Source organism: Pinus tabuliformis, chromosome 2_1, assembly GCF_031772625.1.
Source record: "Pinus tabuliformis cultivar Carrire ecotype Pingquan chromosome 2_1, CPIR1, whole genome shotgun sequence".
NCBI classification, from domain to species: Eukaryota; Viridiplantae; Streptophyta; class Pinopsida; order Pinales; family Pinaceae; genus Pinus; species Pinus tabuliformis.
Genome location: NC_142299.1, coordinates 831430161 through 831502249, shown reverse-complemented (window position 1 = coordinate 831502249; position 72089 = coordinate 831430161). Strand labels below are relative to the sequence as shown.

The 72089-nt window shown below is 40.3% G+C and overlaps 1 pseudogene; it reads left to right on the top strand.

The window, feature by feature from the left end:
• The first annotated feature begins 32717 nt into the window (after positions 1-32717).
• LOC149203225 (cell division cycle protein 48 homolog) lies at positions 32718-64672 on the top strand (annotated as a pseudogene).
• Positions 64673-72089: the final 7417 nt, after the last annotated feature.

The following is a 72089-nucleotide window of genomic DNA, read 5'->3' as shown; positions in this document are numbered from 1 at the left end:
ATTTTCATATTGAGACAATCTTTGTCACAATGTGACATTAGACCACAATTGTGCACAATTGACCATGAATATAAACCCAAGAGATTTATATTAAACCTTAGGATTAATATTATAAATCTTATGAATAATATTATACCCTAGGAATATGAACCCTTAGATTGATAAACCGAAGGGATTGATATTATAAACCCAAGGGATTAATTCTAAAACACGAAGGTATTGTAAAGCCAAGGGAATAATATTAAACCCAAGGGATAATATTATAAGTCCAAGGTATATAAATCCTAAGATAAATATTATAGACCCAAGTGAATAATAAACCCAAGGAATTAGAAATAAAAACCGAAGGGATTGTAAGCCCATGGGATGAAAATCAACCATGGTCTACCATAGTCAACAATGATCAATCATGGTCAACCATGGTCACATTGTGATAAAGATTGTCTCTTGGTCCAACGTCACATTGTGAAAACCATGGTCATCCATAGTCAAACATATTTCAACGGCGCATTGTGACAAAGATTGTCTCAATATGAAAATCAAACATAGCCAACCATGGCCAACCATGGTCAATCATGTTCAACCATGTTCACATTGTGACAAAGGTTGTATCTTGGTCCAACATCACATTGTGACATGATGGTCATCCATGGTCAACCATGGACCAACATCGCATTATGACCAAAATTATCTCAATAGGAAAATCAACCATAGTCAACCATGGTCAACCATTTTCCAACGCTGCATTGTGATAAAGGTTGTCTCAATATGAAAATCAATCATGGTCAACCATAGTCCAATGTTGCATTGTGACAAAGATTTTTTCAATATGAAAATCAACCATGGTAAACCATGTTTATTTTAGTGTTTATAATATTTATCTTAAGGTTTATATCCCTTGGGTTTGGAATCCCTTTGGGTTTTGTTGAAAATAGCAACAAGAAATGATAAAAATAGAATCCAGAATATTCCAATTTTAATTTGTCCTTGAATTCTAAATTGTGAATTAAAATTCGAATTTAGTCTCACTAGCTGCTTGAAAAATAATTAATTAATTCATTATGGATTAATTAGTTAGAGAAATTCAAGTTATAAGTCTTTCTAAAGTCATGCAACAGTTATCTCTTAAATTAAGGAGATTATCCCTTAATTAAGGAGATAAGGATGAGTTATAATTGAGTTGTAATTAGTTAGCTCAGTTAACTGGGTTATGTCCAGTTAAATTAGTTCCAAACAGTTTGAGAAACTAATTGTGAGTTCAGTCAGTTAATGCATGCATGCATCCAACTAGTGTACTCCAGATAACTGAAGATTCTCTCATCAGAAACTCATGCATGTCTATTCAGAGAAAGACCCAATTGAGCTAAATGTCAAGGACAGGTTACTATCAGTTGCATGAGTTTTCCTATAAAGGAAACTCATCCATGCAGAAGGAATAAGGTTCCTTGAGGATTGCACAATTTTACAGGGTGTGAGATCAGTGTTACACTTGGTAACAGTAGGATCACCCAGGAGAAACAGTGCAAGGAAATAGGAGGCTTGGAGGGCAGAGGAGAAGGTTTGTGAGAAGCCTTGTTTGCCTGTGAGCATCCAGGAGGATTGTACTGAGAGCTGGCTAGCTGTGAGAGCTAAGGCTTTGTATTATTCTGATATATTTCCACCTTGTATGATAATACAGATAGTGGGGTTTTTAGCTGAGGCTTTCCCCTGAGTATTCTTCTATGTTTCATGTGCATTGATTCTTCTTCTGGTTATATGTGTTCAGCTTGATCTTGCTCAAATCTATTAAGCTTCCGCAAGTTTGATTGTAGAAGTAGATTAAAGTATTTTGCTTTAGTTATATTGCATTATCAGGTTAATCTACAGTCATAATTTCTACAATTTTTAGTATTAATCCTTTAGTTTTATTATTCCCTTTGGTTTATAATATTTATCTTAGGGTTTATATACCTTGGGTTTATGATATTAATCCCTTGGGTTTATATACCTTGGTGATTTAGAATTAATCCCTTGGGTTTATAATATCAATCCCTTGGGTTTATCAATCTAAGGGTTCATATTCCTAGGGTATACTATTATTAATAAGGTTTATAATATTAATCCCAGGGTTTAATATAAATCCCTTGGGTTTATAATCATCAACCATGCACAACTATAGTGTTCTTTTAATAAATCTTAATTGACTAAGACTGCAACATTAATTGTCAACCCAGGTTAGGTCTTGTTGTTTCAATGGAGTTCACACTGTCTGTACCGATACACTCCAACCAAGTATAAGAAAATGCAGAAAACTGTAAAAGATGTCGTTGATCTAAATTGCTTAATCAAACCATACGTGTAAACATAAAATCACTCTACATAATTAATCACAACTCGCAACTATCAAAGTAAAGGCACACCACACAAGAACTAATATCTACTCCAGCTGGTTACTACCATTCTATTGATTAACTCAGTGTAACAACATAATATAAATAGAAACAACAACGAATGTAATCCACGATTTGTATAGCAACATCGAGAAACCATAAATCAATTAACTAAACTAGAATGTACACTACTTATATCACTGTAATCCATGCCAAAGAGGAGGGCCCTTCCTCCTCAACAGGGTGCAAGAAGAACACAAAAGTGATTAACAAATCAGTTGAAGAACAATAACAACATCATCGTGCTGATTGATATTAAAAATAAACTCAGAATTACAGAAGCAGAGTAACAATACTCTTCTATATGTTGTGTCCTTTTACATGAAAAATCAAGTCTTTTATAGTTATTACAACCCAAAATTAGAAACAGATCAGTCATGAGAATCTCATGATTCTCATGCTGATAAAAAATAAAAGTAGTTACAACCTATTGCTAGATACAAATATACATCAGTGATGATTACAACTGCTTGAGTCTTGTTGCTTCAAAAATAAACAATCCCTATCGACAGTTATTATGTAGAATAGTACCCACATTTTCTAGCTTCGTCGCAACAACATCGAGTGAATGGCGGTTCTGGATGACGCGGCATTACTGGCGACAACACTGTTGGTGTGACAGTGGATCAGCGCGTGGTGTAACATCATCCAATGTGTAAGAGCAACCTGTAACATCATCTAATGTGTAGCAGTAACCTGTAACAACATCCAGGGTGTAACAATGAACCATTCTACCCTTTTCTGCAGTTAATCCTTGCTACCTGTCTACTTCATAGCTTTGTTCTCGTGAGCCATCACCTAAAAAGAAGGACTTCCCAAAATACTTCTTCAATACTCTCCCAATTAGCCACAAAAAGGAATAAAGCCTTGTATTATTCGGTAAAATACAACAAAGTAACATGACAGTAGAATAGGTTAAAAAGGTAAGAAAATAGGGAATTTGGTCATATAAAGTCATAGGCCTGGAGGATAGAAAGGTCAAAACTGGGGAAAGAATGTGTAGAAAATAGGTAAAAAACCACACCCAACATCTCCCCTCGATTGAAGCAACTGCATGTCCCCATGCAAAATCTCAGTTCCTTCTACTGTACCCCCGATGCAAATCTATGAAATTGTAGGCACTAGCAGTATCATCGCCCGGAGCTCTGAATCCTTGAATGGCCATTAACTGACGTGGCCAAGATTCCTCTTCGTAGTCACATAAATGGTAATCAGGCTGATACTCATCCAATGGCAACCATATCAAAGGAAATTTGAACCTGAGGCCAATCCAGAACGCCCCCAGTGTCTGTACAATCCGAGCATATTTCGACACCCATGTAACAGCAGCCATGAAGTTCCTGTACTCAAAGGGGTCCCCTTCCTATAACTCCATGCTACAGGCCTTAACTCCTCATATTTGTAAACAGGTTGAGGCAAATCCTCACAATTCTTTTTCTGTAGACGGTCGATTGTTCTCTGATTTCCAGAGTGTTCAGGAATAGTCTAAACTCTCGCTGGAGTTTGTAAGCCATTCTTGGTTCAGCCTTGACCCACAATGTTGTTCTTTCCTCATTGGCTTTTGTTGTTTTCTTGGCCAGGTGCCACTCAATTTGATTCCTCATGAATGAAAGGAAGGCCTGCAACTGCAAGTCCCCCATGTAGGAGAGGACACTCACCACCATCTTCGTGCTCACATATTCACACATGATATTGTGCAAGAATAGCTCGCACAACAAGCTCTGGTCATCAAAGTCACAGGAGCGAAAAATTTCCAAAAAGGTATGGGTTGAAGAACCCAAATAGGACCTATTCTCATAAACTGCCTTTAATTGAAATAAGTAATAACGTTCCCACAAGAACACAGTGTATGACGGGGATGGCCGCGTGCATGCTAGCAAGTTTAGAGAAAGGTCACGGAGTTTAGTCTTATTAAACATCAGGTCTGAGACCTGTCGATGCAGTTGATACAACTGTTCATCCTTCTTCTTTATAGCTTCCTTGTGCCTCCGTGCCTCCTCTTGTCTTTCCCATTCTTCTTTTATCCATTTTTCTCTAAGGGAATCCATCATTCTTTTATGCATTTTGAGTGAAATCACTCCCTCCTGTAGAGAGAGCGCTAGCTTCTTCCACTTTTGCAGATCTGGCAAAAAAAACAATCTCTCAGAACACCGTCCTTCATCAGGACCTGAAATTCTTCTACATGCACTATAAATTGAGGGTGTAGCAACATCCTAAGGGTGAAATTTTTCCACCTTGGCTGTTGGTTCTTGTGTAACAACAACTTCATTAGTGGATTTTGTCACAGTTTCTTTATCTTCCTGGTCAACTTCCATTTTCACTACTGGTTCTTGTGTAGCAGCAGTGTTATCCACAGACTTTTGTACATCGTTTTTCTCTGGATCGGCTTCTGTCTTCACTGTTGGTTCTTGTGTAGTAGCAGTGTTGACCGTAGGCTCATGGATATTATCTTTCTCTTCCTCCTCTTGGCTGACTTCCTCCTCCACTACTGGTTCTGATGAAACAACAGTGTCAGCCAAGGGCTCCTGTGTATCCATTACCCGATCACTTCCTGTGGATTGTGTTGTCTTGGTTGTTGGTTCTTGTGTAACAGCAACGTCCTCGACAGGTTCTTGTGTAACAGCTTCCCAGATTTCAGTTTGAGTCTCCCTCGAGGTGGTGTCTGCTGCACAGACTTTGAATCCTGCTGCCACCAACTTCTCAGCACAGGCTACGCACAGAGTGCCCAAGATTTCTCCCCTTCTGGCCCTATCCATGGCCTCTGCCAAAGTATCTAGCCCTGGGGCTCTTGGCTCTGCCTTTCCTTCTACTAGCTGTTCCCTCAATTCTCTAATTTATTTCTCTAGAATTTCAATTTTTGATAGCAAGGATTGGGTTTCGCTCTTACTAGGTGAAGAAGGTTCTTCTGGCTGAGCTTGCTCCTCGTCCTTCTGCTCTGTTGCTTCTTTGTTATTTCTTAACATGGATGGGGACTCTAGGTGCCCGCTAACCCTTATCGTCTGCTTTGGTCTCCTGTCATCAATTGGTTTATCAATCGGCCTCTTGTTGACCCTTACTGTTTAGGGTTGGGGTTTCTCCTTTGTCACCTCTAGAGCTTCCTTAGATGTCTTAGTTTGCCTTCTGCGGGTGGTCTTGGGCCTTTTCCACATGAATTCTTCCCAATTCTTGCCTTGTCGGCTCAAAGCGTCCAACACAATGAGTTTGATAAGGCTGTGGTTGGTAACACACGTTTATGGATGCGCAACTATTTTCATAGCCGCGACCATGTGCCTAATGTTGCCAAGCAAGAAATAAGGAAGGTTGATCAACTGCTAATGTTGGAGGTGGTTTAGCAATGGAAAATGATAATTAAACACAATTGTTGCCCTTCCTTCGCAAGTAATGTACTTGATGAGGTAGAGGGAAACATCCACCCATGGCTGGGGGAGTGACAGTCTATCAATTCCCCTGCCTTTCTTTACCAGTGACTCTTCTTCTTGGAGGAAATCCCCTTTCAGTGAGGGGTCATTGACCTTCCTATTAAACCATCTCTTCCCTTCCACTGGCAATCTTGTTACTCTAGCAATCACCTCTTCTGTGACCTCTGTTGGGTTGTGTTATATTCTTTCCACGACTAGCCCACGTAGTTAACCAGGGGGTTAGAGGGGGGGCAAAGCCCCCCTTTGTTGCTCCGATTATGTAGAGGGGGGGTCACAGGGGGTTTGAGGGGTGTAGGTAACCCCTCTCTATGGGGTCCGGGGCAGCACCCCAGAAAATTTTGTTTTTTGGACCCTATATTAGGTTGGGCGGACCTACCTATGGTTCTACATATTCCTACATTGAATAGAAATCTAATTTCTGTAAGCAAACTGGATTATGCAGGTGTAAAAATAGTGTTCGAGAAGGATACCTGCAAGATGGTTTGGGGAGCACTGGTATTGATGCAGGGAGTTTGGATTGGAACTCTGTACAAGCTACAAGGTAGCACTGTTATTGATGGGTGCAACAGCTCTGTGGTTCGTGAAAGTGGAGCATAAAATCTAGTGGTCTCTGGAGAGAATACCATGTTTTGGCATCAAAGGCTTGGACATATTTGAGAGAAGGGCCTTCGAATACTTCATGGTAAAGGCATGGTAGAAGGTATGAGTAATAGTTCTATGGATTTTGATTTCTGTGAAAATTGTGTATATGGAAAGCAAAATCGAGTGAGTTTCCCCTCTGGTGGTAAGAGGGTGAAACAGATATTAGAACTTGTGCACAGTGATGTGTTTGGACCTGTGAAGGTTCCATCACTGGATAAGTCTGTGTACTATGTATAATTTATAGATGACTTCTCAAGGAATACATGGATATATTTCCTTAAGAAGAAATATAAAGTCTTGGACAGGTTTAAAGAATTTACGACTCTGGTGGAAAACCAGACAGAGAAGAACATAAAGGTGTTGAGGATAGATAACGGTGGAGAGTTTTGCAGTAAGGAATTTAAAGAATTCTGTAAGAAGTGTGGTATAGCACGGCAGAAGACTACTGAGTACACACCTGAGCAAAATGGAGTTGCGGAAAGAATGAACAAGACGTTGATGGAAAGGGTAAGAAGCATGCTCAATGGTGTCAGGTTAGGACAGGAATTTTGGGCAGAGGCAGTGGAGACAACATGTTACATGGTCAACATATCACCTTCATGAGCGTTGGAGGATAAGACTCCACAAGAGGTATGAATTGGTAAGAAACCCTCTCTTTCACATCTAAGGGTATTTGGATGTGATGCATATGTACATGTTCCAAAGGAGAAACGAGCCAATTTGGGTATTAAATATGAAAAGTGCATCTTTATTGGGTATAAGGATGGTTTAAAGGGTTATAAGCTTTGGAACCCAATAACAAGGAAGGTTGTGTACAGCCGAGATGTGGTGTTCAGAGAGGTAAAAGATGTTATTAAACATGAAGTCCAACCAAAGGAACCTGAGAAGATAGATTTTGAGCTTAAGGAGGAAAAATCAGACTCTACAACAGAGGAGGAATCAAAATATTAAGAGCCACAAACTCCGGGTGTGAGAAGATGAGTTTGAGAAAGAAGGCAGCCAGAAAGGTATAGTCCATCTACTTTCTGTTCAAATTTTGGTTTATCTATTACTGACGATGATCCCAGAACTATGAAGGAAGTAGTAGATTCAGAGGATGGCAAACTCTGGAAAGAAGCCATGGTTGATGAAATGGTATCTTTGCACAAAAATGAGGGTTGGGATTTGATGGAGTTGCCGGCTGGAAGGAAACCCATTGGCAGCAAATGGGTGTCCAAGAAGAAGACAAATACAGAATGAAAGGTTGAGAAATACAAAGCTCGGTTGGTAGCAAAAGGTTATTCCTAGGTGTCGGGAATTGATTTTGGTGATATTTTTTCTCCTGTTGCCAAGGTAACTTCTATTAGATTACTTTTATCTATTTCTGCTACTTTTGATTTTGAGGTAGAATAGCTGGATGTGAAGACATCATTTATTCACGGGGATCTTGAAGAGGAAATCTACATGAAGCAACTTGAAGGCTTTGTGGTGAAGGGTAAGAAAGAACTGGTATGCAAGTTAAAGAAGTCTTTGTATGGGTTAAAATAGTCACCAAGGATGTGGTATCAGAAATTTGATACATTTATACGGGGACTTGGCTTCACCAGAAGGAAAGCATATCACTGTGTGTATTTTAAATTAATTGGTGAATGTGTTATTTATCTGGTCTTGTATGTGGATGATATGTTGTTGGTTGGAAATGACAAAGAAATTATCCAGGATTTGAAGACCCAATTGTCCTCCAAATTTGACGTGAAAGATCTTGGTGCTGCAAACTATATTTTGGGCATGGAAATTAAAATAGATTGGGAAAAGAGGAAGATCTGGTTAAACTAGAGGAAGTATGTCGAGACAATACTGCAGAGGTTTAATATGCAGGATAGTAAACCGGTGAAGGTTCCTATTCCTGTAGGTGTGAAGCTATCTGTTGAACTAGTGATTATGGTTTGTGCTACCAAGGAAGACCAGGATTAGACAGAGTGTTGGATATTCGTGGATTTGTTGATGCAAACTGGGCTAGAGATCTGGATCATAGAATATCTACAAGTGGGTATGTGTCTAACCTATTTGGAGGTGCAGTTAGTTGGATGAGTAAGAAACAATTTGTAGTGGCACTATCAACTATAGAGGCAGAATACATGGTAGCCACTCATGCAAGCAAGGAAGCAGTTTGGTTGCAGAGATTGTGTTCAAGTATGGGCTAGTACATGGAGCTATAAGGATAGACTGTGACAGCCAAAGTGTAATTTTCTTGGCAAAGAACCTTGCATATCATTCAAAGACAAAGCACATTGACGTTCAGTATCACTTTGTGAGGGATATGATAGAAGACAAAAAGGTGTTGCTAGTAAAGGTGGACACTTTGAAGAATACTGTAGATGCATTGACAAAATCTGTGAGCTTTGAGAAGATCCCTTGGTGTAGAGAAACAATGGGCATTGCAGGGCTGGATAAATGACTAAGCTTTCTTGTGGCCCCCAGTGGAAAGAAAACAACAAGTGGGAAAATGTTGGGTTGTGTTATATTCTTTCCACGACTAGCCCACATAGTTAACCCGGGGGTTAGAGGGGGGGCAGAGCCCCCCCTTTGTTGCACCGGTTACGTAGCGGGGGGGTCATAGGGGGTTTGAGGGGTGCAAGTAACCCCCCCTATGGGGTCCGGGGCAGCGCCCCAAAAAATTTTGTTTTTTGGATCCTATATTAGGTTGGGTGGACCTACCTATGGTTTTGTGCATGATTTTCACACATGGTTTTGGACGTGATGGTTTTCGATCCATGGTATTGGATGCTTTGGCATGTATAATATGTATTGTAACATTGAAAGGAACATAATGAAAAATCAAGCTAGTAGTCTTGGTTTTGGGATCCAGGGGAAAATCTCTGTGTGTATGTGTTTTATGTGTTATGCTCTCGCATTGTTTATTTTCTGTGTTTTAGAATTCGTATGCAGTTAATTTATGTACAGGGTTAAAATCTACAACCTCCAGCTTCAACCCTCTAACCTTTGTTTCGTTTCTCTCCAGATTCTTTGCAAATTCCATGGCAACACTGCAGTTTGATCCTTCCAACCTCTGGAAGAATTTGAACTAGCCTGCATCCTTGAAAATCTGGCATGCTTCTGGGCAATCGTGTAAGGCATATGTGGACCTTGGCTCATGTCGTATTGCCGCTCCTCCCATTTCTTATGCAATTCAATGCTATTCCACCTACTTATCCTTCCCTTTAAGTGCTTCGGGGTAGTCGACACACAATCTAGCTATTTCAGCCTGCATTGCTATTTTCTCTTCTTCGAGCACTCTGAATGGGGGTTCAGCACTTCCAGCAGGGGTAAATGGTAGGGTGGCAGGGTGGTGCAGGTGAAGATTTTGGATTGGGATTTGGCATGCATGGTTCATACTGCACAATGAATTTTTCCTTAATGGTGAGTCATGGGGAGGTCTCATCGATGGTACACTTACCCTTTTTGGTATGATCAACATTAAGTAACAATAACTACCAGGTCATCATGCCTTAATTGCTAGATTTTTCTAATAATCACAAGTCATGCAACTGTCATGTCGCCATATGATTTGTCCCCCCCCTGACTTAATTATGTTAGTCGTCCTCGGCCATCAATAGTCATGTTAAGTTTCCATAATTACAAAATAAAATGAATTCAATATTACCTTTTTGATGACATACTTGGGTGACGTGGGGCGAAGTAATGGGCGGTGCGACGCACGAACCAGGCTCGGCAGTGAGACGCGCGAACTTAATTCTGATGACAAGGATCATGGTGATGTTCTGCTACTTATTACAATAAAATATCTCGTTTATTCCTGAAAAGTCGTCGACTGTTATAGGTGTAACAACCAAGACGACTGATATATATTATTTTAATTTCTACAAAAAGATAAAGAAGAAAATATCATGTAACAACACTTATCGTAAGATATGCTTTGAAATAACAAATGTTGTTACAGAGTGTGTAACAACCACCACCAGGTGGTTTTCAACTACTACAAAAGTGTCTATCTGTGCCTGGGAAAGGTTTTCACAGCCAGATTATTATTGTTGTTGTTGTTGTTGTTGTTTTTTTTTTTTTTTTTTTTTTAAGTTTGAAGGTGTAATAGCCACCAACCAAAGTTGATTTTCAGTTGTTACACTTATTGGAAAAATTAAAATTTTTGTAGCACAGGGGGGCTTTCCTCTATTCCCGTAATCTATAGATTTGAATTTGCGACAATGTTGACAAATGAATCCCTTGAGGTAGGTTTGTGATATAACCGAAGACGGTGCCCATTTGCAAGTAATGCTGCCCTCGCACTATCAATGGTCACCAAATTTACAGTCCCATTGTTAAAGACCGCATCTACCTCATAAGGACCTAGCCTTCAAGTGCAGAGCTTACCCTTGAAGTATTTAAACCTTGAGTCATATAAGAGAGCCCAATCTCATTTCTAGAACTTCTTCTTTATAAATTTGTCATGCCATTTAGCTCTCTGCTATTGGATAATCTCTGTTTGTTGGATAGAAGCTAACCATTTCTCCTCCAATTCATTGAGCCAGTTCAATCTCTATCTTTGTGTTGTAGCCAAATCCAAATTGACTTGCAATGTTGTCCTTAGTGTCTTGATTTTAAATTCAATTTGGAATAAAGGGTTCTTGCCATACACAAGTTCATATGGTGAGAATCGAGTGGTATTCCTTCTTGGGGAAAATTTTGAAAAGGTTTTGACCAATTTTGGCTAACCAAGGGACGAGAAGGAAATAGGTGGCAACGACAGTTGGTTGGCAGAACAAGCAGTTGCGGCAAGGTGGTAGGGGAAGGTGCAGAAGTAGTTGAGGGGAAGAATTGGCAGTCCAAGTAATAGAGAAGGATATAAAAGGAGAAGACCAGGAAAGGAGCGGGGTTAGATTTGGCGAGGTTGAGAGGAGGTGAAAGGATCCTTGTTGTGGCAGATGGAGGGAAGGTCACAAGAGTTGGGAAGACATGGTCCATGAAGCCGAACATAACCAGTGGAACTGAGTTGGGTATTTCATGTAGTTGTTTACGACAGAAGCCGAGTGATATTGTAATGTTTGATTGTTATGATTAATATAAAGATCTGCTAAGATCAGTTGCGACTTGTTATGTATCTGGGCCCTCTGTATGATGAATCTTTAAATTTTTTGAATGTCTTATCAATTGCATGTAATCGGTAGTCTATATGATATCACGAGTATGTTTTTACCTCTGTGTTATATATAATGTGTCCATATATGTGATCGAATGCAACCCGGTTAAGACTTTCACGACTCCATGCTGAACCCTTCTCCCTTTTGGTCGCGAAGTGCCTCGGGTGAGACTCCTTACCCTTTGAGGTAAGGTGAAAATGTCGGTGTTGTCCTAGACTATAACAGACCATTGTTGGCCTCCTATGCCTGAACCCAGGGTCTTCCCCCTGATGACTCTTACGAGCCAACAAATGGTTCCGTTGCCAGGACCTGAAGGTACGAGAACTGGTTCAGACTATGGTGTCAAGGATATTTAAGAGAGAGATCAAGGATTGATGGAACCGTAGGGTAGATCAATTTGTAGTGGGGCAAGCTACTCGTAGAATTCAATTGATCAAAAAGATAAGTGAGGAAATTTTATATGCTGATGGTGCTAATGATCAGTATGAAATTTTCTGGTGTAAGTTCCTAGAGGGCGTGTACAATTGGTTAAGAAGGCTAAAGGGATAGACTCATCCAGTTGGATCGGTCACAGCTCGTCGAAGCTGGACTTTGTCGGCTGTTGCCCTGTTGCAACAGTGGATAATGATCTGACTAGAGTATTCGACTTTTGGGTAAGGACTACGATGGAGGGATACGTAGTTGAGTTTTCCGCAGAGAGTTATCAGTCTTTCTCAAAACTAGAAGCTGTGTTTGGCTCGGGACTAAGAGGTGATCTGATGAGGGAAGTCCCGACGTCGATCAAAATGTTTATGGTGGAAGAAGGACTGTTGTCTTCACCTCCTATGGGGATGTCAACATAAATCCCGAGTACTGGGGGAAGACGTAGAGGGGGGAATGATGCCGGTTGAGGGATAGAGATGCTGGTAAAGGGATGGATGTCGAATAACTAAAGAAAGCAAGAGATGTCAGGGCGTAAAGAAGGGCACTACTAGCAGATAAGTGGTAGGCGAGAGTGATTCAGACTCTGGGGAAGGAAAGGATGGGGCCCCACCAAGTAGGATCAGTGAAGGGAAATCCCTGAGTCGAAGAGGAAGGAGAAGAAGGTGCTAGGAAAAGCAAGAGTGGTGAAGGAATATGGAGGAGTCGAGGAAATGAGGACAGACCTTTCCTGCAGGTTGCAGAAGCCGTATTGCAAGTACATGTTGTGACAGACAGATCATAAGAGAATAGGCCACATGGGCATGAAGAAGGAAGCAAAGAGGATACAAGTGAAGTGATGAGGAGATTATTCAGCGAAGAGGAAGCATTCGTTAAGAGTCAACAACAATACTCCCAAGACATGGGTAGTGTTTCCCCTAATCTTCCCATGGTAGTTTATCACAATCCAGAGGAATTTATTATTAGCTTAGCTAAGGCAGTGCAGGTATATAGTGCGCGGGAGAAATACCGAGTCAAGTTCAACATCGGGAGCGGCACAGGAACTAGTAATATCAGTAATTTAGGATTATAGGGATCCCAGTAGCCGGGGAGCAAAGGGTTCGTGCTGATAGCTCCTACCCAGATAAGTATGGCGGGATCTTTTACCAGATATCCTGAATTTGCGGGAAGAGGAAACGAGGATGTAGAGCAGCACTGGTATCTCTGCGAAGCTATTTGGAGGGCCCGTCAGACTCCAGATAATGTAAGGGCAATAGAATTCCAAACCATGCTGAGGGAAAGGGCTTTGCGCTGGTTTATAAAGTGGGCAAAGCATAATCAGAACCCCACAGTAGATGATATTAAGAGAGGATTTGTGCAGGAATTCAAGGTACCGCAGACGGATCAACGAGTGCTATCATAACTTTGGGAAATTAAGCAGGGGGAAGGAGAGACAGCTTGGGAGCTCATGCAAAGGTTTAAGGATGCCATCACCAAGTTGAGTTACACTCTGGACCCAAACTACCAGCGGGACTGGTTCATTAAGGCACTCTTGCCTTTGACAAAAATGCCACTAACACAATAGAAAATAGGAACCCTCTAGGATACGTTGGAACAAGCATCACACATGAGTACAAGGGAGGGGCAAGCCTGCAAGATCCATCGATTTTAGTCCTACAGAACCAGATCACGACCTTAACGGAGAAATTGAAAGATCTTCAACCAGTGCGTCCAGCCATACCCAATGTTTGTTCCACCCACTGCATGGTGGAGGGGCACGTAGTGACAGAATGGTCTAGGTTGCGAGGGATTAATCATCCAGGTGGGGTTGCGGGGTTGTTAGGAGCCCCACCAACTGTAGGAGTTGCGGCGGTGGGAGCGTAAGGGGCCTTCCCAGGGAGGAATAATTAAGACTTTTGTGAGGTCTGCAGGGCATATGGACAACTGGCATGGATGTGCCCTATTTTGCAAAAGTGCTCTAACATCCCCAAAAACACATGCTGTGAGTTTTACGCATCAACGACGCATCACACCAATCAATGTCGAGCGCTGGACACTCTAGCAGAAAGGCTAGATAGATCCACATTTAGGATCAATGAGTCAAACTGGGGGGGATGAGGAGGAAATGGGTGAGGAGGAAGAACAGGAGGAAGAGGGCTTGTGAGGTGTTACAACTACGACCAGGAAGGGCATGTTGCCAGAGAATGTCTACTTCCAAGGAGACTCTAGTGCTCGCAATGTAGAATTAATACCCATGCAACAGAGGACTGTCTAGAACTCATTGTAAAGTGGGAAGAAAGGACCAGACAGAGAGGGGCCAACTTGGTGAATGTTGAACCACGGACTGATGATGACCTCCCCACAACCAATATTAATATAGTCACCAGGGGAGGGAAGAAGACAGGGGAGGACCGCTACACAGAGGACCCCCCCTTAATCCTTAAAGCGACGTCTCCACAGAAGGGGTATCAGCCTGAATGCCAAAAGTAGTACTATCAAGAAGTAGCTAAGATGTTCAAAGGAATGACCACAGAGAAAGATAATAAAAGACTATGAGACAACATGCCTGATCACACCCAGCCGATTGGAGAATGGTTTAAACTGTTCTTGAAAATTGTTGAGTATGAAGGCATGCTAAAGGAGTTGAGAAAAAGTCTAAAGGTTGTGGTATCCATGGAAGAATAGGAAATGGAATTACCATGCGCAGGGTTGCTAGAGAAGGCTTCCAGAAGAGTGAAACGGAACAAGAGAAGAAGTGGTAAGGAGTTTTGAATCAATGCACAAGTGGCAGGATTCTAGATAAGGGACACCATGTTAGACTTAGGGTCGAGTGTAAACATCCTACCTAGGAAAACTTGGGAGGCAATGGGGAAGCATCAACTAAAATACTTTCCAATTCAACTAAGAATGGCAAATCAGTACTGCATACTACCAATTGGGAGATTGGAGAATGTAGAGGTTGATGTGGCAGGGGTGAAGACGCACACAAAATTTGAGGTGATTGACATCATGGGGGATAAGGACCCATTCCCGACACTCCTGGGGATTGACTGGGCATATGATAACTATGTGGTCATAGACCTAAAGAAGGAACTAATGATTTTCGAAGCAGATGGGCTAAGGGTGATCCAACCGTTAGACCCCTACCAAGGACCTAGGTTCACAAAACCAACAAATGACAGGGATGAGCCAGGAGGGTTAGAACAACTATACATGCTCATAATAGGGAAGAGGGAGGACTACATCAACCCCATGGCTAGAGGATTAGTAAGCTGGTGAAGTATCCAAAGCTCGGAAACTAGTTCAGAAGCTGCATGGGATGCATGGCAGTCAGGGGGATACAAACTGACTACTAGACAATGTGCGATGATAAGTCAAGTAAACTGAGGAGAAATGGAGATAGATGACGACTCGAGGTATCATGGCCTTGAATCAGTGGACACCTTCTTAGACAGAGTAGACCAGGAAATAACAGAGGATCAAAGGATCCCCTATCTAAGTATCAGCCTCATGGAAACTTTGGCAAGATGGTGGAGAACGCATTGCAATACACTAAGAGACTGGGCAAGTGTCAAACAACCCATGAAGGAAATATTTTCCTGGCATGAAGATAAACCATAGGATAAGGAAAAATACAGGGGGGATTCAAGTCCCGAGGAGCATATCAAGGATTTCATAATCAATTAGAAAAGAAAAGGAATGCTGAAGGATAAATGGGTACACACATTTATACATACCCTTGGAACTATTCCCCGAGCTTGGTACGTCTAAGAGAAGCTCCGTTGGTAGACAATAGATTGGAATACTGTGGAGGTATAGTTTGTCAACAACTTCTCATTCAGAGGAGATGAGGCACAAATGATAGGGGCACTCCAAGCAACAAAGGGAGTTCTATTCACACCAGAGTCATTGGTTGAGGGAGGGCCCGATGAAAATTTTCTACAGTATTTGTATGAAATATAGTCTCCAGGATATGCAGTGTGTGACAGGGTAGACGCAGGACCAGATGACGATTATGGTTTGGAGGGACTGAGACACCAAGCCTTCAGGGAAACGGAAGGGGAGAGGGATAATCGGGAGTGCCCCCTAATGGAAGGGGCTCACCTTCTACCAATGAAGCTGAGGAAGCAAAATGTTGGGTCAGAGGATAAGCCCAAGATAGCATCAGTGGGAGACTACTGGGACGAGCAAGCCACCAAAGAAATTTTTGACCTATTGCATGAATATTAGGACATATTCCTGACTTCAGTGGCAGAACTGAAGGGAATAAAAAGAAACCTTGGGGAAATGAAAATTGTCTTAAGACCGGATGCCCGACCGATGAAACATAGACCATACAGATTAAACCCAAGGGTGAAAGAGAAAGTTAAGAAGGAAATTGACAAAATGTTGGAGGCAGGAATCATTTTCCCGGTGGATGAAGCTGAATGGATAAGTCCAATAGTTATTTAGAACAAGAAGGATGCAACTAAAATCAGAGTATGTGTCGACTACAAGAACCTAAATAACACATGCATGCATGACCCGTCTCCCACGCCCTTTAGTGATGAGGTCCTAGACAATGTTGTGGGGAACGAAGAATATTCGCTCACAAAAGGTTTCTCGGGTTACCACCAAGTTAGAATAGCTTAAGAAGATAAAAGGAAAACAAAATTCATTATGGAGTGGGGGTCATATGCCTACAAAGTGATGCCATTCAGACTAAAGAATGCACTAGCAATCTTCTTAAGGATCGTCATCCGAGATTATATTCATAAGTTCCTAGATGTTTACATGGATGACTGGATAGTATATATTCTTTTGCAAAATCACACCAGCCTATTGAGAATGATGCTTGAAAGGTGCAGACAATTGCAAATTTCTTTAAATCTCAAGAAATGTATCTTCGCAGGCCCCTTTGGAAATCTATTAGGCCATATCATCTGCAGGGATGGAGTATGTGTAGACCCTGCAAAGGTTGCGGCAATTATCCACATGGAACCACCATGTAATGTTAAACAACTAAGAGAAACTCTAGGGCATATGGGGTGCTACAGGCGAATTATCAGAAATTACGCATCCATCACAGCTCCAATGGAAACATTACTTAAGAAAACAAAAGATTTCATTTGGACTGCGGATTGTTAGACAACCCTGAATAACTTAAAATAAAGACTAGTAAGTGCCCCTATATTGGTGTATCATGATTGGAACAAAATGTTCCATGTGCACATCGATGCGTCAGGAATAGCGCTGGGAGTGGTTTTAGCACAACCAGGGGAGAAAAACATGGACCATCCAGTCTACTATGCTAGCATAATGTTGTCTACTGTAGAAAGAAACTATACAACAACCAAAAGAGAAGCCCTGGAAATGGTTTACTCTCTCCAAACGTTCAGACACTACTTACTGGGCACACCATTCAAATTCTTCACAGACCATTCTACACTCAAGTATTTAGTAAACAAGCCAGTACTAGAAGGGAGAGTATGCCGATGGTCGTTATTGTTCCAGGAATTTATGTTTGAAGTAGTGGTAAAGCTTGACAGACTCAATGTGGGACCCAACCACTTGTCACGGCTGGAAACAGGGGAGAATGAAGGAGTAGTGGATGATTGATTTCCTGTTGCTGATTTATTTAGAATAGAGGAATTCCTGGACCACCTAGAACAAATCGCCTCACTCTTAAAAACTGGTCACTGCCCATTAGAATACACAACAACACAAAGACAACACTTAGTAGTTAGGGCAACAGATTACTAGCTGATTGCAAGACACCTTTACAAGATGGGCTTAGATCAAATACTAAGGTATTGTGTCCTTCAGCATGAAAGGAATGATGTCTTATGGGAGTGCCATGTAGGGGTTGCAGGAGGTCATGTAGGAGGGAAGGCCACTGCAAGAAAGATACTCCACGCAGGACTATGGTGGCAAACTATCCATAAGGATTCTAAAGAATTTGACAGGACATGCAACGTCTGTCAAAGGGTTAGGAAGCCGTCGAGACGTGATGAGCTGCCTCTACATCTGATCCACACAGTGCAAATCTTTGATAAGTGGGTGGTAGACTTCATTGGACCCATTTCTCCACCGATGAGGCATTCGCGAGCAAGGTACATCATAACAACAACAGAATACCTCACAAGGTGGGTAGAAGTGGCACCCGTAAAGGACTGCACAACAAAAACAGTAGCAAGGTTCATATTTGAGAACATCATTTCATGGTTCGGATGCCCGAGGAGCCTCACAAGTGACCAAGGAACACATTTCCTGAATGAGACCATTGAGTCTCTGCTAAAGACATTCATGGTTCAACACAACAAGAGCAACCTGTACCACCACTTGTATATGGAAGGAAGTGGTGGTACCAGCAAAATTTATACTACATAGCATGTTCATATCAGAGGCAACAGGAATGACAGATAACAATGCCTTACGAGACAGACTAAACCAGCTGATGGAACTTGACGAAACCCAGTTTTTAGTAGAATTCCATCAATCAGTGGAGCAACAAAGACATAAATCTTGGTACGATAGGAATATCAAGAGGAAGTCATTTAAAGTCGGGGAACAAGTGCTCCCGTACAACAGCAAGTTCGAGAAGTTCCCAGGGAAATTGCAGATGCACTAGCTGGGTCCATTCATAGTAATAGAAATCATAGATTCTGGTGCGGTAAGGCTTGCGCAACTGGATGGAGTCTTACTGCATGGATGGGTGAATGGCGCACGCTTGAAGCCCTTTTGCAACTCATAAAAACAATTATTATTATTATTATTATTAATAATAAAAGGCGATGAATATCAATAAGGTTGCGAAAAAGTCTTTGAATATCGCAACCCATTTGTGGTCGGGTGGAGGTAGCGTCAGTGGACACACAGGTAGTCCTAGTCAGCAAAGTCATTGGGGGAATAACATCAGTGGATAATCCCAGTCAGTAGAGTAAGGGGCAACACACATAATCCTAATCAGCAGAATAAACATAGGCATGAACTTTTTCCAATATTTATGACCACATAGATACCCATCCTATCCGTTGTACTAGTAGTCATTTCCTAATTAAGTAACTAAATAAGCATCTGTTAGAGTAGGAGCCGCAATATATTTTCCCATTAAGCATAAATTTAGTTAATAAATAAACCCATCGTGACAAAATAAATACGCCATGCAACCCACTCTGTACCTTCGAGTCCACGTCAGGTTTCTGACGTCCAAGTCGGCCGGCGGTGGCAAGGTCTAGCTAAAACGCATGGGAAGACCGATAGAATAATTAATTATTAAGGACTCGTCAGTCAGGGAACGTCGTGTCAAAGCCGGCTACTTAAGTCGCAGAAGAATAAAGGGAATTCCAGAATTCCAATTGCAGACAAGAGAAGAGTTACAAGTTCTCTCTGAAGAACAGGTGCAAAGACAAAGAAGCAGAGAGCCTCCAGTGCAGATAGTTTATCACAGGAGAAAGGAGATGGCCAAAGTACTTGTATCAGTTCCACATGATGCATTGTATGCACAAATAAAAACAATCGATAGTATATATGGAAAGTATGACAAGGCAAATATGATAGATAATGACTTCACAGACTATTTCCAGTTCCCGACAATGAAGAGAGAAGTTTATTCAGAGGATCTCCAGAAGGAGGATGGCACCAAGTCCTCCAGGGCCAAGGAATAATTTAGGGGATTACAAAGATCAACAGTACTCCATTTTAGGAGCCTACCTATGTTCGTCACTTAATTTTCGGTGATGAAGTGTACCAAGCCGTTAGTGAGCAGGATGCATGGAGGTTCACGGTGACTGGATAAGGAGTACCCTATCCATGTGGAAGATATCAGTCAGCTCACAGGACTAGCCGAGGGTGGAAATTCAGTTAGCACCGTGTTCCAGGCAAGGGCTAAGTGGGGCAAGAAGCATAATGAAGACAACGCCAGATATGAGACCGGGAGGGGCAGGAGAGGAGCGAATCTAGATAATATTAACAAGGATGACATTAGATTTGCCTGTTACCTCATTGCAGGAAAAACAATGTGGCACTTCAAAAAGAAAAAATGCACCTTGGATGCAATCTCAATTGCTGAACATTGTTGCTGAGGGGAGGTGCTCAACTAGTCAGCCTATGTTCTCAATGAGCTATTTGAAGCATGTGAGGATGTGTACAGAAGGGGTACTGGGTTTGTGTTCGGATATCTGTTGATGTCGCTGGTGATGTGGAAATGGAGGCCACCGAAGGAGAGGCAAATGGCACCCATCCTCGAGGGACAACCAATTGCGCTCTGGTATGACCCATGGAAGGCATCAGGAGACCCCAGCACAAAGGAGATCAATGAGATAGCCTTCAGGGACTAGTATGAGCAGATGTTGGCCACCATAAGGTCGACAAAGAGGATACCCAAGGCTCTGTTAGATGAATTCTTAGAAGACCTTTGGTTTGGTGCCTCCCACGCGCATACGTACCTAAGACCAAGGTGCGTCCACCCTCAAACATTTAAGATGAGACCTCTGAGGTTTTTCCTAAGTGAGGAAGCGCTACACAAAGAAGTGGGCTCATGGCCGAGGGTGGCCTGCAAGACAACAGAAGGCAAGCACGAGTACCTCTTTGGAGCACTGACTCCGTAGGGGCAAGGGGAATATGGGGTCGAGAGCAACAGGAAGCGGCCAACCGAGGACAAAATTGAGCCGATGGTGCTCCAGATGGAGGAAAGGATGTTCGAGCTCTGATGAACAATTTCCAGCTTCGGGTCAGGTGAGAGCAACTACCCTGCCATATTTCAGGGCTCCACCATGTTTACACCTATCATCACGATGCCACTAGCCATGAAGCTCCCAACAGAAGTAGCACAAGCCCCCTCCCATTCCACGATCCCCAAGCCCAAGAAAAAGTGAGTCGCCCGCACCCAATTGTCAAGAAATCGGAAGTTACTATGCCAGCTATGATCGTCGACCTTACTTTGGAGGTTGAGTAATCAATCCCCACAACCACCATCATTGAAGAGATCCCCACCACCACCTCCATTGCATTACATCAGTCGCGGGAGTAGTCCCCGCACACTGCCTCAACCTCTGCGACTTTATCTGAGACCCTTCAGCTTGGCCAGCGAGGGTCGACTGGAAAAGAAGAAGTCCAGCTAGTCGAGTGGACATAGGGCACCGTTCATACCACCGGGACACAACCTACATAACTCACCACATTCCCGATGCTTGGGTTGGACCCACCAGAAGGGGTAAACTTAGATTCTACTCTGCAGGGGGAAATTGTTAAGCCGTACTTACCACCTTTCCCTATAAGTCTCACAGTTCGCCCGATTCCCAACATCATTCCACCCACTCCAAAATTCACCCCGCCATCACAGCAAGCCCATTCACCCGCCTCCCATTCTGACAAATCCATCTCTTACGGCCTACCCCTACAATAGTAGTTCCTAGACCCTAGCACAATGCAGGCTGAGACACTCCAACACTGGTCGTCGGCCCAATTGTTTTAATTTATTCAGCAGGCAGCACACAGGGCCAAAAGGCTCCATGAGGACCTGGCCCAAGAGCATGAATAACAAACAAAGCAGTTGCAGGTGGTGACAGAAGAATGTGATCACCAGTGGCAAGCAAACATTGGATTGCAGGCCTAGGTTGACCAAGTCATGCAGCAGTTCGATTCACTATGGCCGACCATCAAAGAGGCGGATATCGCAGTACCAACAGACATGGCTACTTGCACAATGGTCAGCTATTGTGACCACATCCAAGTGACATACTCATGCCTGGAAGCCAGCAATGTCGAGATGAAGAAGAAATTGCAGATGGTGTGATCTGCACTACTAGATCCAGTGGAAATTTATGCGAGGACGGTTGAGGAAAAGGTCAAGGAACCGAAAGCAAAGAAGAAATCTTTAGCAACGCCTTTGCTGACAAATATGCCTTGATGAGCAAGGTCCATGACTGGTCTGGTAGTCTGGCACTGAAGAACTCCAAGAGCAAATAAAGACTCTGTTTTCCAACACAAAAGACTGCACGGACCCCACCCAGCTACAACAAATCAACGATCAAATGGACACGCTTCAGGTGCAGGTTGATAGTATAGAGGAGGAGTTCACGATGATGAAAAAGATAATCAGGGATCTTCAGCCACCAATCCAAATGCAGGTATTACTTCTGAAGGAGGTGTGTGACTCTAGCGGGTAGCAATGGAATGACATTGAAAGCCAGCGGCCAGCTAAACTAACATTGCACTCAGCTGAAGTGTTTACTCAAGCCACCGATGCAATCCTCGCACAGTGGGACACTATTGTTCAAAATTACACAGTGTTCAGGCAACAGACCATAACCTATGTCCCGGAGTTGGAGCCTTCATTTGGAATGGGAGAACCTCAGGAGAGAGAAGGTGTAGCACAAGCAAATGCCACTTTGCAAGCAATGATTAAAGTAGAAGAATCACCTGCACAACATATTGTAGAACCATCACAGGTAATAGCACAACCACCACCCGCAGGATCAGCAGGACTGACAGAGGATGAAATGACTTGACTCGGGGACGAGTCAAGGAATTGTGGTCGGGGCCTTCGTTTAAATTTTGAAAAGGTTTTGACCAATTTTGGCTGACCAAGGGACGAGAAGGAAATGGGTGGCAACAACGGTTGGTTGGTGGAACAAGCAGTTGTGCAAGAGTTGTGGCAAGGTGGAAGTAAAAGGCAAAGGCAACCGAAGGGGCAGGAAGGTGTAGAAACAACTGAGGGGAAGAACTAACAGTCCAAGTAACAGAGAAGGATATAAAAGGAGAAGAACAAGAAAGGAGAGGGGTTAGATTTGGTGAGGTTGAGAGGAGGTGAAAGGATCCCTGTTGCGGCAGACGGAGGGAAGGTTGCAGGAGCTGAGAAGACATGGTCCATGAAGCCGAACAGAACCCATGGAATTGAGCCGGATATTTCATGTATATGTTTGTGGCGGAAGCCAGGTGATATTGTAACGTTTGATTGTTATGATTAATATAAATACCTGCTAAGATCAGTTGCAGCTTGTTATGTATCTGGGCACTGTGTATGATGAATCTTTAAATTTTTTGAATGTCTTATCAATTGCATGTAATCAGTAGTTTGTATGATATCACAAGTATGCTGTTACCTCTGTGTTATATATAATGTGTCCATATATGTGATTGAATGCAACCTGGTTAAGAATTTCACAACTCCATGCTAAACCATTCTCCCTTTTTGTCGTGACATGCCTCGGGTGAGACTCCTTGCCCTTTGGGGTAAGGTAAAAATGCTGGCGCTATCCTAGACTATAGTGGACCATTGTTGGCCTCCTGTGCCCGAACCCAGGGTCTTCCCCTTGATGACTCTTACAAGCCAACATTCCTCCATGTAGTCCTATATGCCCATAACACTTCTGGAAGTTTGTCAGCCCAATTTCTTCGATGACTAGCCACAGTCTTAGTAAGGATCCCCTCAATGACTTTTTTAGTGCTTTCTACTTGGCCATTTGCTTGTGGATGATAAGGTGTTGTGATTCTGTGATGGATTTTATATTTCTCGACCAACTCTTAGATCTTATGAGATGTGAACTGGGGCCCTCTGTCTATGACTATCTCCTTGGGTATGCCAAACCGAACAGATATGTCTTCAAACAAAAAGTCTGAGACAACTTGCTTTGTGGCTCTAGTTAGTGCCTTCGCCTCAACCCATTTTGTGACATAGTCAGTGCAGACCAAGATGTAGGATCTCTATCTAGATGAAGGATTAATTGGTCCTACAAAATCTAGAGCCCACTTCTCAAAAGGTTCTAGGACGATTTGGGGCTATAACGACATCTCATCTGATTGCAGTGGTTGGCCCATCCTTTGACAACTATCACATCCCTTCACAAACTTCTTGGCATCCTGAAATATTGTCGGCTAGTAATACCCTGTTGAAAGGACTTTGTATCCTATTCGTTTGTCTGCAAAGTGTCCTCCATAGGGTTCCTCATGACAGGCTTTAAGGATATCAAAGACCTCATCTTCTCTAACACAACGTCTGATCTGGAAATCTAGTCCAGTGTGGTAGAGGTTCCCATCTATCTAGGTATATGTAGAACTTTGTTGTATGATTTTTATTTCCTCCTTGGAGGAAAAATACTGTGGAAACTTCCCTGCAGCAAGATAATTGGCTATATCTGCATACCAAGGTGAGTAAGTAGAAATAGCAAAAAGATATTCATCAAGGAAAGAATCTTCAGTGGGAGTGCAACTGTAATCAACAGTTAGCCTAGAAAGAAAGTTAGCTACTACATTGTCTTTTCTAGGCTTATCTACAATAGTGATATCAAATTCTTGTAACAACAATAACCACCATGTAATCCTACCATTTGTAATTGGCTTATTAATTAAAAAGTGAATGACAGAATGGTTAGTGTGTACAAATACTTGATACCCAGTGATGTACTATCGGAAGTTATTGATGGCATGCACGATTGCTAAGAACTCCTTCTCAGTCACTGTGTAGTTGTGCTCAGTGGGGGTTAGATTTTTGCTTATGTAGTAAATAGCATAAGGTTTCTTATCCTCCAGTTGGCCCAAAACAACACCTACAACAATATTCGATGCATCCGTAGCTATGTGAAATGGCAGTTCCCAATTAGGTCCTCGCAAGACTGGAGCTATTGATACACAACATTTCAGTTTTAAGAAGGTGTGCTCACACTGCCCTATCCACAAGAAATCAACATCCTTCATGAGCAAGGAAAATAATGGCGATGCAATTTTTGAAAACATTTCTATAAATCTCCAGTAATACCCTGCATGCCCAAGAAACTATGTACCTATTTTTGCATTTTGGGGGTTGGAATTTTTAGAATTACCTCTATTTTTGCAGGGTCTACCTTGATTCCGTCAGTAGAAATGTAGTGTCCAAGCACGATCCCTTCAGTCATCATCATGTGACATTTCTCAGTGCTCAAGGAAACATTAGTCTGTACACACCATTCTAGTACTTTTTCCAGATTGATTAATGCTATTTGAAAAGCATCTCCATAAGGTGTGAAATCGTCCATGAAGATTTTCAGGCAGTCATTCAATAAGTCAGAGAAAATTCCCAGTATTTCCCTTTGAAAGGTTGCTAATGCATTACAGAGTCCAAAATGAAGTACTATGTATGCGTAGGTTCCCCAAGGACAAGTAAAGGTCGTTTTATCCTGGTCTTCCAGGGCAATCTGTATCTGATTGTAGCCACTAAATCTGTCCAAAAATGAAAACAATTCTTTCTGGAGAGAGTATCAAGGAACTAATCTATAAATGGTAAGGGAAAATGGTCCTTTTGAGTGGCCTTATTGAGTTCTCTATAATCAACATAGACTCTTCACTTGCCATTCATTTTAGGAACGATGACAAGCGGTGACACCCACTTACTGTCAGATATTGGATAAATAAAATTAGCACTTAGGAGTTTTTGTAATTCTTCTTTCAACACCTCCTTTAGTGCAGGGTTCATGTGGTGTTGTGGCTATTTGACTGGTTTGCAACCATCCTTCAAATAAATATGGTGAGTGCATAGGTTAGGGTGGATCCCTTTCATATCTGTATAATCCCATGCAAAATCCTTTTTATACTTCTGTAATAGTTGTAACAGCCATTGGTTTTGTTCAGCAGTCAGGTTGGGATTAACATTCAAAAACTTTCCAGATTCGATCTCAATTGGACTGCTAGCAATATTCAGAGTGATCCTCATTTGTTTAAAATCTATATCTTCCACCTCTTCTTCCTCATTTGCATTTTTAACAGAAGCAACAAAAAGTGAATTACTAATAAAACCGTTAATGACATCATCTTCTGTCTCATTTTTGAAATACTAGGCTTTCCCCAAAGTGAGGAGTGGTAGGGAAAGATCTGACTCAAGCTCAAGCTCATCCCACCAAGGGTTTTACACATCTATATTTGGTTTTTGGGGATAAAGATTAAGGTTCTGTGTTGCTTGGCCATCCGAGATCACCATGGATCCTGTCCTGTAGCCTATAAATGCATCTGCAGTGGCTATTCAAGGTATTCGTAGGATCAAAGGATTCCCCCCCAAATTGGATTTGGGCTGTAAGATAAGAAAATTAGCCAGATATCTCCAGGAAGCTATCGTAATCACTATATCCTCTAGCATCCCCTTGGGTTTAACACGGGACCTGTCTGCTAATTCAAGCACAGTAGGAGTATGTCTAAGTCCCTGTAGCTCGAGAGCGATAAAGAGATCCTTCGTCATTACATTAATGGCAGCCCCAAGATCGATCAATGTGTTGGCTATGGGCTAATCATTAATGTAGACAGTGACCATAGGATTTCTTGGATCATTGTACTTAGTAAGGAGAGGCTGAGCAGACATTAATTCGGATAACTTTCCCATCACATGTATGGTGGCATGGTCCTCAGGCTTCCTCCTAGGTTTCTTGATGCACAAATCTCTCACTGTCTTGGCATAGATGGGTACTTCTTTCAGGGCTTGCAGCAGAGGAATTCATACATAAAAATTTTGCAACTTCCTAAGAAAATCAGATTCAGGCTGTGAGGTCATCCTAGGTTCGGCCAATCTCTGAGGATACGGGGGGTACTATGTTACAATAGTCGAATCTATTGTTACAGGTGTATCAGCCTTCCCCAGATTGGATGTTACAACAGTAACAGTTTTTCGTGGGTTGGTTGTTACAGATGTAACAACTTCCTCTATATCAACTGTTGTAGGTGGAGTAGCTTCCTCAGAGCTTCCGGCATATCCTCTGGATGGTTCACAATCCTCCTCTGTGATGATAGGGGAGTGACTAGAGTTATTTCCCATGCCCGATCGCAATTGTATTTCATTAAGCCCCACGGGGGTAATAATGTAGGTCTGGAAGATCATCGGAGCCTCTATATCCTGAGCTACTTTATTGTTTGGGTTTGGGTTAGGTTGCACAGGTCGTTGGGGTCGCACAGGTGGTGGAGGAGCAGGAGCTTAGAAATGAGGTAACTGCAGCTATTGTTGCATGGGTGGTCTAGGCAAAGTTGAATTCTAGCCATTTCCTCTCCAATTCTGGTTCCAAGGGTATGGTTGGGATTGAGGATATTGAACAACAGGAGATGGACACCATTGGTTCCAGGGTGAAGGAAAATGTGCTGCAGGAGGGGCAGAATATTTCCATGGATATTGTTGGTTATTATATGCATTGTTCCATGTATTGAAAGAGGAAAAGTCTTGAGACATACCTGGAGGTCGTGGTTTCCATGGCCTCCTCGGTGCGATGAAGTAAGAGGACTGCACCTCTTTGCTTGACTTTTGGAGTACTGCCTTTAGTCTAGGAAGCTCCAAACATTGCTCCGTCGAATGCTCCAGATCACAGATATTACATAGGCTGATGTTGTTCAATTCGCATTCCCTAAAAGGATGTTTCTTCCAACAAGTCGGACAGAACACGCCTAGGGGTGTGTCAACTTTTGCTTGTGTCTTCTTGATCTGTTCTATTGTCATCTAGGCCAAGAGAGTACTGAGGATATCGGTCTTGAATTTTCAAACAAATTCTCGATCTCTGATCTAGTTACTCCTTTGCTTGCAAATTTTTGTATGTGAACATAGGCATCCCAAATTGTACTCCTTCCTTTGGACGATCCTCGAAAGCATCTTAGGCATAGCTTTACAATTTCAGCGTATGGCTCTTGCAATATATCCCCTTTTCCCAATAGATTCAAGGTGTCAAGGAAATCATCCCTAATCCCTATGATGAATATATTCTTCAAGATTTCTTGGTATAAATTGTTGTGTTTAGACCTCTGTATATTATAGTGGAATCGTTCCACATAATCTTCCAGGATTTCATCCTCCTTCTGTGTCATTATAAATATCTCTTCCCTTAAGTCCGTGGTCCTACAATAGTCCTAGTACTTTGACAAGAACGTCTCCTTCATATAATTCCACGTTGAAATAAAAGCGGAGCCCAATCCCATGAACCATCTCAAGGTTGCCCCTTTTAAGGTAGCAGGAAATAGCTTTAATTTCTGAGCATCCGCTATATAATCATAACTTCTACATAAGACATCAAACTCAAATAGAAATGTATTTAGATCTTCCACAATCATCCCCTAAAAGGATGGTAAGGATGATAGAGGAATATTTTTCATAGGATCTTCACTTCCGATATTCGAGATTGGGAACTCAAAGGTGGTGATAGTGGCGTCTGTTTTTGCATTATTATCATTGTTTTCCCCCATGACTAATTCTTATAACCCTTACTATAGAAGATGTCCTTCGAGCTATGTTTGTGATGGCCGTGTAGATGTGGTTGGTGCCTCAGATACCCTTGGGGCTGGCTATTTCACTACACTACCTGTATTTGGATATTGATAAACCAACAGGTGCTTTTCCGTCTCAGGTGTCTGATGTTCCCCCTCAATTTCTCCTTGCCCCTCGATCCTCAAATTTTGGCTACTAGCTTCCCCTTCTTGCTCATGAATCGAATCCCTGGTCTTGGGGGTATGAGTGCTAGCTTTAGAATGATACGGTCCTGAGATGGAGGAATTAGAGGTTTCTTCTTTCGCTATGGGAGTAACAGCTTTCTGTGGCCTTGTTTTCCTTGCATTCCTTTGAGAGCTGGATTGTTCTTTTTCTGCCTTGGAGATTAGTTCCTAGATAAATGTCTTCCTTCCTAAATCTTCACCATTCCTTTCCTTTTTACAATCCATTGTTCCTGTGACTTATTATAATGGGGTGATTTCAGTGTCTCTGTAATTCCCACAAGTGCACACATGGACCCTATGTGTATTAAATCACACTCTAAGTGTCTCAGTCTTCGACAGTGGTGAGCCCACCTACGTATGTTAAAGCGATGGGCAGGTTCTTACCTCTCGTCTTACTGCCTAGTGACTGAAGAGCTGAAGACACACTAATAAAACATCAAAATGTCCTAAGTGTCCTAATAATCACAATGGTGAGCCCACCCAGGTATGTTGGAGTGATGCGTAGGTTCTAACCTCTCGTCTTACCACCCAGCAACTGTGGTGTAGGAAAACTTTATATCAAACAAACAACATGGCTGACTGTATCGTTAACTGCCATCCCCGAAAATGGAGGAAAAAAGTAGTGATGTTTTAATCAATCTTAATTGACTGAGACTGCAACATTAATTATCAAACCAGGGTAGGTCTTGCTGTTTCAATGGAGTTCGCACTGTCTATGCCAATACACTCCAACCAAGCATAAGAAAATGTAGAAAAATGTAAAATATGTCACTGATCTAAATTGCTGAATCAAACCATGCGTGTAGACATAAAAACACTCTACAGAATTAAATCACAACTTGCAGCTATCAAAGTAAAGGCGCACCACACAGGAACTAATATCTACTCCAGCTGGTTACTACCATTCTGTTGATTAACTCAGTGTAACAACATAATATAAATAGAAACAACAACGAATGTAATCCATGATTTGTACAGCAACAATGAGAAACCATAAATCAATTAACTAAACTAGAATGTACACTACCTATATCATTGCAATCCCTGCCAAAGAGGAGGGCCCTTCCTCCTCAGCAGGGCGCAGGAAGAACACAAAAGTGATTAACAAATCAGTTGAAGAACAATAACAACATCACTGTGCTGATTGATATTAAAAATAAACTCAGAATTATAGAAGCAGAGTAATAGTACTCTTCTATATGTCGTGTCCTTTTACATGAAAAATAAATTCTTTTATAGTTATTACAACCCAAAATTAGAAACAGATCAGTCATGAGAATCTCACGATTCTCATGCTGATAAAAAATAAAAGTAGTTACAACCTATTGCTAAATACAAATATACATCAGTTATGATTGCAACTGCTTGAGTCTTGTTGCTTCAAAAATAAACAATCCCTACTACCGACAGCTATTATGTGGAATAGTACCCACATTTTCCAGCTTCAGTGCAACAACATCGAGTGAATGGCGGTTCAGGATGACGCGACATTACTGGTGACAACACTGTTGGTGTGAAAGCGGATCAACGTGTGGTGTAACAACATCCAATGTGTAACAGTAACCTTTAACAACATCTAATGTGTAGTAGCAACCTGTAACAACATCGAGGGTGTAACAGTGAACCGTTCTACCCTTTTCTGCAGTTAATCCTTGCTGCCTATCTGCTTCATAACTTTTCTCTCACGAGCCATCACCTGAAAAGAAGGACTTCCCAAAATACTTCTTCAATAGTCTCCCAGTTAGCCACAAAAAGGAATAAGGCCTTGTATTATTAAGTAAAATATAACAAAGTAACCTGACAGTAGAATAGGTTAAAAAGGTAAGAAAATAGGGAATTTGGTCATATAAAGTCATAGGCTTGGAGGACAGAAAAGGTCAAAACTAGGGAAAGAATGTGCAGAAAATAGGTAAAAAACCACACCCAACTGCAACCATGGTCTAATGTCACATTGTGAGAAAGAATGTCTGAATATGAAAATCAACCATGGTCAAATGTCTAATTATGACAAATATTGTCTTAATATGAAATTCAACCATGCTAAAACATGGTCAACCATATTTATTTTAGGGTTTATATTATTTATTGCAAGAGAGGATCATTATCAAAAGAAGAAAATGAGAGAGGATATCAAAATTATGAAGTTTCCTCATAATCTCAACAAGAACATGGAAATGAGATTAGTGGAAACTGGCTTCCCTTGATTAGACATATCAATCCCTCCAGATCTTTCGAGGTGTAGTATCACTGGTATCTTCCACCCCTTCCTTAATTAATAGCATCTGTCTTAGTGAAAGAGAATTTTTTTTTTAGGAATTAATAATTATTTATTTGACATAATAGCCATTTATTTGTAAATAGATAAATAAATGATTATTATTAATGTAAATAATTATTAAGATTATTTTAAGTTAATAAAGATGATTGTTAACTAATAAATAAACTAAGTAACTAATAAAACAAAATATTTTTTTTTATTCTAGTGACAATAGATTTTAACATTAACATTAATAAAAATTTATAAATAAAATTAATCTATAAATAATTTATTTCTTTGTTAGTTAGGTACTTAGGGATTAATTATTTATCAATAATATTAATCTATAAATTATTATAAATAAAATAAAAATTAAATAATTTAAATCTAAATAAAATAAAATCAAATAATTTATTACTTTCCTAGTTAGGTATTTAGTGGATTAATTAATTAATTAATTTGTTTCAAAAAATTAATTAGACCTATTTTTATATATAAAAATTATATAATAATTTAGTAATCCATATTAGGTTAAAACATAACTTTGAATTTAAATTGAAATAAACTAATTATATTTAATTAGGTTACTAAATTAAAAGTAAAATTAAAATTAGATACTAATTTAAATTAAAAACTAATTATACAAAATAAACTTATTACACTATACAAATAAACTTATTATATTTAAATCTATTTATTCATTTGTTATTTCAATAGAATTAATTAGTTTTATTATTTACTAATTCATATTAGGTTAATTAAAATAAGAATTTAATTAAAATAAATAAATTAAAAATAAATTAAAATAATTAAAACTAAAATAATAAAAAATTGAATAGTATATGTAGTTTAGTTTTTTGAATTAGTTGGCTTCTACTTGAATTTATCATCCATTAGGTATTTATTTATCTGTTCTGGTCGGTAGATTCTTCTCTCAATCTATCATTCATTTTCTGTCCTGATGATGGATCCCCTTTGGGGTTCGAAATGTCGACATAATGAACATAGTACTGTGGATAATCCGGATCATACTTTTCCAAAAAATGACCACATAAGCTTAAAGTCTAACATAACTTCCCTATACAGAGGGGATACATGGAATGAGATCTGTTTTCTCAAAATTTCAAGGATAAAGATTGAAAGAAGAGCTGCTGACTTGCAATTTCTGAAACAATGTAGAGACAATAAGATCATACCTCAATTTGCTCAGGTAAAACATATGCTTTTTAATTGATATAACAATAATTCATTTTTAAAATTAAGTCTGGCTCTCATCTATGGTGAAATCAAGAAAACGCAGGCTGCATTAGATAGGCTCAGTCGCTCTACCCTTTTCGCTCACTTAAAGTTAGCTAGGATGATCAGCTTCGATTTGTGGAGAACAATTGATGCAAAGGCTTCCTTGAAGGCTCAGAAAGAAGGTAGAATGGCCCATGAGAGACATTCCAGAAAGCTCTCCAAATTAGGAAAAGGTCCACCGGTTTCGGCTTCAGCGGTTGAGGCTTCTGATGAACCTGACTTCGAAAATAGCAAACAGCCTGTAGCGAAGGATGGGGATGCATGTTGTCAACCGAGAGCTAAGGTTGATAACGTGGTAGTAATAAATTCAGCTGTGGAGAATGGCGTACTTCCAACATCCAAGATAGGTGACGCAGTAGTAGTTCCATTGAATGTTGTGAACGTAGTGGACGTTGTGAGCATAGTGAACGTTGAAGGAAGAAATGCATTGATGAGTGATGATGTCTCCTATGTTGACTCCAGCACTCTCGATGTTGAAAAATTCACATTTGTAATGGAGGTGTTGATAAGCGAGGACAGTGAATAGGGTAAGATTAGTGATGACATTGTAGACGACAGCGTTGCTGATAGAGAAAACATTGAAAGGTTGGATAATACAACAAGCATCGGTTATGAAAGGTTAGATAGTTGGTATTGCAACGACGTAAGGGGTGATAGCTCTTGCATCCCTGAAATCAATATAGGACACTGAACGAATGACAATAAGAGTACTAAAAATCCTATAAGAGAAATGGATAAGAACAACAATGACGTGGAGGGTGATAGCTCCCACGTTCCAGAAATTAATATAGGATGTCAAATTAATCCGATAAGTGAGCACAAAGGTTTTACCATTAATGACAACAGTGCCAATAAGATTGATATGAACAGTGCCAATGTGATCTACATAGATACTCAATTTAGGGCAAAACCCAAGGAATATGGGGGCAGTAAAAATTACGGAAATGATAGGTCTTTTTTCAGTAAATAGTTGGGGAATCTGAATAACAATGTCTCGAATATAAGTGTTTCAAAACTATTGCCTAGTAAGAAAGTTGTTAATCTCTGTTCCTTACTGCTCACTCCTGAATAAATTAATACTCTTGTTAATCTCTATTCCTTACTGCTCACTCCTGAATAAATTAATACTCTTGGCAAAGGCTTGGGGTTCACAGTCTCTCCCAAGGACATTCCATTTGAAAGCATCATCTGCAACATTGAGAATGGGACTCAAGGCCTTTCATTGGATGACAAAGAAGTATTAAGATAGGAGTGTTCCCTTATTATGATGAAATCTAAGTGGCCAAAGAGTAATTTAAATAAAGAAGGGCAGGTTGCTCTTAGATCACTTCGTAATAATGATAAAATAGTGGTGCTTAAGGCTGATAAAGGAGGAGAAACTGTTGTTTTAGATAAGGATGATTACATTCATAAAATGAATGAGCATCTAAATTGTGGTAGTTATAGAAGAATTAACTCCAACCCCATTCCTAAGGTTATAAAATAGGTCAAGAAGGCTATCATGGGATCAAACCTTGATGATAAAATGAAAAAGAGGCTAATTCCATCCTGTGAGGTTATACCTCGAATTTATGGATTACCAAAAATTCATAAAGAAGGGGTCCCTCTTAGACCAATAGTCAACACCATTGGTTCCCCTACCTATGAATTAGCTAAATATGTGGCTAAGATCCTGAAGCCTCTGGTTGGAAACACAGACTCTTTTATAAAGGACTCCAATGATTTTGTGAAACTTATCAAGAATGAGAGGGTTGATAAGGATGATATTCTGGTGAGTTTTGACGTGGTTTCTTTGTTTACAAAGATTCCTCTAGATGAAGCTGTTCATGTTATAAAAGAAGTCACTGATCCAGAAACAACAAAACTTGCGGAAATTTGTTTGCGTTCCACTTTTTTCAGTTTTCAAGACAATTATTATGAACAGATATCAGGAGTCACCATGGGATCCCCGCTCTCACCTATTGTCGCCAACTTATACATGGAGTACTTTGAAAGAAAATCCCTTGACTCATACCCTTTGAAACCGACATGGTGGAAAATATTTGTTGATGACACCAACTTAAAATGGACTCATGGAAAGGCTGAGCTTGAGAAGTTTTTTAATCATCTTAACTCTATATCATCTAAAATCAAGTTTACTATGGAGCTTGAAGAAAATGATAAAATTCCTTTTCTAGATGTCTTGATTAGTAGAAAGGAGGATGGTACTTTGGGACACTAGGTCTTTAGGAAGAAAACACATACGGAAAGCTATCTACATGCTGATTCATACCATCATCCATCCCAAAAATTTGGCGTCTTAAACACTCTTGCTATTAGGGCTCTTAGAATTTCTGACTTTGATCACCTAAATGAAGAAATTAAACACTTAACCTCTGTTTTTAAGGATATAGGATACAAGGAGTTTAATATCAAGAAAGCTATAAAAAGAGCTCAAGAAAAGGTCCTCTCCAAGGGTCCCCGAGAAAACTACGGGAAAGAAAATTGTGGGAAAGTGTACCTCCCATTCATTCAAGGGGTTACAGATAAAATCGCTAAGATTTTAAGAAAGAAGGACATAGACACTCAGTTTACAACATGTGGAACGATTAGGCAGAAAATGAGGTCAGTTAAGGATAACATAGATCATCAACAACTTAAGGGTGTGTATAAGATTGATTGTTCGTGTGGCAAGAGTTATATTGGGGAGACAGGATGATCTTTGAAAACAAGACTTAAAGAGCACGAAGATGATATTAAGAATGGGAGATCTCGTACATTGGCCCTTGCGGAACACTCATCCAAAACCAAGCATCATGTGTGTTTGGAGGACGCCAGAATTATTGCAAGAGAGGATCATTATCAAAAGAGGAAAATCAGAGAGGATATCAAAATTATGAAGTTTCCTCATAATCTCAACAGGGACAATGGAAATGAGATTAGTGGAAACTGGCTTCCCCTAATTAGACATATCAATCCCTCCAGATCTTTCGAGGTGTAGTATCACTGGTATCTTCCTCCCCTTCCTTAATTAATAGCATTTGTCTTAGTGAAAGGGAATTTTTTTTTAGGAATTAATAATTATTTATTTGACATAATAACCATTTATTTGTAAATAGATAAATAAATGATTATTATTAATAATAAATAATTATTAAGATTATTTTAAGTTAATATAGATGATTATTAACTAATAAATAAATTAACTAATAAAACAAAATAATTTTATTTTTTTTAATTCTAGTGACAATAGATTTTAACATTAACATTAATAATGGCCTGGAGTATGCCGTAAAACTGCTTCTGCTTGGCTAAGAGCTCGTCTTCCTCGGACGTAAGGAAACAGGTTAACGGCCCAAGACCCAGAGGCATCTGGCAGGAGTGAAAGCCTGCTCCCTTACGGACCACCAGCGGGTTATTACAGGTGGCGTGGTTTTCCTTGATAACAGTGATGAGTCAAACCGAGATTCGCGGATAGCAGCCAGACATGGCTGTCCTCACTGTTGGTTTGACACCTGAGTTTGATAGGTTTTGCCACCTTCGAAAAAAAAAAAAAAAAAACATTAACATTAATAAAAATTTATAAATAAAATTAATCTATAAATGATTTATTTCTTTATTAGGTAGGTACTTAGGGATTAACTATTTATCAATAAGATTAATCAATCAATTATTATAAATAAAACAAAAATAAAATAATCCAAATCTAAATAAAATAAAATCAAATCATTTATTACTTTCCTAGTTAGGTATTTAGTGGATTAATTAATTTGTTTCAAAAAATTAGTTAGACTTATTTATATATATATATAAATTATATAATAATTTAGTAATCCATATTAGGTTAAAATAAAAATTTGAATTTAAAATGAAATAAACTAATTATATTTAATTAGGTTACTAAAATAAAAGTAAAATTAAAATTAGATACTAATTAAAATTAGATACTCATTAAAATTAAAAACTAATTATACAAAATAAACTTATTACATTATACAAATAAACTTATCTATTTAAATCTATTTATTCGTTTGTTATTTCAATAGAATTAATTAGTTTTATTATTTACTAATTCATATTAGGTTAATTAAAATAAGAATTTAATTAAAATTAATAAATTAAAATTAAATTAAAATAATTAAAACTAAAATAATAAAAAATTGAATAGTATATGTAGTTTAGTTTTTTGAATTAGTTGGCTTCTACTTGAATTTATCATCCATTAGGTATTTATTTATTTGTTCTGGTCAGTAGAGTCTTCTCTCAATCTATCATTCATTTTTTGTCTTGAGATGGATCCCCTTTGGGGTTCGAAATGTCGACATAATGAACATAGTACTATGGATAATCCGTATCATACTTTTCCAAAAAATGACCACAGAAGCTTAAAGTGTGATATTAAGTTTAATTTATTCTAAATTAAATTTAATATCATTATTAATTAATAATAATAATAATTAATAATAGTAGTATTAATAATAATAATCATAATAATAGTAATAATAATCATAATAATAATGTGGTTGATATACACCTTTGGAATATATCAACCACATTTACTAATGTGGTTGTGCTAGTTTTAATGTAAAACATGTCAAATGCTACTAACTCAACCATTTAATGTCAAAAAGTTAAAAACACGATTAGTTATATGTTTAACAAAAATACTAATAAAAATTAAAATGTTATCATCATAATTACAAATGAATCAAAACTATCTTAATGTGTAATGGTGATCTCATCACCATATAAGTTATGATATATGCATTATCAATGTTAACACTCTCCTCTCCTTTGGAATATATCTAAGCAAGATATTATCTTTGTCGATGTTATGTGGAAATGAATTCCACCACTAATGCTTGTCAAGTTGGACTAGATGCACTAAAAACAAAGAGATCTTATCATACTATCCTTGAATTGGATGTCTTATGCTTCAAAATTGTCATCTATAAGTGTTAATAATAGTGATTATTAGTGAGGTTATTAATTTGCTAGCCCGTAAATCATTTATTTGCAATGAACATTTTCTAGATTTACCAATTTGTTAGATCCTAAATGGTTTCTTGTTATGGATGAAATCATGTGTGCTTCACTCTTCTTGCATGTTGATAGGGCAGTGACATTTTGTAACACGAAAATAATATTATATAAGTACAAGAGTTTACATGTATCAATTAGAAATGTACATTCAAAATAAACAAAAAAATAAAATAAAATAACAAATCAATTGTGATGTACTACATACTTTGCTCAATACTTTGATTATAAATTTTTGCAGTTGAGGTGTCTCATATCCATAAAGAGGTCACCAATGAGCATGGGTGAGCTATACATGGTGCATTCTTTGTATCACTCTAACAATAGTGAAATCATAGCCAATCTATTTCCTATATGATATTAATTGTAATCATATCTATTCATGGATCCTAGGATTAAGATACATTCTTTCTGTACAATTATAAACCTTTATGATATATCTATTTTTAAGTACATACAAGTAATTAGGTGTTAGGAAAATCCACGTAGAATCAAACGTCCCATGCAACATATAACACATTTTCTCCACAATCTCCCATATCAGTTTCTACATTTGATTCACTATTACTATATGATAATATGTTCTTGTGTCCTATCCATCACCTCATATAAAACCAATACATACAACATTAGTTTGTTCATTAGCCTTACAAATAGAGAGTTTTTTTACACATGACCTAAAGATTGTATACTCTATTAGTTTACCACCCTATGACCTTAACAAAGTAGTATTCACTTAGTCTCTATTGCATACAAATTATCTCAATGTGGTTATTTGGTTTACCATTTTCTATAATGTAATGAAATGGGTGGAAAACCTTATTGTAGGTTTTGACCTTGTACAATTAATTGTTGCAAACGAATTTTTAATAAACATAAATACATAATGAAAATCATAAACATTAACATATAAATTTTACATTGAAAACCCAAACTAGGAAAACCATATATATATATATAAAGTGAAAATCCATTTACCTTGGATTAGAATACAACCATAGTTCCTTAACTGAAACTATAAAACCATGCGTTCAACTACCATGTGCCATAAAACTACTAAAGGCGAAAATTGTGTGCCAAAACTACCAAAAATGGATGTTAAAATTAAGCTTTTTTTTGGGTGGGTTTATCCATGAACGCTCACAAAAGGGAGCTTTTGCCTCTCACACAAAATGCTTGAGCAAGGGGGGCTTCTCCCCCCCATGACCACCCTAATAATCTATAAAGTGTGATGGATATTCCACTAGACAATTCATCACTAAATGTTATGAATATAATTCATAACAAGTAAATAAATAAAATAAATGTAAATAATAAATAATCAAATATTGATTATGTTAAATAGAAATTAGGTTAATTGAAAAGGCATGTCTTTTAGACATGCCTAATCATGAAAGGACACCTCCTGGTATATATGTGTGTCCTCATTATAACATTCATCATCACTTGTACATTTTTATATATAATAAATTATTATTACAAAATACCTCTTGTGTATTTTTACGATATTAAGTCAACAAGCTATCAGTTTTGATGCTTCAATGGTATCAAAGCCATTGTGCACAATATAATCATGTGAGTCTTTGAACGTTTTTCGCCACACAATATGCCATTATGTTCACGTCCAGAATTCATGTAGCCGTATAGTAAAATGCAAGAAGCATTTCAACGTTTCGAAAAATAATTTTCAGAAGTTAAAACTCATCAAAAGGAAATCGATAATAAGGAAGATAATAGCGACAGTGAGAAAACGAAACAAGGTGAAGTAGGAGAAGAAGATTTTGATTAGCATGATGACGTGGATGTAGATTATCTTCAGAAACAACAAGATGAAAAATATCATACAAATGTGGAAGAAGAAAAAGAAGAAGAAAATACTTTTGATGAAGAAACCGATATGAATATGGATTATGATAGTGAAGGTGAATATGAGGCTTTGCATGCTTGTCAGCATCTTAATAACCAGATGTAAAGAGAAATTTTTAATCCTAACCTGGAGCATTTTCTTAAGTATGAGGAACAACCTTTGGCAATTCTTGAATGTTTTACATCAAATTTTATAGAACATCTCCATAGGACATTTAAAAGCTTGCAGCTTGCAATTTTTCGGTGGGTTTCTATTGCATGTAAGAAATCTACTGAACAAATTTTGGTGCAGTTAGGACTTGCTTGACATGATCTTTTTTCGATCCAGTGGATGCACAGGACCTTGCACATTTTTTAGAGCATATGTTGTTTATGGGGAATGATGAAATACTTAATTCTATTACTGTTACAAATGAGAAATTCTAGACTGCGTTGGGCACCAGGAACCCATCTTTCTTGGGTGAAACTGTTGTTGAAGTGCCCAATGTTTCTTGGGAGGATATTGGGGGTTTGGAAAATGTCAAGAGGGAGCTTCAAGGTACTGTTCAATATCCTGTGGAGCACCATGAGAAATATGAAAGGTTTGGCATGTCCCCTTCGAAGGAAGTGCTCTTCTACAGGCCACCAGGTTATGCTAATATGATGCTTGCAAAAGCTATTGCAAATGAGTGCCAGGTCATTTTTATCAGTGTAAAAGGCCCAAAATGATTAACTATGTGGTTGGGTGAAAGTGAGGCTAATGTTCGAAATATTTTCAACAAAGCTCGACAATTAGTGCCTTGTGTCTTGTTTATTGATGAGCTTGATTCTATTGCTACAAAGTGAGGTAGTGATGTCGGCGATGCAGGTGGTGTTGCATTCAGGGTCCTAAATGAGTTGTTAATAGAGATGGATGGGATGACAGACAATAAATCTGTTTTCAGTATTGGGGCTACAAATAGGCTAGATATTATTGATCCTATATTACTAAGGCTTGGTAGGCTTGACCAATTAATTTACATACCACTACTCGATGAGATTTCACGCCTACAAATTTTTAAAACATGCTTGAGAAAGTCAGCGGTTTCCAAGGATGTTGATTTGACTGCATTAGCCCGTTATGCCCCAGGATTGAGTGGAGTTGATATTACAGAAATTTGTTTGCGGACTTGCAAATATGCCATTCGAGAAAACATCGAGAAGGATATTGAACGTGAAAAGAAGAGAAAATAAAATCCTGAAGTTATGGATGAGGATGATAGTGAGGAGGTAGCTGAAATAAAATTAGCTCATTTTGAGGAGTCCATGAAATATGTTGGAAGGAGTGTCAGTGATACTGATATCCCAAAATATCAAGCATTTGCACAGACGTTGCAACAGTCTCGAGTTTTTGGTACGAAATTTTGATTTACAGAGAGGCCAGGTGGTACAACGGTAACTGGTTCTTCAGAACCATTTAATGGAGTAGAGAATAAAGATGACGACGATCTTCCGGAATTTTATTATGGAGTGTCTATACCTTATCAACGCCACACAGTATTTGTGTTTGTCAGGGATCAAAGTGGGGTGATAAACCACATCACAAACGTGTTTGCGAGAAGAGGATACAACATTAAGTCATTGGCAGTTGGGATTAACAAAGACAAACCACTCTTCACCATTGTTGTTTCTGGTATTGACTCTGTCTCAGTGTGTCGTCCCCGTTTATCCTCTCTATTATTGTCTGACGTTGTCGTCATGTCATTGTCCACACACACAATGTCTTGCAATAGGAATGTTGTCTGACAGACCGAGACACAGTTTAACAGCGCTTCCATCCCCATCGTCAAGCATCACATCCCAGTTGAAGGGTCAACAGGTGTGAGGTGGATACCTTGCAATGTTTCATCTGTGGGTATTAGTATCAAAGTAGTATATATATATATTGGCATGATACACTTGGTTTCCATCGCTGTACACCGTAGTTGTGACACATTGTGGTCTTGACACTAGGGTCAGATTGCATAGTCAGAAGGCCACCTTGCAATTTTTTATCATGTTTGAAGAAACTGCTTACTTCGGCGGAGGAAAGCCTGATAAAAGGTGATATTATATATATGGTTATGGTTATGTGTATTCATTCCATCTGTGACTCAAAACCCACCACGAACAATTTACATATTTGACCACATAGATCTGAGAATGAAAGGCATGGTCGGTCTATACTCAGAGACATTCTTAAGGACAAAGTTTCATTCGGTGGCTCAACAACTGCCAAATATATCTATATATATATATATATATATATTACACATGTCAAACAGGTACATTACGCAGGTCAAACGGGCAGTCAGATACATTTGGGTCAAACATTATAACTAAATAAAATTTAATTAATTTTATTTACATAATTAAAAAAATAAAATAAAAAAATATTAGAGTTAAAAAAATAAAATAAAATTAGAGTGATTTAGAAAAGAAAAACAATAAAATTAGAGTTATTTAAAAAAAGAATAGAGTTATTAAAAAAAAAAAAATTGAGTTATTAAAAAAAAAACCGATAACCCTATATTCAAGATAATGTTACCAAGCGAATTATATAGGCAGAGGTGCCAATGGCATCAAGTTACATATGCCGAGATGACAAATGCAAACTGAAGGAAACTACCGATAATAAGCTTTGAAGACATAGCTTCTCAAGGAAAGGGCTATGTTATGAATATAATTCATAACAAGTAAATAAATAAAATAAATGTAAATAATAAATAATCAAATATTGATTATGTTAAATAGTCATTAGGTTAACTAAAAAGGCATGTCTTTTAGACATGCCTAATCATGAAAGGACACCTCCTAGTATATATGCATGTCCTCATTGTAACATTCATCATCACTTGTACATTTTTATATATAATAAATTATTATTACAAAATACCTATCGTGTATATTTACGATATTAAGTCAACAAGCTATCAGTTTTGATGCTTCAGTGGTATCAAATCCATGGCACACAATATAATCATGTGAGTTTTTGAATGTTTTTCGCCACACAATATGCCATTACGTTCACGTCTTGAATTCATGGGGTCATTTAGTAAAATGCAAGAAGCATTTCAACATTTAGAAAAATCATTTTCAAAAGTTAAAGCATGTTGAAAGGAAATCCATAATAAGGAAGATAATAGTGACAGTGAAAAAGCGAAACAAGATGAAGTAGGAGAAGAATATTTTGATCAGAATGATGAGGAGGATGCAGACTATCTTCAGAAACAAGAAGATGAAAAATATCATAACAATGTGGAAGAAGAGAAAGAAGAATAAAATAATTTTGATGAAGAAACCGATATGAATACGGATTATGATAGTGAAGGTGAATATGTGGCTTTGCATGCTTGTAAGCGTCTTAATAACTAGATGTAAAGAGAAATTTTTTATCCTAGCCTGGAGCATTTTCTTAAGTATGAGGAACAACCTCCAACAATGCCTGAATGTTTTACATCAAATTTTATAGAACATCTTCATAGGACATTTAAAAGCCCGCAGCTTACAGTTTTTCGATGGGCTGCTATTGCATGTAATAAATCTATTGAAAAAAATTTGGTGCAGCCAGGACTTGCTTGGCATGATCTTTTTTTCGATCTAGTGGATGCCAGGGCCTTGCACATTTTTTAGAGCATATGTTGTTTATGGGGAATTCTGAAATCCTTAATTATATTACTGTTACAAATGAGAAATTCCAGACTACGTTGGGCACCAGTCACCCATCTGTCTTGGGTGAAACTGTTGTTGAAGTGCCCAATGTTCCTTGGGAGGATATTGGGGTTTGGAAAATGTCAAGAGGGATCTTCAAGACACTGTTCAATATCCAATGGAGCATGTTGAGAAATCTGAAAGGTTTGGCATGTCCCCTTCGAAGGAAGTTCTCTTTTACAGGCCACCAAGTTATGCTAAGATGTTGCTTGCAAAAGCTATTGCAAATGAGTTCCAGACCATTTTTATTAGTGTAAAAGGCCCAAAATTATTTACTGTGGTTGGGAGAAAGTGAGGCTAGTGTTCAAAAGATTTTCAATGAAGCTCGACAATTAGTGCCTTGTGTATTTTTTTTTATGAGCTTGATGCTATTGCTACAAAGTGAGGGAGAAGTGTCATCGATGCAGGTGGTGTTGTGGTTAGAGTCCTAAATCAGTTGTTAATAGAGATTTTGGGATAGTGTCCCCTAAGGTAAATTTTGGGGCAAAAGCCCAAGTTTTGGGGCTGAAAGCCCAAGTTTTTGTGATGTAAAGTGTAAAGTCTCTGCAAGTTATGATCGTAGATCATGTAGATGTAAAGTGTCATAAAGGGTTTTTACCCTTCGTTTATGTAAATTGTGTCGGTTTTAGAAGATCTACCCATGGTCTACAGACCATGGGATTGTATAAAAAGGAGAGTCTTAGAGAGTTTAAGGTAGTTCAGTAGGTTTTTAAGATGAATGTAGTGGTTCAATAGGAGATAAGAGTGAAGAGTCTTAGAGTAGAAGATAGGCTCTACAGCTGTGTGCGCAGAGACCTAGAGTAGAGTCTGCAGCTGAGTGCATGGACCCTTGTAGCTGAGTGCGTAGGGTAGTTTTGAGTCTGTAAGCAAATCTGAAGTATCAATAAAGAGACTGTTATGGAAATATCTGTGTTTTATCCATTTATTTCTATTATGAATGAATGCATTTATGTTATGATGAATAATGGGTTTATGATTTAATATTGTATTGATGCGCGAATTTGTATGTTTTACATTGCTATATGAACGCAAGTAATAATATTTGTTTACACGAAGAATATCTTAATGCATGTTAAAGATATTAGACACTTAAGACAATTTGGGTAATAATAGACTTAGGAGTGATTACACAGGCACGTAAGTGGTTGATTCGCCTATTTAGGGTCCGCGAAAGATAGTCGTAGACCTTCGTGAAGGTCTAGAGGCTAGTAAGAGGAAGTTATATTGATAGGCCTCGAGGGCTTGTCGATCTGCGCGAAGGCAGATAAAGGGTACAAAAACACATCATAACCATCTCTGAGTGTGGAAACTTGGTTCCAGCATCCCCCCATACTGCTTCAGGTGAGACTTCAATCCTCGCTCCATTGATTGATGCCGAAAGGGCTAGTAGTGTAGGGATTTGTTTAGCAAACTTAACGCTGAACTTGGGTGAGGACCCACTAAGCCAACAAATGGTTCTGTTGCCGAGATTGGGATCTGCATAAAGATATGTGTGATGTCACATCACTAGAATCCAACAAAGAAAGAAATTGAAGATTGGTTGGATAGGAAGATCCATGAATTCATGGCGCAAGAGAACAGGAACCCGCGATTGACGAAAGAACAGTGGTTGGAAAAGTATCTGTACACAGAGATACACAAAATTCTCTTGTGTTCCTTCCTGGTCAAATTATACGAGTGGATCGCTAAATTGGTAGACAACCATGGAAGGTGGAGGCTTGACAGTCCGGTAGTGTAGACCCCACAGTTAGTGTGGAGATCGGAAGCCTCTGAAGATAAGATTGCACGCACTATTGATCACTGACTTGATCGTATCATAGGAGGATTTGTGACAGGGTTCGCAGTCGATACCTCAGTTAGCTACAACGAAGCAGAGTGACACTTCTTCAAAGGACTGCGAGGTGTGTATTTAAGGTCTTTGAATACTTGGGTTAAAATTCTCTTGTGTGGAAAGCAGGTTATGAAATTACCTTGATGTTTGGAGCTACGCAAAGTGGAAAATTATTTAGGGATAGAAAAGGAATAGGACTTGAATATAGCCCGTTGATTGAGCCTCCTCAGAGTGTCGATGAAGAAGCAGCACAGGCTTCTCTGCAGAGCACTGTCTAGTTAATAAGGTGAGGGTTCCCAGGAATACCACATCCACCCACAATAGCTCCATCTTCACCTTCACCACATACACCTTCGCCCACACTGCCACCACCTCCACCACCGTTCAATATGGAAAATTCGGTAAAATTTCCCATTTTCAAGGGCTTGGGGAATGAGGATCTAGACCTGTTTTGGTTCATTACGAAGGCTGTGTGGGAAGCCCAGGAATTACAGATGATCATATGAAGAAATCTACATTGGTTACTGCTTTACAGGAACATGTGCTAACATGGTAGATTAAGTACTGCACTGATAACCCGATGGCTACGTAGGCAAACATTCAGACTGCGCTCAATAAGGAATTCAACAGGCTCAAATCTGAAGTGCAATTGGTTGTTGGATTCAAAGAAATCATGATGAAGCCTGGCGAGACACCCTAGGAGCTAGATTAGAGATTGAAGTGCAAGATCTGTGAAGCTAACATGAATCTTATGGATGGGCAGCACCGTGAATGGTTTGTGGCTTCGCTTTTGCCTCATCTGAGGGTTGCTTTATCACAGCAAAATATTGGGACCTAGGCGGAGGCCCTGGAGATTGCGATGAGATTGCACGGAACACCAATTCAAGATGCTTCTTTAGGATTTCAGCAGATTCACACCGAGTTGCAGAACCTTTGCCTAAAATTTCAAAGTCTAAAGAAGGATAGAGTGGCTCGGCCAGAGGTGCGCAAAGAGGTTTGTTGTTTGAAATGTAAGAGTCAAGAGCATGATAAAGATCATTGCCCTATATTTTCGAATTATGTTGCAGGAGGAGGGCCGATGCCTCTGAGGTTAGAAGCTCAAGCAGGGCCAAGTGTAGGGCCCACGCTATGGTGTGCTATCTATCAGGTAGCTGGAAAACAAGCGACAAATAATTTCCACTCGCTACAAAAATTTGTACAGACATCGCAACAACTCTTCTACAACTTCTGCCAATCAGTAGGCCACGATGAGTGCAATTGCCGTGGTTATGAGTTAATGATGGATAGAACACTCATGTATCGAATGCATACAAAAACTCGACCTCCGGATCAAGGCACTGGGGGGTCGTAAGGAGGATATCCGGGGCGTGGTCGAGGTCGAGGCGGAGGAGGACCTTCGAGAGGTTGGGGGCAAGTTATTTGCTACAATTGTGGAGGTCGAGGACACTACGCACGAGAATGCATGAACCTGACGTGCCTGTCATGCCAATACTATACGCAGTTTGAACATGCGACAGAAGACTGCCCTGTATTAATAGCTAAGATGTGTGAAAAGGGGATGCAACCTCAGCAGCCTACGCAGAACCTACAGATGATGAGGGTTGAACCCCGCGAAGAGGACCCCAATGTGAATATTGTGTTTCGAAGTGGGATGACAACTAGCGAAGACAAGGGAAAGTGGCTTGAAGAAGGTGAATGGGTCCGCAAAGCTCCAGAAAAGGAGGTTGGCTTTGATTTGGAGCGCGCAAAGGAAACCTTCATGGAAGTAAAGAAAATCTTTGTTGAGCCTTCTACCTAAGGAAGTCAGGATAAGCAGTTTGAATAAATGGACCCATCCATGCTTACTACCTTTTGGGAGACCTGTAAGAAGTTGCTACATGATAACAAGGCCATAAAGGGATTACAGGAGTTGATCAATAAATGTGAGATGACGAAAGCGACAATGATTTTGATCCGGATTTAAAAAGGAACGCAACAAATTACAAAGATAACCATAAACACAGAGATGCAGCAGAAATAATACTTCATTTCATTAATGTAAAATATTGAAATATGCTTACAAACAACAATGGAAATAAACCAGCTAGGGCGATGGTAGCTTATCTCTGAGAAGAGACGTGGTGGCTACATGCCTCTGAACTGTGTTACAATGAGGCTCGAAGGCCTATTTATTGTTGAGAAACAAGGGAAAACCCTAAACATCCAAAAAAATAACCCTAGAAGATGAAACGCCAAACTGTGGGCCCCGTTTGGGTAAATTGGTACATCAACTTCCCGGGATCGTAACTTTGGCATACGATCTCCGTTTGACACGTACAATATCTCATTAGAAAGATCTATCCGAGAACTACAACTTTGGGAAGAGAAAATGGTTCTTGGACCCATGTTGCTCCCAATTTTCCCAAAAAACGTCATTTAGGGCCTCAAAACGGCTCCAGAAGTTCAGGACCCGAAAAACTGCTAAAAATAGTAAATTGTGCTAGAATTAAGGAAACTGAAAAAGCTGAAAGAAATAATGGTGGGGGTCCAAGTGGACTTGGTGGGTGGCCACCAATATCCACTTGGATCATTCCTCCCCCCTTTGGAAGCAATGGTCCCCATTGCGTTGAGTTTCTCCATGAGATGAGGAAACTTCTGCTGAACTTGGTCCCTGGTGAGCCACTTGCCCTGGTGAAGGAGTTGGCCTACTTTGACAACTCGATACAGTTGGATATTCTGCTGGTGAGTGTGCTTGTTCTATGTGTCCATGATCCAATCTGTTTTAGCTTGTTCCATGCAATCTGGATTTAACTCTGTGGGTGTGAGCTATTCTGCAATGTCAGATGTGTCTAGTAATGGTGGAAAGTATGGCCGAAGGCGGTCCACATTGAACACTGGGTGCAAGCTAAGGAATGGGGGAATGCTGAGCTCAAATGCATTGTCTCCCATAGCCTTAGTAATGGTGTAAGAACCATATCGGAGTGGTTTGAGTTTCCGATAGGCTCCGGTAAGGTGTTCCTTTTGAAAATGCAACCAGACTTTGTCGCCCACCTAAAACTTGTGTGGCACCTAATGTTGATCATGTCGCTGCTTGTACTTGGCATTTGATTTCTCCAGAATGTCATGGAACTGCTGGCGAATATGTTGGATGTGCTCAATGAAGTTGTTTGCCTTATCTGTTTCGGACTGGACATGAGCCGAATCTGCGTGAGTAGCTGCAAATGGCATGGCCACATCAATGGGACATAGTGGCTAGAATCCCAAGCCCACCTGAAAAGGGCTGTGGCTAGTCAAGCTGTGGAGAGCCCAGTTGTAGCTATGTTGAACATAGGGGAGGCTCTCGTCCCATGTGCATGGATGCTTTGAGTTGTACATGTGCAGAATGTGTACAATCATCCTATTGAAAACCTTTGTCTGGCCATCAGTTTGAGGATGGAAGGCTATGGACTTAGTGAGTTTGGTGTCCAACATCGACCAGAGACTGGACCAAAATGTACTGAGGAACCTGTTGTCCCGATCTGAGATGATAGACTGTGGGATCCCAAAGTGTACCCACACTCGTTCAAAGAAGAGTTTAGCAGTGGCTTCTGCTGTGATATTCTTCTTGCAGGCCGCCATAATGGCCATCTTCAAGAACCTGTCGACGACCAGAAAACCACAGTCATTTCCATGCTTAGTGGAAGGAAGGCCTGACATGTAATCCATGGAGATGGATTCCCAAGGTCGACTAGGGGTACGCAGCGGGGTATAGAGGCCTTGCTTCTTTACGGTCTGTTGGCAATGGCGCAAGTAGTGCATGATTTGATGTACTTCCCGACATCATGTCAAAGATTCGGCCAATAGAAATACTTCTACAGTATTGCCACTGTTTTCTCGACCTCGAAATTCCCAGTAGCCCGACTGTAGTGTGCTTCCCAAATAATCTTGGCACGCTCGCTTGAAGGAACACAAAGGTGACCTAGGTGGCATAACAGTGCATTCTGGAGATGAAAATCTGGATCATGCCAACCCTCCAAGAGTGTCTGGTATGTGTGGCTGAATTTTGGGTCACTTTTGTAGAGAAGTGGCCAATCAGAAGTCTCGTGCCCACAAGAATTGAGCACGGTGGTTAATGCCATGATCAGTGGTCGACTGAGGTAATCTGCAACATTATTGGTGCTGCCCTTCTTATACTTGATATTCAAATGGAATTGTTGCATGTATGTGGACCATTTCTGATGGTGATCATTCTGCAATTTCCCTTGGGTTTGTATGAGCTGGAGGGGTCAGTGGTCTATGTGGATGACCGTTTCCTTCCCCAAAATGTAATGTTTCCATTGTCAGCAGGCCTACACAATGGAATACATCTCTTTATCATAAGTGGGATACTTCCAGACTGTGTCTGAAAGTGTCTCACTGTGATATGCCACTGGATGCCCGTGTTGAGTAAGGACTGCCCCAATAGCATAGTCAGAGGCATCTGTCTCGACCTCAAATGGTTGTTGCAAGTCTAGCAATGCGGGCACTAGTGCTGAGCAAAGGCGATATTTCAACTCTGTGAATGCCTTCTGTTGAGATTCAAACCAAAAGAATTTCGCTTTTGCTCCTCCCTTGGTGACTTGACTCAAGGGCCAAGTGATATGAGAAAATCCCAACACGAACCTGCGGTAGAAGTTGGCAAGACCTAGAAAGTTGCGGAGCTCTATTAGAGTGGTTGGAGAGGGCCAATCCTGAATGACATGGATCTTGGCTGGATCCACATGCACCCCCTGTTCATCAATAATGTATCCCAGATACTAAACCTGGGTCATGCCAAAAGTGCATTTCTCAAAATTGGCACATAACTTGTGTTGCCACAGTGTTTGGAGAACTTGTCGAATGTGGTGGAGGTGCTCTTATCAGCTCTGGATGAAGATCAGGATGTCATCCAAGTATACCACTACAAATGAGTTGGTGAATGGCCGCAAGATGTCATCCATTAGCCTCATGAAGGTTGCAGGAGCATTCTTCAATCCGAAAGGCATAACCAACCATTCGAAAAGGCCCTCCTTGGCTTTGAAGGTAGTCTTCCACACATCAGAGGGTTTGATTAGTACCTAGTGATATCCTGACTTCAAATCAATCTTGTTGAAATATTTTGCCCCCTTCAGTTGATCCAGGAGGTCATCAATCCATGGGATCAGGTACCTATTATGGACAGTGATCTTGTTCGGCACTTGATAGTCAATACAGAGTCTCCAAGTCCCATCCTTCTTTTGTACCAACACGATTGGGCTCCCACAAGGCGATGAACTCAGACGGATGTGACCTTTCTGCAGCAGCTCCTAAATCCGCCTCTTGATTTCATCGTTCTCCAAAACGGAACGCTGATAGATTGGTCCATTGGGAAGAGGCGCACCTGGGGTTAGATTGATGGAGTGCTTGACCTGATAGTGCAAAGGAACCCCTACAGGGGAGGTGAAGATGTCCTCGTACTCCTTCACAACCTTGTCCATCTGTAGTTTTCATGCGGAGGGGCCTTGTCTGGAGGTCGTGGCCACCGTCTTCTTCTTTCCTTGAGGGCGTATCATCAGGAAAAAAAAGTTTCCTAGTTTTGGAAAGGAGCTTACTACATTGTTTTGCAGTAACCAAAGAGATGGCGGTAGGCGGTGCTACTTTCGGTATCCTATACAACTTATTTCCCAAAGTAATAATAATAGCACGGGGCCTTGATTCATACACAACATGTCGCTTCCACAAGTATGGTTGTCCTAATAGTACATCACAAACTTCAAGGGGAGCAATGTCACACAATACCTCATCCGTGAAGGGCTTGATGTTGTATGGAAGGCGACACTGCTGGCTCACGCGAAGATCCCGTCCTTGGTGAAGCCACCCGATGGTGTATAGTTGCAGATGTGTTGTGGTCGGTAAGCCCAACTGCTTCAAAACCTCTGCCAAAATGAGGTTTCTTTTGGCTCCTACTATCGACAATGAACTGTAGCGGGGATCCCTTTACCCACATCTTGGAGTGGAAGAGACGCTCCTCCTCCTCTGGATCTTCGGGTTCCTCCTTCTGGATCTTCGTGGTGGCAATGGTGGCGTTGGGATCTGCATTGATAATCTGCTTCCCTTTGTCATTCCCCTTGTCAGGCTTTGACTTAGAGTTAGAACATGCATCTAATTCTGAAACCTTTAGCTCAGCCACTAGTGACTGCTTGGCCCAACACTCACTTGTGTTGTGAGTGGAGCTCTTATGGAACTCACACCATTTTCCCGTGTCCTTTTTTGGCTTTGCGGCATTGTTCTTTGCTTGTAGCTTTGGTGGGTTGTCTTGGGATGCCCCACCTTGGCTTTGTCCTTTGTTCTATGGTTTGGGGGCACCTTTCACTTACTTCGGATTCGCAGATCCAAAGTCTCGCTTCTTCTGTTTAAACTTTTTCTCGACCTTGACAGCATATCGGTATGTCGTGCCAAGCGAGGAGATGTTCAGGAATTCTATTTCTTCCTAGATGTACTTGTGCAGGCAGCCGTGGTATTTGAGTATCAAATGCTGCTCCGAATCCTTGATGCCCAACTTTGTGCGAAGTGTATGGAAAATATTGGTAAACTCCGACATGTCTTGGTCCCTTCCCTGCCGTAGCATGGTCCACTTTATGTATTGATCTTCATAGTTTCTGACAGGGTAGTACTACTCCTTCATGGCATCCTGGAATGAATTCCAGGTGGGTGTGGCTGAAAATAGTGAGTCGATAATTTCATCCTTTTGCTCGCAGTAGGTTTCCCACCAGTTCCTGATGTGGGGGGTTGCTTTGAGAAGAGCGAAAACAATCCTTTCCTGACTCGAAATCATGAACAGAAAAATAACCCTCTAGTAGATTTAACATTTATCTACAGCATCTGAGTCTATCTGACCCTCGAATATGGGGATTTCAAAATTAACTTGTACCTTAAAGGGCATGGCACTTCCAGAGTAGCTGCTGGAAGCCGATGTGTTGCCTCTAGGTAGCCGCTGAAGGATTTGGGCAAAGTTGTCCATCATAGCGTTCCTTTGTCGCTTAAGGGCTTCTTCAAGCAAGATTTTGATAGGATCTACTACCCCCTCATATTTCTTCTCATCAGCCATGGGAGGCCGTCGAGATTTACGAGGTTGGTCTTGCAAAGGTTCGACCAGTTCAAGCCCTAACTCCTTATATCCCGACCTCATTGGGGACATGCAAAGAAAAACAGAGAAAAAGCAAACCGCTCTGATACCACTAATCCATATTTAAACAAGAACACAACAAATTACAGAGATAACCATAAACACAGAGATGCAGCGGAAATAATACTTCATTTCATTAATGTAAAATACTGAAATATGCTTACAAATAGCAACGGAAATAAACCAGCTAGGGCGATGGTAGCTTATCTCTGAGAAGAGATGTGGCAGCTACATGCCTCTGAACTGTGTTAAAATGAGGCTCGAAGGCCTATTTATTGTTGAGAAACAAGGGAAAACCCTAAACATCCAAAAACCTAACCCTAGAAGATGAAACGCCAAACCATGGGCCCCGTTTGGGTAAATTGGTACATCAACTTCCCGGGGTCGTAACTTTGGTATACGATCTTCGTTTGATGCATACAATATCTTGTTAGAAATATATATTCGAGAACTACAACTTTGGGAAGAGCAACATGGTCGGTCCATGGACACATGTTGCTCCCAATTTTCCCAAAAAAACGTTGTTTAGGGCCTCCAAATAGCTCCAGAAGTTCAAGACCCAAAAATTTGCTAAAAATAGTAAATTGTGCTACAATTAAGGAAACTGAAAAGTTGAAAGAAACAATGGTGGGGGTCCAAGTGGACTTGGTGGGTGGCCACCAATATCCACCTGGATCAAATTTGGACCAGATTTATGAGATAACGACGCAAGATCAAGATTGGGTGAATCTGATAGTAGATGGACGTATTCCATGGGACTGCGAAATCTCCTGCACCTTAGATTCAGATGAGGAATTGGAACACTGGCATAATAGATTGCACAAAGTTTCTACGCTGCAGTGTAACATGATGACCAAATCGTTGCATTGTGTATTGTCGGAGGTAAGAAGTCTTCCTTATTATGATGGTGTAACTGACATTGATAAATTTCTGGATGCATTTGAAAGGGAAGTGCAAGAGAAGCATCACTTCCAAGCCTTGGACTTGGCACTGCGCACTATGCCTGCAAGATGGTGGGTATGTATAAAGATAATTTTTATGGATGACGCGAATATAAAAGAATGATGAGGGTGCAGTTTGGTCACCCAAAGGTGTGATTGACAGAGAAATACGATGGAAGGAGTGATCCACGTGATCACTTACCAAAATAAACCGATGCTTATGGAGCAGAACTGCAATCGGAGTGGGTGCATTTGTTCTGTCACACGTTGGATGTAATACCTATGAATTGGTACTTGGTGACAGAGCTCCGCCATGGCACGAACAAATGGGATATTTTGAGACAGGGATTCTTGATGACATTTAGCTTTGAAGATGGATTCAAGTGCATTGATGAAGCACTGTAGGAGGTCAAAGCAGCGATCTTCCGAATCCCGCAAGATCCCTTGGATTTGATTCAACTAGATTGGACCACCCAGTTGTGCCATGCGTTGGAGTGCTACAATGTGACTATTGAAGAAGAAGAGGAGGATCCAAGGAACATTACTATCCCAAAGACAGAAGGTCACAATGAAGTTGAAGGGCCACAGATAGAGAATCCAGATACCACAGCGCCATTGAAAATGAGACAAGTAAACATTGGGACAGAGGCGGAGCTGAAGTTTGCGAAGATAGGGGACTACTGGGATGATGCTACGGTGGATAAGGTCACTGAATTTCTCTGCGAGCACTAGCATTTGTTCCCTACAAAGTTTTCAGACTTGAAAGGGATTAAAGGATATTTAGGAGTGATGAGGATAACATTGAAACCAAACGCGAAGCCTATGAAACAGAGACCATATCGCCTCAATCCTAAGTACAAAGAAAGGGTCCGCTTAGAATTGGAAAAAATGTTGGCAGCGAGAATCATTGAACCAATGGAGGAATCCAATTTGGTCAGTCCTATGGTAGTTCAGGAAAAGAAGCAGAAGGATGAAATAAGGATATGCGTATATCTCAAGAAGCTAAATGACACTTGTGTGCATGATCCTTTCCCAACTCCATTCACCGATGAAGTGTTGGATAATGTAGGAGGATAGGAAGCATATTCATTCACTAATGGGTTCTTGGGGTACCATCAAATCATGATCGCACCAGAATATAGGAGTAAGACGACCTTCATGACTGAATGGGGATGCTTTCAGTATACTATAATGCCTTTTGGACTAAAGAATGCGCCGATGATATTTTCATGCGAAGTCATCGCGGCATTTAAGGACTTCATTCACAAGTTCTTGGAGATATAATTTGACGATTAGACGGTGTTTGGGCTGGTAAAGCACCATGTAGCTAGTCTACGCTTGATGTTGGCTACATGCCAGAGGTATCAGATCATGATAAACTTGAAGAAGTGTCTATTTTGCGTCCCTTTCAGAATCTTGCTGGGTCATGTAGTACGCAGACAAGGATTAATGGTGGATCCAACTAATATCGTGGTTATAATCAATTTGGAGGCGCCAAGAAGTGTCAAATAGCTACGCACAACGCTGCAACATACTGGTTATTACTGGAAGTTCATCAAGAGTTATGCCCAAATTACCCTGCTGATGGAAAAAATGTTGAAGAAGGATGTTGCATTATGTTGGAATGAAGAATGTTGGCAGAGCTTGGATGTGTTAAAAGAAAAGATGGTCACTGCGTTGATCCTAGTCTTCCTGGATTAGAAGAAGGAATTTCATGTGCATGTGGATGCATCATGTATTGTGCTAGGAGAACTACTGACATAGGCTAGTGAGCGAGAGTTAGATCACCCTATCGCATTTGCAAGCAGGAAGTTATCTAAGGCTGAGAAGAATTATTCAATTACGGAGTGCGAAGGTTTGGCTATGGTGTATGTGCTCCAGAAGTTTAAACACTACTTGGATGGTGGACACTTTCAGATGTACACAGACCATTCTACATTCAAGTACCTGGTCAACAAGCCTGTGTTGGGGGCGGGGGGGGGGAATATGCAGATGGTTACTGTTGTTTCAGGAATATGATTTTGAAGTCATTTTTGAAACCAGGGCGATTGAATGCAGGACCAGATCATATGTCACGCATTGAAATAGGGGAGGATCCTACCAATTTGGAGGGAGGGCTGCCTGACCCGTAGCTCTTTATAGTGCGCTTAATAGATAATTGTTTTGCAGACATCATACACTTTCTAACTATAGGAATGACTCTGGAAGGTTACACCAGCCAACAAAAGAAGGAATTGGTGGTACGCACGTCAAACTTTTCTTTTATTGTAGGTCACTTGTATAAGATGGGAGTGGATGAGATATTGTGAAGTTATGTGCTTGAGTTTGAACGAGGCAGCATCCTAGCCAAAGCTCATGGAGGGGCTGCGGGAGGCCATTATGCAGGAAAAGAAACAACACAGAAGCTTTTACATGCTGGGTTGTGGTGGCTGACACTGCATAAGGATTCCAAAGCTTATTGTAGGGCATGCAATGCATGTCAGAGAACGGGCAGGCCATCATGGAGGGATCAGCTTCTTATGAATCTGCAAGTATCGTTGTAGCCATTTGAAAAATGGGCAATTGATTTTGTAGGACCAATTTAGCCTCCAAGAAAGAATATGGGTGTGCAGTATATCATCACTGCAACTGAGTATTTGACTAGATGGGTGGAGGCGCAGCATGTAAAGGATTGTACAGGGGCAACAACAATGTAGTTCCTATTTGAATATATGCTAACTAGGTTTTGTTGCCCGAAGATTTTGATGAGCGGTCATGGTACGCACTTCCTTAATGAAACGATCAGTGCGCTGATAGAAGAATTCCAAGTTTATCATCAAAAGAAAATGCCATATCACCCTCAGGCTAATGGGATAGTGGAAACATTTAATAAGTTATTGGAGAATGTGCTGACAAAGGTTTGCAATGTGCAGAGGAATGATTGGGACGTGCGAGTACCAGCATTATTATGGGCTTATAGAAGTACTTGTAAAATGCTAACTTGACAGACACCTTTCAGGTTGGTCTATGGCATAGAAGCTATGATGTCGATGGAGTACATTGTTCTTAGTCTATGCATAATAGCATTCACAAGAATGGCGGACCGTAGAGCCTTAGAAGAAAGGCTTGCACAACTGACAAAGCTGGAGGAAGATAAATTCTTGGCTGGATTCCATCAACAAGTTCAAAAGGAGCGCGAAAAGGCATGGCACGATCGGCATATCAAACTGTACACCTTCAAGGTAAACGATTTAGTCTTATTATATGACAACAAGTTTGATAAATTTCCAGGAAATTTTTAGATGCATTGGCTGGGGCCATATGTGATCAAGGATATTACCGATGGTGGAGCAGTTCAGCTGGTGAAATTGAATGGAGATCCATTTCTTAGAAAGGTAAATGCCAGCTAATTGAAGCCATACATCGAGAATCTGACCAGACGACTATATGGCAGTAGCACAGTCTTAGCGCTCCAGGCAACTGCATGGAAGTGTGGGACTATCAACTAGACTGCCCAAGTTGTAGAGTTGTGTGATGAGGGGCCTATGCGGGATAGATGGGTGTCACAGTGTTAGCAGACGTACGAAGGGAGCTATGATAAATGATGAGAGACCATGCAGTGTAACCAAAAAGTGACTATTACCGTCACTGTTCATGATTTGACGGTGAGAAAACGTCTAAGAGGACTGGGGGGGGGGGGTGGTGGCATTTAAGGCTAAATTTAAGAGAAAGATCTTTGAAAATCTACCGCCAATCTAGCATTTATGAGCAGATTTTGGGGGGAATGGTTGAATTTGAATTTGAACTTGCCTATAAATTACAGATGGACGCCCAACGAGAGACATTTTGCATTCTGAGAGTTTATGTGTCGTGCCGTCTGGTGTGCATGAACTGTGCGTTCTTTGACGATATGGTGGCTAGTTCTATGTTTGACAGGTTACCTGCGTAAACTCAGTAGCTTATTAATAGCTTCATGTCTGTACCCATGGAAACTGCAAGTGCTGAAGGGTGTATTTCCTCTGAGGGAGCTTCCCCTGAGGTTGTAAGTATGGAGGTGCCCGCAACAGTGCCAAAATCACCGAGGTCACCTAGGCCGAAGCCTACATCGGCAAGAGAGGTTCCCAAGCCGAAGAAGGATAAATAGAAGAAGACGTTGCCAGTGCGTGAGTCACCAAGGAAACATCAGAGGAAATAATAGCCAACTGTGCACGAAAAGGAAAAAGTGGTCAACTTGGAGGGTGATGAGTGCACAGAGGACATTGATATTGAAGGGGTAGACCCTATTTCAAAGTTGCCAGAATACTTGCCTCTGCGCTAGGGCAAGGTGAAGGTCCCAAAGGACCTCGATGAGGGGAAGTTTCTCCTTCATACACCCTTGCTACCGGAGAATATCACATTTGAAGGTCTGCGCTTGATGCGAGTCGCACATCTGAAGCTTGAAGATTGGGACTTGGGGGCACTGAGTGGCTCCCCCACCTGGCTACCAATAATTTAATGCAGTGAGTGTTCTAAATGGACTCGGGTGTCACCACACTAGAGTTAGTGAAGTCGATTCATGGGGTGGAAAAGGCAGGATTGTTGAATCTTCTATGGGTCCCGCATTACCATTGCACTCCCATAAATTTGATTGTTATCAAACAGTTGATGTGCCTGGTGCATGACGGGTGCCTGTGGTTGGAGGAGTTGATCCCTATAAATGAAATGTTGATCCATAGGATCACCTTACTACCACATTCAGGACTAAATCTGGCCAAGGCATTTAGCGAAAAGACGAGCGAGTGCGACCTCGCCAAGAAAATAAAGGACAAGTTTAAGCTTGTCGAGAAGCCACGTGGGTATTCAATTTCAAGCATAACCAACCTCGTAATGAAGGTGGCCACCCAAATTTTGGCTGGCAAGATAATTAGGAAGTGTCACACAGACAAGGTACCGGCACCAGTTTTTTCACTAGCGGCCCAGTGCGCGAAGGGCATACAATTCAATTGGGCGTGCTACTTGTGTAGCGAGTTCCTCGCGAACTAAAGGGATGCACAAAACCAGAGCAATAAGTTTCACTACTCATGGCTCTTACTTTCGATTGTGCTGGTTGCATGGCAGTTGTCCGAGAACAACCAATTTCCTCCGATCGCACCAAATTTTCGAAAAGCAACGAAGTTTGCTTTGCTATGGGCCATAAAGGACGCTGAGCGGGTCTGGGAGAGCAAAGTGTTTTGGGTATTGATGTAAATGAACATTAATATGGCCATCAATCAGAAGCCATAGTTGTCACCATCCATTTTTGGGCAGTCATCTGGGTACATGGAGTTCAAAGTGGACTTCCACCATATTTACATTCGAGCATGAAAGGACCCACAAAAAAAGTGGTATGATTTACCATACCTCGTGACAGATGATGCAATTGCAGCAGTCCTCAAGCATTTGCCAGCAGATTGGCGCACAACATCCGACTTGTCCACTGGGTCTGGTAAGTCCGCGGAAAAGTAGAAAAAGGAAGTGGTCCAGTTGAAAGTTCAGTAGTTGGTTGAAAAGAGAAAGAAGGATACTGAGGAGAAGGCACGCGTAGAAGCGGAGTGTGCTACCAAGGAACAGGAGGAACAATGTGACTCTGACAGAAGTCAGAATTCTCCTTCGCCACAAACAGAGGAAGAGGAGCAATCAGAATAGGGCAGTGGAGATTTGGAAAGCACTCCGTTCCGGGTGAAGTGGAACAGGGAATAGGAAAAAGAAGGATCACGGAAGAAGACTAAGGCCACTAAGTCATCACTAGACCCAATCACATTGACAGAGGGTGACTTGGATGACATTGGGGCTAAGGTAAGGGATACAACAATGGAAATACTGTAGTAGTTTGAGCAGTAGCAGAAGCAGGCATTAAGTACCATTCAGACGGGTATGTACAAGCTATAGATCCAAACAACCAGACTATAGGCAAGAGTAGGTCAAAGCAGCGCAACCTCCACCAGTTTAGCGTCGGGGACAATGACAGCGACAAAGTTAGTTCGCTCTTTGGATCTTCGGGCAGTCGTGCTACCTGATGGAGCCTTGAGCGTGGAGGTGGATGTTGACAAGGCTACAATCAGTGCTTTGAGGAATGTTGGACTAAACTTGGCCATGCTCCCTAGCGAATTCCTTCACACACTGCAAGCAGGTGTGATTGAAGAGCTTAAAGCCTGAGAGCAGCACGTGTTGCGCACGATCAGTGAGCAGAAAATCAATAACGAACATATATTCATTGAGAAGATAGCCACGCTAGAAGCCTTGGAGAAGGTGCAGGAGAAGAATGAGCACACCGCTGCGGTAGTATCCGAAGCATGTAGAACCATTCCAGAACTGCATATCCCAGAAGAAGCACTGGTGGAAGCCAAGATTCAAAAGTTGGTTGTAGGTGTGTACATGCGAAGACCGAGATGGCCAAGGTTCAGTTTGAGCTGAACCTGAAAATTACAGAGCTTGATTTGAAGACATAGCCTTCAACTCCACCAGAGGTCAAAGAATAGCGTGAAGCTTCTGTGAGGGATTGAGTCACTGTAGTAGACGCCGCAGTGGCGGAATGCACTGCGCTCTTCGAGTAGTCCATGGAGCTAATCACGAGTCTGCAGGAAGATCCTAACCTATAGAGGTTGAACATAGAGTCCTGGGAATTGTAGAAATAGTATGACGAAGAAAAGGTGACAACGCGCACCATCATTTTCATGCAGAGATTGGCAAAGTTGTAGGAGGCGAAGCAACTTCAAGAACAAGTGGAAGCAGCGCAGAAGAAAGAGGCAGTCCTTAAGGATAGATTGGGGCCTTGGCTGGCTGAGGCCTGTGCGATCTTCGCCTCCATTGGGGAGAAGTTGGCCAACCTGCAGAGATCACAGTAAAAGATCCAGGAAGATAATGCAAGACCACTAGCCGAGCAACTAGTGGAGCAGGTCAAGCAGGCAGTTACACAGTGCGTAGCTGAACTTGCAGTAGCACAAGTAGAGTTGGGAGGTCTTCACAGTAAGATCTTCTTGCCAACAAAGTGACTCGAGGGTGAGTCACGATATTTATGTTGGGGGCCTGTTGGGACAAGGTCCCCTAAGGTCAATTTTGAGGTAAAAGGCCAAGTTTTTGTGATGTAAAGTGTAAAGTCTCTGCAAGTTATGATCACAGAGCGTGTAGATGTAAAGTTCCATAAAGGGTTCTTACCCTTCGTTTATGTAAATTTTGTTGGCTTTAGAAGATCTACCCATGGTCCACAGACCATGGGATTGTATAAAAAGGAGAGTCCTGGAGAGTCTAAGGCAGTTCAGTAGGTTTTGAAGACGAATGTAATGGGTCAATACGAGCTAAGAGCGAAGAGTCTTAGAGTAGAAGAGAGGCTCTGTAGCTGTGTGCGCAGGGGCCTAGAGTAGAGTCCACAAGTAAGTGCGCGGACCCTTGTAGCTGAGTGTGTAGGGTAGTTTTGAGTCTGTAAGAAAATCTGAAGTATCAATAAAGAGACCGTTTTGAAAATAGATGTGTTTTATCCATTTACTTTTGTTATGAATGAGTGCATTTATGTTATGATGAATAATGGGTTTATGATTTAATACTTTATTGATGTGTGAATCTATATGTTTTACATTGCTATATGAACGCAAGTAATAATATATGTTTACGCAAAGAATATCTTAATGCATGCTAAATATATCAGACACTTAAGCTAATCTAGGTAGTAACAGACTTAGGAGTGATTACAGAGGCACGTAAGTGGTTGATTCTCGTGTTTAGGGTTCGCGAATAGTCGTAGATGTTCACGAAGGTCTAGAGGATGGTAAGAGGAAGTTATATCAATAGGCCTCGTGGGCTTGCCGATCTGCATGAAGGCAGATAAAGGGTATTATTGTAGCGGTTACAACTACCCTCAAAATTTTTCCCTTAGCCTGTTTTGGACCCTCCCTACCAACCTTCACAATAGCTTGCCTTGCTTCGTCAAGTCCTCAAGCTTCAGTGTCTTTCTTTCTCAAAGGCAGCCTATCGACCACAGTTTGATCTCTTCCCTTCAAAGGTTGCTCACCTCGACTTGGTCCAACTACAGGCTGAGAAAATTCCCCTTGAAAATTGCACATTTCCAGAGGGAAACCAGCCTTCCCTCCAGCAATTGCGTAATCCTCTCTGACAGCCTGCCGGGCTCTAGGATTGTTCAATCCTCCCAGTAGGATTTGCACAAATTTTCCCAGCAGCAGGTTGTTCAGCCCAGGATTTGTGCAAATATAGATAGCAGTCAGCTGCTCTACCAGAAATTGCGCAAATATCCTGGGCAACCAACCCAGTTCCCAGCCAGAAATACACATTTTTCTCCAACAATCGAGTAGTAGCTTTCATGTGCAGTTGAGTTGACCGGTTCCCTTGAGGACTGAGGAAAACAGACTTGCATGCATAGGTTTCTTCTCCCGAGGCAGCATGCAAAGGCATACCTTGTCTCAGGGATCTATGTTTAGTAGTTGGAGGTTACATGCAAGGAGCAATTTAGAAACCTCCCACCAAGTGTTGCTTCCCCTAGATTTGTGGCATGCGTGTCACAACCTCGATGTTATCAAAACTCATCAACTCCATGCTGCAAAGATCATTCCTCACATCAACCTTGAAGCTTTGACATCCCACATCACATCTAGGAGTAGTCGACACATTCAACTCAGCTGTTTTGGGGTAAGCTCGCTTCCCATGCCTTGTGTTGCATTTCTGTCGCTTTTTGGGTTTTCACTTGTATAAGTATTGTTTGATTGATTTCTTTGAATGCTTGCTATCATTTACATGTATACTAGCTTGTTCGAGCCCTGTTTTAGTTTTCGTTTCCATCTCACTGTTGTCACATGCATGACACTGTTTTGCACGAATGTTCACCCAACCAACAAACTGCCTCACCCACATGAATTTTGATCTATTTTATGAATCTTTCATTCATGTTTTGCATGCACTATTAATCGCTTCTGCTATCACTTAGTGTCACCATGCATTCATTGACTTACTTTCTTTCAGTTGCCCGTCGGTGAGTTGGGCCAACCTTGGCCTGGGCTCTGCCTTCACCAACACTTCATTGCGCAATCTGGGAAAGGAAGACTCACCTTCCTCTCCATATTTGTGTATTCCTACCCAACACTAGACTCTAGGACTGTTTTGTGCATTTCTGGAGGATAGTGGTTGCTTTGCCCAAGAAATTGCGCAAATCTGTCCCTGGGCCAGTAGTCGTTCCCAACTGGAATTGTGCATTGCATAATCCCAGTAGTTAGCAGCTAGACTGGACTGTGCATTGCGTAGTTCCAGTAGCCAGTCAGTCTCCCAATAGCCCAGACTGTGCCTTGTGCAGTATTGGCAATCAATATCCTGAACTCCCGGCCGAAATTGCGCAACCTTCATGATCATTCACCCAGGTATGTTGCAAGTTAGTTCTCATGTTCATTTTGGTTTTCGACTAACATATTTCTTGCTATGAGTGTTTCCATGTCTCCAGGTATCACAAGTGTTCATCTGCCTCTCAGCAGTACAGGTACAATGGTTTCCAAGAGAGCAGAGACGAAGACACCGTTTAGAGAACGCTTGGGGATGCAGTCGATCAAGTGTCCATGGGCTTACCTACTCATGAAGACATCAAGTTGTTCATGGACAAGGACATCAAGCATCAAGATCATAGTGAGAAGCATCATGAACAACATCTGAAGGCAGCATACCAAATGCAGTGAATGCAAGAGGAAGGTTGTTGACAACATAGAGGCGGAGTAAAGTTGCAAGACCAAGAAAATCCACTGATAATGAAAGCAACATTGGAGACTCAAGCTATGAAGTGACGACATCGCACAAAGGTAGAAGATGGAACAAAGAAGGAGTTGCATGTGCTGAAGCAGCAACTTAGGAAGAACATGAAGCTGCATAGACAGTCCAATGAGTTGCAGTAGGAAGCGGAACAACAATGGGCGTAACATGCACTCGTGGATTAAATTGCGCTAGTACGAGTTAAGGATCCATCCCAGCAGCTAACATAGATCAAACATGGTGAGAAATGTTATTCATCGCATGCAAGGGATCCAACAACATGCATGTCGTTGAGCACATGCATGAAATCCAACCCATTCAACACACTCACCAAGGCAAAGACAAGAAGCAAGTCCAACTAGGGTTGAACATGTACTTCGACAAGTTGGGAAGATCAGCACAGACATTATGCATCAGTGTGTTGCCAGTTCAACCATACCCAAGAAGACCATATGCATGTTAGCGGATGAGTTGGATGAAGGGGCTGAACCAATGCACTGGTTGCAACAGAGGCAAGGGTTCGCTTCAGCAAGATGTCACCATGAGGTGCATGCACACCATCATGTACGACCAAGCTTGGCATTAGCTCACCACCTTCAACATCACAAGCATGTCAAAGAGTTGGTCTCATCACAGCGGACCAAGTGTCAGTGATTTCTTGCAAGGCTTTCTCATGCCATGTTGTCTCACATGAGTACATGTGCATTATAATGTTGAGTCATGTCAAGTGTAAGTCAAGTGTCAATGGTTGGATGTAACAGTCATAGAGTAGGTGGAGTCATGAGGGTAGTTGAACTATCACAAAGGGGAATATCAAGGGTCACCCCACCCTATGCTATAAATAGTCCCTCATAACTCATTGTATAGGCTTTTGGTCAGCCAAGCTTCTACTAAGACTATCTTGAAGAAGGCTTGGACAGTATTGTAACGGGCCTTGGATTCTCAACTGCACGAAGCTAATACATCTCTTTGGAGGAGCAGGCAGATGTGACTGTAACATTCCACTGTTAGGGCTAGCAGGTGTACATGGATGCATTATATGATTGTGACTTACACTTCTTTATATAATAAGAGCCAACACATTTTCATGCATACATTGTTATTGTAGTTGGACTGCTTTGGTTGTTTTAATGATATGTGTTGTTTAACTTACGTACTTGTGTATGAACTGATTCACATGCAATTATATGAATCTTTTTGTTAATGTGTTGCATATGTTGTTAATGCTATCACCGTCTGTGTCGACTTCTTTTCCAGACATCAGACAGACGTTTCTCATGAACCTTGCCATATCAACTGTAACACTCGTCTCAGACTGATCCATGAGTGTTGTTCGTGTTATCTTATTTTGTATGTTGTGACTTATGCATCCGAGTGGACTGCTCCACCAGAAGCTGTGCATGTCCTTTGTGTGGTGTGTTCCTAGCCGAGTTGGGACTGATCCCTTTCAACTTGGAACTCACCTTCACCTTCCTCTCCCTTTGAAGTGTTGGAACCTCTCATACACCTTCCTTGAATCATTGCATCAGTCACACCCTTGCTATTAAAAAAGTTATCTTACTTGCCTCTGTGCAACATCACAATCAAGGCATTACCTTACGACCCACTACTAGGACTACTACACCAAACGGTCTGAGGTCTAATTGGGACTTCTTACCACGGAGATCCCCTTGACATGTTGGCAGGTCCAACACCGTCAACAGGTACAAAATGACATCATAACCATTTCTGGGTGTGGAAACTTGGTTGCAGCATCCCCCCATACTACTTCGGGTGAGACTTCAATCCTTTTCGCAGATTGATACCGAAAGGGCCAGTAGTGTAAGGATTTTTTTGGAAAGCTTAACGTTGAACTTGGGTCAGGACCCACTAAGCCAACAGAGATGGATGGGATGACAACCAAGAAATCTGTTTTCATTATTGGGGCTAAAAATAGGCTAGATATTATTGATTCTATATTACTAAGGCCTAGTAGGCTTGACTAGTTAATTTACATACCATTACCCGATGAGAGTTCATGCCTACAAATTTTTAAAGCATGCTTGAGAAAGTCATCGGTTTCCAAGGATGTTGATCTGACTGCATTAGCCTGTTATACCCCAAGATTGAGTGGAGTTGATATTACAAAAACTTGTCAGTGGGCTTGCAAATATTCCATTTGAGAAAACATCGAGAAGGATATTGAACGTGAAAGGAAGAGAAAAGAAAATCTTGAAGCTATGGATGAGAATGATAGTGAGGAGGTGGCTGAAATAAAATTAGCTCATTTTTAGGAGTCCAAAAAATATGTTGGAAGGAGTGTCAACGATGCTGATATCAGAAAATATCAAGCATTTGTATAGATGTTGCAGCAGTCTCGAGGTTTTGATATGGAATTCCGATTTGCAGAGAGGCCAGGTGGTATAGTGGTAACTGGTTCTTCAGAACCATTTACTGGAATATAAAATAAAGATGTCGATGATCTTCCAAAATTTGATTATGGAGTGTCTATACCTTATCAATGCCACATAATATTTTTGTTTGTCAGGGATGAAATTGGGGTGATAAACTACATTGTAGGCATGTTTGCAAGAAGAGGATACAACATTGAGTCATTGGCAGTTGGGATTATCAAAGAGAAAGCACTCTTCACCATTGTTGTTTCTGGTACCGACTCTGTCTCAACATGTAGTCCCCGTCCATCCTCGCTATTACAATTTGACGTTGTCGTCGTGCCGCTATCTTCACACACAACATCTTGCAGTAGGAATGTTTTCCGACAGACCGAGACACAGTTTAACAGCGCTGCCATCCCCACCGTCAAGCATCACATCTTAGTCGAAGGGTCAACAGGTGTGAGGTGGCTACCTTGTAGTGTTTCATCTATGGGTATTAGTATCGAAGTAGTATATATATATATTGGTGTGATACAGTGGGTTTCCATCACTGGTACACCGTAGTCGTGACACATCGTGGTCATGACATTAGGGTCATATTACACAGTTGGAAGGCCACCTTGCAATTTTTTATCACGTTTGAAGAAACTTCTCACTTCGGTGGAGGCAAGCCTGATAAAATGGTGATATTATATATATGGTTATGGTTACGCGTATTCATTCCATCTGCGATTCAAAACCCCCCGCGAACAATTTATATATTTGACCACATAGATCTGAGAATGAAAGGCATGGCCGGTCTATACTCTAAGACATTCTCAAGTAAAAAAATTCATTCATTGGCTCAACAACTCCCAAATACATACATACATACATACATACATACATACATACATACATATATATATATATCTATATCTATATATATATATATATATATATATATATATATATATATATATATATATATATATATATATATATATATATATATATATATATCTATATAGATATATATATAGATATATATATTTACACATTCAAACAGGGACATTACACAGTTCAAACGGGCGGTCAGATACATTTGGGTCAAACATTATAACTAAATAAAATTTAATTAATTTTATTTAAATAATTAAAAAAATAAAATAAAATAAAGAAAATAAAATTAGAGTGATTTAAAAAAAAAATCGATAACCCTAGATTCAAGATAGTGTTACCAAGCGAATTATACAGGTAGAGGTGCCAATGGCGTCAAGTTACATATGCCGAGATGACATTTAATGCAAACTGAAGGAAACTTCCGACAATAACCTTTGACGACATAGCTTCTGAAGGAAAGGGCTATGTTATGAATATAATTCATAACAAGTAAATAAATAAAATAAATATAAATAATAAATAATTAAATATTGATTATGTTAAATAGTCATTAGTTTAACTGAAAAGGCATGTCTTTTAGACAAGCCTAATCATGAAAGGACACCTCCTCGTATATATGTGTGTCCTCATTGTAACATTCATCATCACTTGTACATTTTTATATATAATAAATTATTATTACAAAATACCTCTCGTGTATTTTTACGATATTAAGTCAACAAGCTATTAGTTTTGATGCTTCACTAAATGTATCTAATAAAATTATGCTTAAAATTTGAAATCTACACTATGAAGGTTTATTACGAAGGTTTGTAGGCATGCCAAATATAACTATGCAAAAGATAACGAACAATGAAATAAAACTCACTAACCACAAATTAACAGAAGATATAACTTAAGAAATTATTTCGAGAGAAAACTCAGTTCGAAGGTGAGGTTGCTTTGCTCTCTTTCTCTGAATGGAAAATGAATGCAAGTACAAAGAAGTGAGGATTGTGGTCTATGGGCTACTATAGTTCACAAAGCCTATTGGTTTTATCTCTCCCTATCCATTCTCGACTACTCTACTCATTGATGGAAAAAAATGAACTCAAATAGAATGGATCCCCTTTTCCTCCTAGTGGCTCAGTTCTAACACAACCTAATAGCTTACTAGTGGTCATGTTTTACTCCAACTCTTAAATAGAGTTACAATATGGAATTTTCTAAAGCCTTTATCATCATGGTCATGTGGCTAGCACATTTTCCATGATTAATGGGAATTGGCATGACATCCTCTTAAATTATGGTGGTAAAAACATGAAGGTCAACTTCTGAGTGGTATAAATTTTGCATACAGACTTTGATTGAGGTTATTCTTGAATTTTTATAGAGGTATATATATTTTTAATAGAACTAAGAGGTGGGAACTTACATGGAAAAGTTTTACCCCTAAAAACCTTCATTTAATACATCAAAGCGCTTCCAAAAGGTTTAATACCCCAATTTGCCAAATTGGGACTTGCTGGTAAAAATGGAATTATGAATTGATTCCTCAATTTTTTCTACTCTAAAAGCATAAAGATGGATGAAAAATAATATAATTGTTTAATACAAGTAATCGAACATGGGGGGATACCACTCCCATATCCTCTCTGTTACACCTGGCACAACATATAATGCATGGGGGTAGTTGTGAAAATAATATAACACATTCCCAAAAGTATCCCACTTTTTATTTATTTATACATAGGGGGTCATAGAAGTACATGATCAAAAATCTAGGGAAATAATTCCTATATTTTATTTACACCAAGAAAACTTCTTAGTGCTCTCATATTTTGTTAATTAATCTGTAACATTCTCCAAAGGGTCCACCTTCATTAGCATCACCTCATTTTCTTCAATCATGTCTCTCAAAAAGTGATATTCAATATCAATTTTCTTTGTCCTAGAATGATATAATGAGTTCACTACTAGGAATATTTCACTCTCATAGTCACAATATATCCTCACAACTTTCTATAACAACCCAATAGCCGAATACAATCTCTGCAACCATTTTTATTCTTACATGCATGAGTGGATGTCGTGTATTCAACTTTTGAAATTGAGAGTGCCAATGCAGACTGTCTCTTTCTCATCCAACTATTTTCTCCTCCAAATAGGTAAAATAACGAATTGTAGATATTCTAAGATCTAGGTCTCCATCCTTGTTGCGTAATTTAATTACATATAATTCTAACCATTAAATTATCAATCTGAATATGAATGAACCATGAATCCCCAATATTTCGATGAGGAAATGTTCTTCTAGCGTTTCCTCCAGCAAACCATGAACCATCTTCTAATCATTCTCTGAGCATGACAGAGAAAACATTATCCTTACAGGTACTAACGGCGAGGATGGGCACTCATGTGGAGTGGGGGGAGGGGTAGATATACCCTCCTACAAAAATATTACAATAGGAGAATCCAGTGTGCAAGGAGTGACTGTCGCAAACAATGGCGTAAGAGGTGGAGCCAACAAAACCCTAGTGCTAGAGGCTCAATGGCAAAATTGATTCATGGGACAATGTATGCCCAGAGCTATTAAGAAACCTAGATTTGTAATCCCAAACAACAAATTGGAAACATACCAAAGGTTTATGAAAGACCATGCCTCGATCTGCAATTTATTGGGATATGACCTTCTGAATGGGATTTTGTGAAATGGATACAGTTAAAATGGAAGCCAAAAGGACACATAGATATGAAGTTGGGGGCTCGAGGGTTCTTTACAATGATCTTCACCAGTCTAGAAGACAAGGAATGGATCTTTGAGAATGACCCATATTTCTACTACAATGTTGGACTCTTCATGCGACATTGGGAGGAATGCTACAATCCAAACCAAGAGAAACTGATGGCCGCCCCAGTTTGGGTTAGATTGTTTGGACTCCCGATAGATTTTTGGGATCCAGAGATACTGGAAGGTATAGGAAATTCTATTGGGAGCTTTGTGAAAGTGGAAGATTCAACCAGGAGAGGAAGGTATACCTCCTACGCATGAATTTGCATGTACATGAACATTACTGAACCCCTGCTAGAGTTCATAGAGCTCGAGTATCAAGACGAGGTCTTGCAACAACCCTTGGACTATGAACATATTCCCTTTCAATGTAGATGATTTCATGAGTATGGGAACTTGTATAAGGCATGCCATCTAAATCAAAGTGATGTAGTGGACTCTCCAGAAGCCAAAGACAAAGTGAAAGGGAAGGAGGAAAATGAATGATTTCAGGATGTCCAAAAAAAGAAATGGAGTGTGAAAACCCTTGTAACAACGATGCATCAACATCTATTGAAAGGATCGAATCAAAGCAAGAACTTTGAAGTCCTGACAAAGGGGGAGGAGAGTATTAATGCATCTAGGGGACTAATCCATCCAGATAACCCTTTGAAATAGGAAAAGGGTGGAAAAAAGCCTAAAACAAAAGTTGAAGGGGAACCCCAAGAGAAAGAAACCCAAGCAATGCAAGTGGAGCAAACAAATATGGATATATATGGCTTGAAAGAAGAACTAAGAATAGAGGAACAAGTGATGATAAGGTTTTTGAACAAATGGAAGCACCTTGATGAAAAATTCATCCTTGAAGAGAAAAAGCAACTATATCATGAAACCTTTGAACGATTTAAAGCCAAACTTCGACCCCTAACATCAGATCCGCTGGATTGTCTAGGATCCCACCAAGGATAGGGGGTGGAACCAACTACAGTAGGGAAAGGAGGTAAGAAACAAGGCTGCAAGAATCTACAAGAATCCATATAGATGGTGGGTGATATGTTAGTCAACTCGGGAAGGGTGGTACCGCTGTCAACATTTTTCCACCATCTTAACAAGCTTTCTCAATGATCGTTACATCCTGGACTTTCAGAGGCCTAAACAGTCGAGGCAAGCAAAGGTATTTGAAATATAGGATCCGAAAAGATCATATGAGTATAATGATTATTCAAGAAACAAAAATCTCTAAAAATATACTGAAAGATATTGTAAAAAGCCTGAAACTTCAATAGGAAGTGGTGGCCCAGGATTCCAATGGTAGTGTTGGTGGGCTTGCTATCCTATGGAACCCAATGGAGCTGATATTTCAAGAGTGAGTTCCTAGGATTATATTAGGAAATTTTCGACGCATTCTATCCAGAGACTGGGCTCTGTTGACTAGGGTTTATGGGCCTCACATTCCAAGAGAAAAAGGGGTTTTCCTCCAAAATCTAGGAAAACTAAATAGGTTATATGAAGAGGAATTATGGATTCTGGGAGGTGATTTTAATGTTATTGCATCACTCGAGGAAAACAAGGGAGGGCTTTGGTGGATGGATGCTGATATGGAGGCATTCCGGGACACAATAGCAGGACTACACCTAGTGAATATCCCTACAATCAATGGATTTTTCACCTAGAATAATAGAAGCAGGGGCGCTCATCAGGTAGCATCACACCTGGACCAATTCCTGGTGTATGAACATGCCATAAGTACAAACATATTTTTAGAAGCCTTTATCCTACCAGGCATGGGTTCAGATCATTGGCTAATCAGGATGGAGCTATATCTAAAAGTAGGACCAAAAAAATGACCCTTCCACTTTGAAACTTTCTAGTTACATGATCCATTATTTATGCAGAAAGTAGCAGGCTAGTGGAAAGGAAGCACTGTGCAGGGTCGCAATCATATGCACACATTTCAACTCAAGCTAAAAGACATCAAGCTTGAAATTAAGAAATGGAACCGGGAAGAGTTTGGGAACATCTAGAAAGAGAAAAAAAAAGCTCCAATATTTCATGCAAGAAGTACAACAAAGAATCATTCTAGAAGGTAGATCAGAAAGTTTTGTTTAGACTGAAGGTCGTCTATTGAATTAGCTAGAAGAAAGATGGAAACAAGAGGAAATTATGGGAAAAATAAAATCTCAAATCCAATGGCTTCATGAGGGAGAACACAATACAAGGTTTTTCCATAAGTCAATGATCCAACATAGACAACATAACCACATTTTCTCTCTCAAGAATGGGGTTGGGAATCGACTGGTTGAGCATGAATAAATGGAAGATCTCATTGTTAACCATTTCCATAACCTTCTCTTGGAACCGACATAGGATAGATCGAATTCCATTTTGAGAATCACTCAACATATCCCTTGGTTAATCTCCGAGGATGAGAACATGGCCCTGTTGCAGCTGGTAACTCTGGAGGAAATAGAGGATGTTTTCAAAGGAATGACTAAGAGAAAATCTCCTGGACCAGATGGGATCATGGTGAAATTTTATCAAACATCATGGAACTTTATTGGAAAGGATATACTTGAAGTGGTGTAGGAATCAAGGAGGAATGTGAAGGTATGTCCGAGTCTCAATTCCACTTTTATTGCTTTAATCCATAAAAATGCCAAATCGGAGGACCACAGGGTTTCATACCTATCACTTTATGTAATTTTATCTGTAAAATTATTTCTATTGTCATTGTCAAACACCTGAAGCCCCTTCTACCGACCTTGATTTCACTAGAGCAATCTGGTTTTTTGGAAGGTCGCCAAATCCTAGATGACATCATTACCTCTCGAGAAATGGTTCATTCCCTAAATACTCTAAAATCCCCTGGTATAATGATAAAGTTAGATTTATCCAAATCCTATGGCCATCTTAGTTGGGCCTACTTGATGAGTGTTATAAATTCATTTGGTTTCAATCAACGATGGGTGAATTGGGTCTTCTCTCTAGTGTCCACCCCAGTTTTCTCTATCATTCTCAATGGCTCTCCATCCTGAACCTTTAATCCTTCTTAGGGCTCAAACAAGGGGAACTAGTTTCTCCATTCCTCTTTATCCTAACAGCTAAGGGCTTGGGAAGATTCTTGAAATCAGTGGTTCGTTCCTCCCAACTTAACGTTCTTCGATCTTGGGGCAAAGATTTACCCATTGGTGAGCCTTGGTATTGCACCAAGAGTGATGCAATTCCTAGAGGCTCATTAACTCTATTTATCAACTCGGGGTTTGTACAAACTTCGAGTTGACAGTGATATATACAGGGTAGATGGGATTCTACTCATGCCACCCTCAACTAGGACATTTGATCATTAGGGATAAAAGACCATTCTTTTACTGAATTAAGGGGAAAATAACTACTGAAAATGAAATTCAAAAGCTAGCCCTAGTGTAGAAAAAGCAAATTCTTTTCAAATCTAACTTGTAAATGCTACTGAATCAATTCATGAAAGAACACAATAGTTATGCTACCTATAGAAAGGAAACTACACTAATTGAAATCAACCATATAGCTATCAAATTCACTTGAAAACATAAAATTATTCTACCAACTCACAACTCAAGATTCCATGCATCATCTATCTAATTCACACTTTCATATAAAGAAATGTCCTATTTTCCAAATCTGTGATGAAGAAACTAATGTTATTTGCTCTTACAGCGAAGGGAAAGGAATGATGGGAATGGCCTAGGTGGTACCTCTCATCATGGAGTCAAATATTGGGGGTCAAATTACTCCTAAACTAAGCACTACTGGCATTACAGGTCAAAACAAGGGAAAAACAGGCTACTATAGGAAGCTGCTATAGGATCCCTGTATTGC